The sequence below is a fragment of the Choloepus didactylus genome, chromosome 11 (assembly GCF_015220235.1).
Source record: "Choloepus didactylus isolate mChoDid1 chromosome 11, mChoDid1.pri, whole genome shotgun sequence".
Lineage (NCBI taxonomy): Eukaryota > Metazoa > Chordata > Mammalia > Pilosa > Megalonychidae > Choloepus > Choloepus didactylus.
This window is the reverse complement of record NC_051317.1, coordinates 52,219,171-52,291,259: the sequence shown is the minus strand read 5'-3', so window position 1 is coordinate 52,291,259 and position 72,089 is coordinate 52,219,171. Positions and strand designations below refer to the sequence as shown.

Genomic DNA, 72,089 nt, shown 5'->3' with positions numbered 1-72,089 from the left:
GCTCCAAAAGTATGTCTTAAGCAGAATCAGAATATTCTGATCATTTCCTTTCTCTGTCTCGGAAGAGATATAGTATTCTTTTGTCTTTGACTGAGGTTTATTGCTTTGTTTTCCATTTAACAAAATGTCAGGTTTGTATTCTATAGGTATCATTTTATTTTTTATTCTCTGAATTTTATGTATCACTTATTTTTGCCCAATATATCACATATTTGATCTTAACATGTTGATTTTTAGTATTTACCAGTGAAAACAGAAATTTTAATTGTTATATTACATTTTAGTAGCCTTCTGATCTCATACTCATGTCTTCCTCATTCCAAGTTCATATCATTTTCTCTCTTTTTATAATGATAGATATTTTTGCAGGCTCAGTTGGCAATGGCAATTTATTTTACTTTTCTCATTACAGAGAGTGTATCACTTACTCTAAGATATTTGTTTTGATGCTGCCTTCCCTCATTTTGTGTGTATCTTTCACAAGGCCTATCTTGTGTAATTTTCTCATTATGCAAGTATGCCAGCACAGTATAAATACAATACACCACCTTATAGAACAATAAGTTGTTTGAGAGAAAAAATAGAAAAGCTGGATTAAAAATAAAAATCTCTGTGATGGCATTTGAAAGCTGCTAAGGCAACCTGGATATAAGATTCAAAAAGACCAAGAAAATTTTTTCTTGGGGCAGATGAGCTGACATTTAGTGAACTGTTTTTCTTTAGATTAATTTGCATATTCTTGTTGCAGGGAAAGAGACAAAGATTCCTGGTATGGACTACTGCTAAGAATCAAGAGGCCAGCAGAAATTATGATAATCTCATTCAGCTGAAAACATAAATTTAGAAGTTAAGGTTCTGTGGCAGCCAAGCATGAGTGACCAAGGTCCTAGTGAGAAAGGAAGGAGAACAGAAAAAGAAGTCACCTACTACAGTTTTCCCCTCGAGTATTTTCTGAATTCTTAAGCTTTCAGGGCATGAAGCTAAAAAGCTGAATACTAAATCTCTGTAGAGCTGAAATGATTTTTCTGTAGTTTCAAGATATTGAGAAGACAAAAGTTAGTATTCATTTCCCACAAAAGAGGAGAAGCAGTAATAAGACATCAGAATCTCAGTTGGAATGCCGAAGGGGAACCAGATGAATAAAATGTAGATGGAGCCCTAAAACACAGCAAATTTCTCAGAAATCAGTTCAAATTTTGAGTCGATTAAGGTTAGCAGATTTTCTTCTTTCAAACTCATCAGAATTTACAATTTTTAATACACAAGTCTAGCTTTCATTAAAAAATAACCACAATATAAAAAGCAGAATCAAAGTAAATAAACAGACTCTACCAGTTTGGATATATTATGTTCCCCACATAAAACCATGTTCTTTAATGCAATCTTTTGATTAAGGTGGAAACTTTTGATTAAGTGTTTCCACGGAGATGTGATTCACCCACCTTTGAGTGATACATTTGATTACATGATTTCCATGGTGGTGTGGCCCTGCCCATTAAGTGTGGGTCTTGATTGGTTCAGTGGATTTGAGAGAACTCAAAAGCTAGCCCAGGTGCTTGCTTATGCTTAGAGATGCTTGGAGATGCGGACAGAAGGACGTTTGGAGATGCTAAGCTAAGAGATAAAGCCCAGATTTTGCCCTAGGAGAACCAAGCAGAGATCTGAGAGAAGCTAAGACCGATGCCCAGAGACATTTTGGAGAAAACCATTTTGAAACACAGCCTGGGAGCAAAGGACCCAGCAGATGCCAGCCATGTGCCTTCCCAGGTGACAGAGGTATTCCGGATATCATCGGTCATTCTTCAGTGAGGGGTCTTATTGCTGATGTCTTAGTTTTGACACATTTATGGCCTTACAACTGTAACTTTGTAGCCTAATAAATCCTCTTTTTAAAAAGCCAGTCCATTTCTGGTATTTTGCATAATGGCCGTGTTAGCAAACCAGAACACAGACAATAGAAACAAATTACACATATGATCTGTTTAAAGTTTATAATAAATTAATTAATATGTTTAGAAAAATAGATGTCCAATTTGAGACTTTCTCTAGGGAAGTAGAATATATATTAGAAAAAATGGAAATTATGAAATTGAAAAATGCAATAACTGAAATAAAGAATGCAAGATCTATATACAAATACTGATTAGATGTAGCAGAACAGAGAAATAGTCAAATAGAAGACAGTTAAAAGAAAATACTTAATATGAACCATAGGGGTTCAAATGGAAGAAAAAATTAAAGAACATAATGGAAGAAGGTGAAATCTTTTTATATAAATGTAATTATATCTCAAAGAAGAAGCAGAAAATAAACAGTAAATCACTTTTGTCTTGGACTCTTAGAAACAACAATCAGGTAAACACAGTTAATTCTAGATATTTCTGAACAGATGAGATTATAGTATTGGTTAATAAGAAATCCCTAGTGTTTGCAAGCATTTGTGACTATATTCTACTGTAAAGTGACAGATAATCTGTTGCAGATTATCCACAAAAGGAAATGGAAAACATTTTGCAAGTGGTAAGTGTTCTATGAGTGGAATGAACCCTATTCTGACTGCATTATGGACAAAAGGACAAATGTAATTGTATAACTCACCATGTCTTTCCCACTGTTTTGTTATGCTGTATTCAATATTTTCTGATAATGTTTAATATTATGAAACATTTTTCAGACACATCAATTGCATTTTTTCCTTGCAAAATACCATTAATTTTCTTGTAAGAAAAGTGATTATCAAATTCATTGCCTTCAGCATATGTATGCTAGCTTAACAATCATCTAAAGAAAAAACAAAGATATACATCTATATTGACATCGATATCAATATACATAGACAGATAGACAGGTATATATAAGAGAGCTAGAGATGGATAGATAGATATACAGAGACTCACATGACAGAGAACATTTTGTTATGAAACACCTCTGTTATACAACCAGATAGTTAAATAGCTTGCATAGCTTAAGTGACATTTCCAAAACTCCCTGACATATAATATGATATATGATAGAGATATATAGTGAGAGGTAGAGTTTAATAAATCAGCTTTCTTTTAACTAGGAGGGATTTTTGTTGTTATTTTTTTAATTGTCAGTTATTTTCCATAGGCTTTTTTTCTCATTGTTGTGACTGGTATGTTTTTCAATATGTTTTCTAACCTTGTGGCTACCATTTAGAGATACTGTCTTTCTCTCACCATCTAAATACAGTCCCAGATTAAGAAATAGTTTGGGCTTTACTTTCCAAATATATCAAGAATAAAGTGTGAAATATCATTTGGTGTTAATGAAGTAGCAGCAAAGATGTCCTTTCTCTTCCTTTTCCCTTGGAAACTGGCAGTGATTTGGCTCAACTGGCCCCAGCCAATTGCACAGGGAGAGCAAAGACCTTGACTGACATCAGTTCTCTTAGTGTTCAGAGGCTCTTCTGTGCTGACCCACAAAATGTAGTTGCTGACCTTGTATATGCAAACTTGGACCCTTGTATTCATACCCAGTCTTGGGCTAACCTACAAATGTGGAACACGGTATGAGGATGCAAGTCAAATCTGCTGGCCCAGAGATACCTGCCCATAGTAAAATATGGAATTGCTGGGATTGATGCTTTAAGTTGCTGTTATCAAGAGATCTTATTATTACTAGCACTATTTTTCATGTGTGCTGCAGATTATTGTACATCTTGCTCATCACCGAATGTGATCATCTCCTACCACTACACTGATAATACTCTGATTTAAGCACCCATGGCTACCTAACTGATCTCCCTTTTTCCAGCTTTGCCAGAGTGATCTTTGTAAAATCTAAGTCAGTCCTTGTCAATTCTCGGCTCAAAACTCTAATATTTTCCCAATTTGATGTAAATACCAGATTGCTTTGGAAGGCCTGCAGGTTTTCACAGGATCTGACCTGCCTTTATCCTTCTGAACTTGCAACTCACTTCTTCCTCATCTTTCACTCTACTCAAGGACTCACTAGCCTCCCCAGCATCCCACACATATCAGGCAAACTCACACACTGGTGCATTCACAATTGTTATTCCTTCCGCCTGCAAATCTTTCTCCCATAAAACTACAAGGAGGTAACAGTTCGTTCTGGTCTTTTGTCAAAGAACATTCTCAGTGATGACTCCTGGAATATCTAAATTTATATATGCCTTCACCATAAACCTTACATGCATATCCTGTTTTAATTTGTGTCTTATTCATTCACCATTCCATATACGTATCCGAATTATTATCTGTTTCCTATGGTAGAATGCAAACTTTACAAAGGAAATAAATTTTGTTTGCTTTGTTCCTGATTTATTTTCAGCTCCTGCAACAGTGAACCAAAACTGCTTTGCAATAGTTGAATGAAAAATTCATTTTTGGTTAAAATTATTTAATAGTAAATTTGAACCATGTTCTAAAACAAGAAATAAATAAGCTATTTTATTTGGAGTAACAGAAAAAAATTTTTGAATGCTATTAACTTTATTTTGAACTGTACCTTACAATTATTTACAGATTAGAAAGTAAAGGTATGCCTCCCTTTTCCTTCATTTCCAAAAGTAGTTTTCTATTTGCAATAAAATGCAAAGAAATATACTTTACACCTAAAAAAAGAAGTTAGGTTCTAGTAATCCTGGTGTGAATTGACTGATTAATTCACTCAGGGGACAATCTTCAGATGTCATCATCGAAATTAAGTCTCAAGAATTTTATTTGTTTTGTTAAAATTTAAGTGGATTTATAATATTTTTTAACTTTAACATCTTCTTTCAACATCTCATTCATCCTTTAAAACCTATTTTTAAAACTTTTTTTAAACTACCTTTTAGAAATAAAAATAAGGGTTGGATAATTGGCTTAATTGAGATGCCAAATATTTGATAGGAACATTTCTCCAGTGTTCCTACTCTAGTATAGAGTTAGGCAAACTACTGCACATGTTCTAAATCTGGCCCACTACCTGTTTTTGTTAATAAGATTTCACTGGAACACAGCCAAGCCCATTCATTTATGTATCATCTATGGCTGCTTTCATGCTACTAGTACAGTTGAATAGTTGCAACAGAGGCTGCCTGGCTTGCAAAACCATCAATATTCATTATCTGACCCTGTAACAATTATTTTTTTGTGTGTCAAATCGGCTAGACTATAGTATCTAGTTATTCAATCAAACACTAATCTTACTTTGAAGGCATTTTGTAGATATGGTTAAAATCTACAGAGTCCCCATAAGTAAAGGAGATTGTTTTGATAATGTGGGTGTGTCTCATCCAATAACTGAAAGGCCTGAAGAGCAAGAACTGAAATTTCCCTGAAAAAGAATAATTCTGCTTTAAGACTGTAGCATAAACAGCTAATGATTGTTGGCAACAACGAGAAGCTCGCAGAGAGGCATGGAATAGGGCCTCCCTTAGAACCTCCAGAAAGAAACAACAATATCGACACATGGTTGCAGATTCTACTCTCCAGAACTGTGAGAATAAATTTCATTTCTCTCATTTTCAACTCCCAGCCTGTGGTAATTTGTTACAGCTACCTTAAGAAATAACCACAGGTGCATTAGAGAGAAAGTTTGCCAACCTCTGCCCTCGTATATGATAAGGATAGAACTGTGAAAAATGGAAACAGAAAAACTCTATGACTACTTTGATATTTCTGGAATATCAGGGATAGCCCCTGTAAGCCATATTTGCAAACATACTCACTCAGTAGGCCCCTATGTGAAACAGGTACAGTCAACATTAAAACTCACTCTCAGTTATCATGAAGAAAGAGATATTTTGATAAAAAATAAATCCCACTGCTATTCCCAATTCTGGTATGAACAAATGCAGGAAAGATGGGTTGTAACAGATAAAAATGTAAGGGACTATCAAGTTACAAGCCACTATTTAACATCAGTGTTTGCTACTTGCCAAGGAATATAAACAGACATTATTTAAATATTACTCCTAAGGTCCTTCTGAAAGTATGCTAATACTTAAAGGCATTATATGCCTAATAAAGCACTATTTAACATTATGCTGATCTTCATTTTCAAGGATTTCTGTAGCAGTAGGGCTTACCACATAAGAACGAAGCATAACTATCATGGGAATGACTGTTTGTAGGGACAAAATATGATTTTGGACACTTTTTGCTTATAGTGGTGATCGGAAGAGACAACTTCAAAATGATGCAAAATAAAGCACAACAAAACTCCGGAATAACCAGATAACTGACTTTGGTAGTGTCAGTTAACCAAACTCCAGGGTAAAATAAAAGGTTGAGGGCTGTGCAGAATTTCAAAAGATTATTGAATGTACTCTACCTAACTATCCCTGCATAACATATCCTTAGTTTTATGGATTTAAGCCAATGGCAATAATTATTAAACCATGTATCTGTAACTTTGCAATTACAATGGGAAAAGGTCCATTCTGCTCCATGTCACATCCCCTGGGATGGTTGGAAGGACAGCTGGGGATGCAATCATTTGAATGCTCACTCACACACATACCTGATGGATGCAGGAAATGGCAGTCAGCACAAACACCTCCAGGTGACTTCTTGGCTTCCTCACAGCCAGGTGGATGAATTCCAAAATTGGACATTCTGAGACAGAACCAGGAAGAGCTACCTCACTGCTTAGACTCAGAAATGGCGTGTGGACAATTCCTTCGTAAAACTAGGCTAGGGAGCGTACATTCTACCAATTGCTGATAGCGTGGTAAGATTCTAAAAGAACAAAGGAAATGAGATATTTTTGTGGCCATTTCTGGAAAATATGATCTGCCATACTGAAGGTAAAAGCATTATTTTAAGTATTATTCATGTCATGTTTCTAAATCTTACTGACATAAGAAAAATAAATATACCAGATATTGTATTGCATCTTATAAAAAGAAGCAGGAAGACACTAGCGCAGACTATGAAATTATTCTTTGCATCTATTTAATTTATTTTAAAAAATTATATTAATTATTCCACAAAATTAATGAAAAATGAAACGAAATGAATATAACGACTCAGAGAAGTTAATTTACTGATGTTCATATGCGTGGTCATTACAGGAGTGAGTATGATTGGTGGATACCATCTTCAGGAATCAAAGGGTATAAATTGTTTCATAGTTGGAAAGGACACAGCTCACTATTACTTGATGACTGCACAGAGAGGAAACTCAGTAGCTTTCTTCTGGGATGTTCTTGCCTGGCCTTTAAATCCCAAAGAAAAATCCTTGATTCCAAAGATACTGTCTGACTCCTTAAGGATCCTCTAAAAAGATCTCTTTCTCATTGAGTGTTTATAGTCTCTCTTTTGGTTCCTGAAATACTGGCTGAGTACTAACCAGCTCACTAGTAGGTGCAAATGAGTGCTAATGAATCCATCATACTCCTGATACAAGGATAGATTGGATGAATCAAAAACCGAGTTCCCTTTTGTAGTAAATTAAAATAATATAGGGGCTTTTTCACTGTCATGATGCCTCAGTATCTTAGACACTGTCATTAGATCCCTCAGTAACCACTCCTTATAGCTGCTTGTAGAAGTAAACAGCTTCCCTCTCTCCTCAGAGCATCCTATCCATGTTTGCACCTCTTTGATTCTCAAATAAAAATTCCCATTTACTACTCTTGCTTGACCAACTGCTTTAGCTCCAACCAGAAAACATTATAAAGGTACAGTGCCCAGGTCCACTGTAATCTTTTGCTCCCTGCCTGCTTGGTTGAGCCTGTGGTCCTGATGTTTTCCCCATGAAACCCTGCGATGCCTGCTGCTCCTCTGTTGTAAGATCTGTGAGTACTGACAAACTGTTCTTTCCTGCATCTTTAGTACATTCACAGTTGACTATCCATATAAAGATCCTTACAACACAATTGGCCTAGTTGGCAGGAGATACTGGTCACAGTGGACAGACAGGAGATAACTTGTCTTTTGCTGCTTTTCTGATTAACACGATAACTTTCTTGACTAGGTGCAAGTACCTGGAGGGCTCTCTGACATGTCTCACGTGTTCCTTTGTGCCATTTTGTGTTGCCTGTTTTGAATGTTGCCATGACTTCACATCCTAAATTGTACGTCCTGTGAGTTTTGTTCTGAGAACTCCCCCGGACCCTGCAATCCACCAATTGGAGTTTCTGGCTGGCATAAGTCCCACTGATCCCTCCCAGAGCTCTTAAGTCTAGGTGGTCTAGTTATTTACTCTGAAAGAACCCCAGCTATTAAGTGGAGTTCGTCACTACTAGCAGGTTTGGGAGGGGACTACCCTCCTCTCCAACCCTGACTTAGAGAAGTGATTCAGGTATTAAGTCATGATTCTAGTCTGACTAGGAACATTAGGGCTGAGAGAACTCCACTCACTGCTCTCAGTATCTGAGGGCAACACTGAGGCTTGGTCATTCATGTCATGCTATGCCTGGCGTGGTTATGGGGTTGCTGGTTGACCCAGTGGGCCTAAGTAAAACAGGGAAAGCCTATAGCAACCAAACACAGAGTCCCAACACTTTCCCTAAATTGGACCAGTCAGACATGCTGGCAAGCTATAATACATTATCTCAGACCAGCATGTCACCAGGTATGGAGAAATCACTACCCACAGGGGAGTTTATACATATATAAACTAATACAGTGACATCGATGCCTAAATAACACAGCCCACAGACTCACAGCTATCCAAATACAGTTTGGTTTAGTGTCCATAGAACGGCTATACACCTGCCACCAACTCAAGCCTCTACTCTTGCAAACCCTATGCACTATCTCTTACACTGGCAGGATCAACACTGGATAATTCTTCTATTCTACATCAGACCACCATCACTGAAGATTATAAATGTACTGAGAGTATGTATACCTTTTCTAGAAGGAATATTCCCATATTACCCACCAATAAAATGCAGTATTTTTCTAAAGAAACATGTGAAATCATGAAGAAATAAATGAATATTGGAAGGGACAGAACTTTCATAGTTGAGTGGCTTGCATGTATAAATTAGGATAGAAAGGAACGAAGGAGGTGTTCAATTTTATGAATATGGTAGTGGAGTAATGTTTAACATCTGGTCTTGGAGCCAGCATTTTCTATTACACCAGATATTCTGTAACATTATCCATGTCTAGTGATCTTGATATATGACATGCACTTTTTTTATATAATAAATTTTATTTTGAAATAAGTTCAATCTTACAGGAACAGTTGTAAAAACAGTTCAAACCCCATATGTAGAACTCCATCATACCCCGAGCCCCCTCCCCCGATACCCCGGTCCATCCTCTTTAAGATCCTGTCACACCACTGTCTCTTTCTTTTCCCCCTCTCTCCCTCCCTCCCTCCCTAACACCCATCATCTATTGCCCTGTCCTCTGAATATATGAGAGAAGCTGCACATATCTTTGAACAAACAATATAATTCACATATACCTTTCCCATGGACAATAACATTATTTTATGCAATCTCATTAAATGCAGCTAAGAAGTTCAAGAAATTCAACATTGATATAAAGCTTACATTCTATATTTCCCTTTTTTTTTTTTTTCCCTTGTGTCCCATCTGTGTCCCATTGAGCCTCCTCTCCTCTGACCTCAGATCCCATCCAGGATCATCCTTGGCATTTAATTGTCATCTATTTAGATTGTCTTATTTTTTTTTTTTTTCAATTGTGGAAAGATATATATAGCCTAAATCTTCCTATTCCACCCCTCCCTAGCATTCCATTAGTGGGATTAATCACATTTAGAATGTTGCAATGCTATCACCTTCCCACCATCCATTTCTAGAAGTTTCCCTTCACCCCAAACAAAAACCCTACTCTCATATCTTAACTCCCCATTGCCCCTTCCCCCACTTCTTGGAACCCCTACTCTACTTTTCATCTCTTTGGTCATATTCTATGATACTTTCTTTGTGTTTACCTTGGGGCTTAAATTTAGCATCTTAAATCTATAACAATCTTGTTTTTCTTTGATACCAACTTAACTTCAATAGGACATGTAAACTGTGTTCTTATACTCCTCCATTCCCCCACCTTTATGTAGTTCTTGTCAAGAATTACATATTTACTGAATTCTAGGTAGTTGTACATAATATAAAAGTCTGTCAGGTAAAATGAGTGAAATAATATGACTACTAAAGAATGCTTCTGTTTGAATTAACTTTTACAGATGAATTATGAAATAGTAAAATAGATATTGACATAACATTAACTCTATTTTTGTTGGAAGTGGTACCTACTAAAATATTTATTCTTCTTACTTTCCAGTGTCATGCTCACATCCTTTATAACTAAAAGAATATTTATTTATTTGTTGGGACTTTTTGTTTATCAAGGTATATGAATTGCTAATTTTGATAGATAAGGTATTGCAGGAACTGAGCAAATGATTCAACTGTGTAATATTCAGAATTTTATTAGGGTGCCACACATAATAAACTACATCACTACACTTTTTTTTTCTGTTTCTCAGGAGAAGATGTTTAAAAAAAATGGTGTGTCACTAAGTGTTTCAGTTTAACTCCATGGATTTCAATGAAATGAAATCATGTAATAAAGGCTGAAACTTAATCTAGCAGCATAATATACTCCTGTCACCTTTTATTAACATGACAAGGTTTAAACCATAATTCATGTGTGCAGGTTTGTTTTTCATTATTCACAGGTTTTCTTTTGTCCTTAAGATTTCTACTTCAGAAATGCTATTCAGAATTTAGCACAGTAAGTAAAGCTCTGACAATTACAACAAAGTTATGTTTTGTTTGCTACTGAATAATTTATATTTATAAGAAAAGATCTCCCTTTTTTCCCAAATGCTGATGGTTTTGATTATATATATACATATATATATATCAGATATCTAGACCATTTAAGCAAAATAAAAAGCAAAATGGTCCTATTTTAATACTATTATTGATTTTACCCTAGGAAAATGAATATTGAAAAAATAAACTTAACTATTTTTAAAGACCATTTATTTATTTATTTATTCATTTTACTGCCATGTTTTAGATTCCTCAAGAAATTCCATTATGCTGAAGTTCTTCATTCAAATTATTTGGCAATTAGTAGCTACATTTCCATGAAAAATTTCAAGGAATCACCTTGCCTAAATGAAAGTAAACAAACTAGTTATTTTAATAAGAGAATAGGAGTTATAGGTTATCTGAGGGATGACTGATACCTCAATCACAAATTTCATAGGAAAAAATAAATAAACAAAATATATTAAAGAAAACCCTGTAACTGATATTTATTGAAGAGTGACTAATCTAACCAATGTATTACAATGTATTTCAAAGCCTCAATGATTAAAAAAAAAAATTATAATGCTACATGACCAAATGATGGACAATGAAATAGAATAGAAAGCCCAGAAATAGACCCAAATATATGTGGAGTCTTCCTCAAAGAAGAAGCATCAATCTCAAATCAGTGGTCTAATATAGAGCACTCAATAAATGTTATTTAGACAATTGGGCTGTCATTTGAAAATTGATATAAAATTAGATGTATATGCATATTGTTAACAGGATAAACTCCTGAGGGACCAAAAGCTTATGTTAAAAATAAAACCATGAATTTGTTAGAAGGAAATATGTAAAAGTCATTTGATAATAATGGAGTGAGGACAGTTTTTGTAAATATGAACTAACATCAGGAAGCTGCAAAAGAGAGTTTAATAAATTTGACTACATAAAACTGAAAAGACGAATGACAAGTCTTAGGAAAAAATAAGGAACTTTTTTCTGAATGGTGGGATGAATTTCCTGATATATAAGTGACTAGAAACTAATATGTAAAAGACCAAAAACAGGGTACAAAATTAAAAATGTATATAAGAAACAATTTACAGAAAAGACAACATAGCATTTCTCTTAACATTAAAAAAAATACAGATCAACAAGAAGAAGATAAATAAAAATTTAAACTACATTGAAATACAATTTTCAGTATCAACCAGTCACTTTCATATAGTGAAGGAGCTATAATAAATTGATACAACTCCAATGGAGGGCAAATTTTAATATCTATTAAAATTATAAATGCATATATGCTCCTATTCAGAAAAATCACTTTTAAGATTCTACAGAATCAATTTATATTCAAAAATAATCACTGCAATATTTTTGTGAATAGCCAAAAATTAAAACATCCTAAATAGTCATCAACCTAAACCTAACCCTAGTGATTAGGTTGATTATGGTACATTTAAACAGCAGAATAATCTGAAATCTGAAACATAATCAGGAAGTTCTGCATTTTCTGACATGCAAAGATTTCCCAGAAATATTTTAAAGTTAAAAATGCAAACTGCAGAAGAATACATATAAGATATTTGTTGTAATGAAGATATAAAAAATATGAATTTTATTTATTATTTATTAAAATATATCTGGATGATATTTTGGGGATAGTGGAAGAGAGAGGGAAGAGCAAATGAAAGCAAATCAGTGAGAAACTTCATTACGTGTGTGTACACCTTTAATTTTTCACATGCTTTTATTTGATGCATTAAATGGTAGCTTTTAATCTCTTAAGTCTCCTCGTATTGTGAATTAAATGATTGATTTTTTCAATAAAAATCTTATACTGCTTTAATGGACTTATTCATTATATACTTAATCTTTATATATTGCTGCATTCAGGGTCAGCTACATAATTTGCGGAACCTCTTGCAAATTGAAAATATGAATGCTTTGTTCAAACACCAGGAAAACAATGGGGTTAAAGCTACTAAATTATACAGCTTTTGCCTTTATTTCATCTCTCTCTCTCTACTCAACATGGTGTTTTTTGATCGCTATTTAATGTTGTTCTAAACACAGAAATATTAAAAATTTTTAGCATGAATTTTAACATTCATTCTTATATTTTACAATGGCTGTTTTAAATACAAATATATAAGTGCTTAACTCATTTGTGGAATCATCAAACGCAATTTGTATTTTGTGGCTTAGGCATACATATACATTTCATTCATAACAGAACAATGGAAACACTGCAGGGATGTAACTGAGTTGTCTGTTTTTCACTTCTTGATATGTATACATTGTACCCAAACTTTCTAACTTTGTATGGACCAATTGAAAAGAAAGGGGACTTCCTTTACTTCTCTGGCATCATTTTCAGTGTAAGTGGTTAGCTAATTCAGAGAAGGACTTTCATATGGAAAATGCAGCATCTTGGTGTTGTCAGAGCCCTTGCTTATCGAGTCCCGAAAATCAATAGAATGATCACAGAATTCTAGTGGAACCCAAAGCATGGGAGTTTAATTAGATCCAAAAGAAAGTAACAAGGGAGGCTACTGTAACGTGCTTACCTTGTATTTGCTTTGAGTCCCATTGAATCACCACGCATTGTGGATTCACTGGAATCCTCTGCTCATGGGACTTCAAGAATGAAGTCCCATATGCATGGGGTGGCAAAATGCACATGATCCATGGTCCCATCAGATTTTGCTTACAAAATACAAGTTCAAAGATAAAATCATTAAGAATTTCAAGACAGTGACCTCAGAACATTGAACCAAGCATGGGGGTCTTCTAAATGCAGAGTTCTGTACAACTGCATAGGTTGTAGGCATATGAATCAGGCCCTTTTGCATATAAGATATACATGTTCATGCTTTGCAAGCCAACATTAGTTAAAGAGAGAAAACACGCTTTTAAAATTTGTCCTACTCTTATTAAAATAAATAAATGCACCTATTTCTGGTTTATGTTTCTTAAATATTTCATTTACTTTTTCCGCATTTCAGAGTGAATTTTCTCATTTGAACAGCAGTAGGACCTTACAGACCTTTAAAGATTCAAATATTCACAATTATGGTTAGAACTACTGATATCATTATTTCACTACTTAACATTTTCAAATATTGGCTAATAAGGGTCATGCCATCTCTTTTGCAGTGCACTTAAATGGTCTTTTACAGCAGCCTTGTTTTCTAACAAGAGACTTTCCCTGGCACATTATTTTTTCCCAGGGTCTTGCAAGAATAAGTGACTTTCAGTGTATCTCTTTAGAGGACAATAGTATGAGACATAATGAAATGTTGGGAATGAACATAAGAGTGCATTATATGTAAGAGTGTTTCCGATGCTCTTCAACGATATATAAAAGAAACAGAGCTGGGAAAAATGTCTTACAAGTCATGGGCTCCCACTGATATTTCTATTTAAAGATGTAAATGCTACTATACCCATATTTTCTTATGAGAATAGGTTTCATCTAGCACCAAAATTTAGCAGTGACCTGAAAACAAAATTCTTGCGAATATCTTAGACAAGATTAGCTTAATATTCTCTCCAGGTTTAATGAAATATTTATCTTATTTCTTATTTCTTTATCTCTTTTTACCACCATTCCAAAGTTTAGAAGGGATAATCTCAGATTTTAGTTGTATATAATTTCATTTTTACTTACTACATTATCTTTTACTTTCAAATGCTATTATGACATTTGTATTCCACTTTAACCTTGTTTTATATTTTTTTTAACATTTAAATAGAGTAGTGTATTAAGAGGAGAGACAACATTACAATGAGCCTAACAAAAAAATCAAGGCCCTAAAATTATATAGCTGTAAGAGGACTTAAACTCAGATTTAGTATACATGTATAGAGCAGATGACTTTCCTGAGTCCTGCATGATGCTAGGAATAATTAGGGTTTGAAAATGCCCCCAAATAAACTGATATATGTTCCCCTCTTTATTTCTCAGGAGAGATCTTAAGATATTGCTGCATTGTTGACTCATGTTGGGATGTAGAATTTTCTGGTCAGCAGCCACAAGACTATCATTTAGTTGGTAGTCGTTTCTATCTTCTCACAGTGACTGTGATGTGGAAGTCAGCCAAAAACAGAATCATGAAAGGGCAAGAGGCAATTATCTATAGGACTAATTACAATATGCACTTGTGACAAGAGGAAAAAAAATGCCTGGATTGTTGCCTCAAACCAAAAGAGAATATTATGAGTCCAAGGAAAGAGGCAGTAATTGATTGCTTTATAGCCTAAATCTCTACACCACAATGAGAAAATTGTGTGATGCTAGGGAATGAGAGGCTCAAAATTGGTAGGTTGTCAACTTTGGGCACTTCAAGATAGCCTCTTTATATTGGTCCAAATCTTTCTCAAGGACAAGTTTTACATACCAGCTACATCAGAGAATGGAAGACTTAATCACTTATGATATTATCCTGGGACAATGTCTAGGCATATTCCCATATTTGCAAAATTAGGAGGGATCATCTTTTTGAGTTGAACTGTGATGTGGACACATAAGACAGGCTGACATTTTAATTACTTCTCAACAGTAGGCATTCCTCTTAATCTTGAGAGTGTAAAGGCACATTTTTTTCTCTTTATAATTGTAAAAATTGGTGAGAAAATATTTAGAGATTCCATGAATATCTGATTCCCATCGTGGGAGACTGTATTTTCCAAAGCTTGATGCAACAGTAGCTCCAGTACCACATGCTCTTTTACAATGTGCTCTTGCCACTTTCTCACCAATAAATGAAGTCTAATTTATCTTTCTGTGAATCTGCACAGTCTTGCGACTGCTTCAACCAATAGGATATGGTAGAGTGATACTGTGTGACTTCCAAATCTGGGTTAAAAAGTAACACATATTTTTCCTTGTTTGCTGGAACATTCTCACTCAAAGGGCTGAGCCACCATGTTAGAAGTCTGCCTTCCCTGAAGTTCCTTTGCTGTGAGGAAGCCAAGCAACACTGAGAAGTTACATGGGCTGCCATTGCTTCTACGAAATTCTAATAAATGGGGGAGGACATCTCATGTTTTAATTTTCATATCTCTAATAACTAATCATATTGAGCATCTTTCCTTGTGTTTATTTATCTCTAAATCTACCCTGCTGAGTGTATTTAAACATGCCTATAGTTTAATTGGATTGTTTTCTTATCAAAAATTGAGAATTCTTTATGTATTCTGGATAGGACTTCAACATCTGTTACGTGATGTGCAAATATTTTTTCTCAGTCTTGGCTTGTTTTTTTATTATCTTAGCAGTGTCTTTTGAGAAGTTCTCAATTTTGTTGCAGTTCAAAGTATCAATTTTGCTTCTTTTATTGGATTGTATTTCGATGCTGTACCTAAGAAATCTTTGAGTAACTGGAGGACACAAATATTTTTCTGTTTTACCCCCAAGAGTTTTATGCTTTCAGGTTTTATGTTTAGGTCCATGATCCTCTGTGACTTAATTTTTGTATATTGTTTGAGGAATGCATTAAAGTTCTTGGTTTGGATAGGGATATTCAGTTGTTCCAGTGTTGTTTGTTAAAAGTATATACTTTTTCTTCTGAATTGCCTTTGCAACTTTGTTGAAATTCAAGTGAACTCTAGTGAGTTGTTCCATTTCTGGACTTGCTCTCCTATTCCACTGAGCTATGAGTCTAAACTGATTAAAGTGCCATACTATCTTGGTTACTGCAACCATAACATAACTGTAAGGAAAGTAGTGCAGTCCCTCCAATTTTGTTCTTTTTCAAAAGTTTTGGTTAGTCTACTACCTTTCCATTTCTAAATGAATTTTCAAATCAACTTGCCAATTTCTACCAACAAAGTCAGCTGGCATTTTGATTAGAATTGCACAGCATTTATAGATGTTTTAAAAAAACTGGCATCTTAAAATATTAAGTATTTGACTTATGAACTTGGTATATCTCTCCATCTATTTACATCTGTATTTTTCTTAGAAATGTTTTGTATTTTTCAGGAACCAGTGCTTGTGCATCTTTTGACATAGTTGTCACTATATTGTATTTTATGGTATTGTTAAATTTATTTTTTTCAAGTTCCAATTTTTTAACTTAATATACAGAAGAATAAATGGATTTTAATATGTCAGTCTTGTATTCTGAAACTTCAGTGAACTCATTAATATTTAGTTCTAGAACTGTACTTTAAATGGAATTGGATTATTTTTACATTGACAAAATATCATTTGTAAATAGAGATGGTTATATTTTTTCTCTTCCAATCTGGGCAGCTTTAAGAAAAATTACAAGTTTATTTGCTGTAATAGCTTTACCTAATATCCTTTATCTGTTCCACGGTGCCATCTAGTATGCCATATCACACTTCCTAATCATGTATCCCTGTGTTCCTATAGACTGTTTTGCAAACTGATATCATAAATGGATTAAACAATAAAAAAATGTTTTTCACCTACACAAATTTCAATGGCTCTTCATACCTTTGTAAAAATCCAGAATTCACATTGGTATTACTTACTTTGTGCGGAAAGTTTCAATTCTCCTGGTGGTGATTTTTTTTTTCTTCAATTTTTCAGTTGAAATGCATTTTGCCTGCCTTAATTTTGGAAAGACAACTTTCACTGAATAAATAATTTTAGATTGACAGCTTTTCCCCCAGTCATTTATGATATTGCCACATTGTTTCTGAAGAGAAATCGGCTGCCATCATATTCATTTTACCTTGTACTTAATATGTCTTTTTTTTCAGGGTGCTTTCAAGTCTTTCTCTTTTTTTTTTCTTCTGTATTTTTTTTCCTTTATTGATTGTATTCACAGGGCTGTGCTACCACCACCACCATCCAATACCAAAACATTTCCATCATTCCAAATAAGAACACTGAACATTTTAAGCCCTAACTTCCCATTCCCTGATCCTACCCCATCCCCTGGCAATGTATATTCTAGATTCTGTATAATTTATAGTGTAGATTCTATTAATCTTTTTAAACAATTTAATTATGCTTTGTTTCTTGTGCTTGGTTTCTGAGCTTCTTTGAAAGCAAATTTATTGTTTTCTTCAAATTTGGGAAGTTCTTGGACTTTTTTTTCTTCAAATATCTTTTTATGAACCTGCTTCTTATTCTTATCCATTGATTTTAATCACCTGTTGTTTAACCACTTGCAATTGTACCTCAGCTCATGGACACTATGCTCATTTTCTCTGTCTTTTATTCTCTCTGTGTTTCATTCTAGATAGTTTTATCTAGAATGAAACACAGGGGGACAGGAGAGTCCTGTTTAAGTTTCTCTTACCTGCACTGTGACCTAGAAAATTTCTATTGTCAAAGAATCAGTGAAGGGACAAGACCAATATGTGTTCTTATGAGCAGTAAACTATTCTACAATCTTGTTTATACAAAAGGAATTAATGGAGTGAATGTTCATCTATAGTTTACTTTCTTTTTTATCATTTTGTTCTAATATTCAGTTCTAGGGATTGACTATCTTTAGTGGTGTGTATTATATTACTTAGAAAGAGAAATTTAAAAAATAAGAGAGGGAAGGAGAGAGAAGAGAAGAGAAGAGAAGAGAAGAGAAGAGAAGAGAAGAGAAGAGAAGGGAGAAGAGATTTGGGGATCAATGGAGATAAGAGCACACACTTTATACTCACACAAAGTCTTAAAACAATGAAGGAGCATTATTTCTCCAAATGTAAATGTGGGTACATTATTACAAGTGGACACAAAGTAAAATACCCAAATATTAACAAATATTTAGCATATCCTAATTTATTCCACAGTACTGGTTGAAGAGATATATGGAAAATAGGACGGTGATGCTTATGCACAATTAATATAAGTTGCTTGTTGCTTACATATTTATTAAATTCCCAATTACAAATAAATAACATGTTTATTTTAAAAATAGATAAATTTTAAATTTTATCAACTCCTACATTCTTCTATCAAAAGCAACACTATATTAAAGTTCTACCATAACTGATCTACAGATTTAATGCAATTCCCATCAAAATTCCAACAATCTACTTTGCAGACTTGGAAAAACTAATCATCAAATTTATTTGGAAGAAAAGATGCCTCAAATTGCTAAAAAATATTCTAAAAAAGAAAAATGAAGTGGGAGGACTTACACTGCCTGACTTTGAAGCCTACTATAATGCCACAGTATTCGAAACAGTATGGTATTGACACAAAGATAGACATATTGATCAATAGAATCAAATTGAGAATTTGGAAATAGACCCCCATATCTATGGCTGACTGAATTTTGATAAGGCCCCCAAATCCACTGAATGAGGACATAACAGCCTCTTCAATAAATGATCTGGGAGAAATGGATAGCTGTATCTAAAAAAAATGAAAGAGGACCTCTACTGCACAACCTATACAAAAATTAACTCAAAGTGAATCAAAGACCTCAATATAAGAGACTCCACCAAAAAACTCTTAGAAGATAATGTAGGAAACATCTTCAAGACCTAGTTTTAGGAGGTCGCTTCTTAGACCTTACAGCTAAAGCACAAGCAATGAAATTAAAAATAGATAAATGGGAACTCCTCAAAATTAAAAACTTCTGTACCTCAAAGGAATTTGTCAAGAAGTTAAAAAGACAGCCAAATCAATGGGAGAAAATATTTGGAAACTATCTATCTGATAAGACGCTGATATCTTGTATCTGTATAAATGTCTATATCAATGACATTAGTACAAATAGCCCAATTATAAAATGGCAAAAGATATGAAAAGACATTTCTCCAAAAAGGAAATACAAATGGCTAGAAAACACACGAAAAAATGTTCATCTTCACTAATTATAAGGGAGATGCCAATCAAGACCACAATGAGGTATCATCTCACATCAGTAAGAATGGTTGCCATTAAGCAAACACAAAACTACAAATTTTGCAGGGGATATGGAGAAATTGGAACTCTTTTTTCATTGCCAGTGAGACTGTATAATGGTTCAGCCATTCTGGAAGACAGTTTGGTGGTTCATCAGAAAACTAGGTATTGAGTTACCCTACGATCCAGCAATTTCACTTCTTGGTATCTACCAAGGGGAACTGAAAGCAGTGACATGAGCAGATATTTGAACACTGATGTTCATAGTGGCATTGTTCACAATTTCCAAGAAATGGAAACAACCTAAATATCTTACATCAGATGAGTGGATAAATAAACTGTGGTACATACGCAAGATGGAACACTATGAAGCAGTGAGAAGGAACGAGATCGTGAAACATATGACAACATGGATGAACCTTGAGGATGCAATGTTAAGTGAATTAAATCAGGTACAAAAGGGGAGATACTGTATGATACCACAAATGTGAACTTTGTGAAAAACATAAAACAAGTGTCTGATATTGTAGAATATAGGGGACCTAGATATAGAGAGCAACTAGTGAAGGGGGAAAAATAATCTCACAAGAACAGATAAGATATTGAGGGCAATATTTATGATATGGGAAAGCTCAGGAATAACTATAGTTAATTAGTTTTCTTGGAGTATGGCAGGAGCATATTGGAAGCCATGTAGTTATTTTAGGATATTTTATTTTTCTTATTCCTTTGTTTTGTTTGATTTTTTTAATTTTTTGATAAAGTTTTAAAAAAATTAAAAAGGCATATGTAACTTAAATTATATTAAGATACTCCTGAAATTTATAACATGAAAAAAAACTTCCTTAACTATTAGTCATAATTAATCTGTTCAGATTTATCCACTATTTAATTTTTCCCTGTTTTTATCAGAAAATTTTAATGAACATGCAAATATATGTACATATTCATAACACACCTACACATGTGCATGTTTATCAATATTTAAAACTATCTGTACTAAAGATTATATTATCCTTGTGTTTTTGCATCTCACCTCAGCACTAACTATCACTTCTGGGCATCACGAATATCTAATTTACATTTTTAATTACAAAATAATAATCTATACCAGATATATTAAGTTCCCACTCTGAGAAACAATGATGGCCCTACTGTTTCCATGAGGAAAATGAATACTGTTTTGAATGTTCCATGTGAATTTCTTTGAACAGGATATATTCTGTAGGCTACCTATAGATCAATTCCTGCAGATAAATTCATAGAAATGGCGTTACTAGATCAAAGTCTATATACATTTTATTTTAAAATAATTTTATTGATTCTTCAGGTAGTCTGAATAATGACCAAAGATTTGAAAAAGCTGGAAATTTTCTTCAGTTAATATGAGAAACAAATGAAAGACTGTCTCTTAGGTGTCACTCTTAATTATTATAAAATCATTTACTCACAATAAAATGAACCCACTTTAAGTGCATATTTTAATGTTTTGACAACAGTATACACCTGTAAAACACATCACAATCAAGGTGTAAGATATGTCTACCACCCAAGAAAATTTCCTCTTGCCTATTCAATTAAGCTCAATCAACCCAGTTCTAGGCAGCCATTAATCTTCCTTATGATACTATAGATTATTTTTGTCACTTCTAGAATTTCAAATAAATAGAATCAAAGTGTGTTCTGTACTCTTTTGTGGCTAGCTTGTTTAAAAAAAGTCTGTGCATTTCAAATTTAATTACGTGCTCAGTAAGACACTTCACTTGTTATGCACTAGAGTTAAGGATGTCAGATTCTCCCAAATATTATGTTTTCCATATTACAATGGTAAAACAAATATTTTGTATCATATAGTTTCAAACAGGGCATACAAAACACAAACAAAAAAGAGGAACAATAAAAAACTATCACAGAGTGTTAAAATGGGATTCTTCCTCCTTTGGTGTTTTGGCCGAGGATACCAACTTGAGAAAAACAGATGGCATATGTGATGGTTGAATTCATGAGTCAACTTGACCAGGTTATGGTGTCTAGTTGTTTTGTCAAGAGGGCACTGGCCTCATTGTTACTGTGAGGATATTTTGTGACCTAAATCCTCAGTAAGCTTGTTGCATCTATGACTGGTTATGTCTATAATCAACCGAGGAATTTGTTTTCAACAATGGTAAAAGTCTCATCCAATCAGTTGGAGGTTTTAAAAGAAGTGATGATTTTAGTAGTCAGAAAACAAAATGCCATATCTCCTTCAACCAGCCAGCTTTTCCTGGTGAATTCATTGAAAAACATCATCAAAGTTCCCAGCTTGCTGCCTGCCATGCAGAATTTGGACTTCCCTATCCCCATAACTGTGTGAACCAAATCCTATAAAAAATCTCATAATATTTACATGAATATGTACATATTTACCTTGACTAATATACCATGCATCCCCAGTTTTAAGATGAAATACTAGACTATTTTTTCAGTATTTCCAAAGCTATTTTACCATCAATTAACCTTTGTAAAACTCAATATAAAGGAATTGAGAGATTATTAAACAAGTTAGTTGCTTTAAGATTTCTCATTTTCCTTTTCATATGATGACCTTGTGGAGATAAAGGGGTTTGTTTCCCCTCAAACACAAGCCCAGTGAAGATGTCATGAAACCACTGAATATGGAGGACATAATAATATTGAATCTCACAACTGACAAGTTCCAAAAGTGAATGACTGATTGGTACTGGCAAAGCAAAATCAAACAAGAAAGCAGGATTAAGACCTGTCCTTTCAGGGTTTTAAACCAAAGGATACTTGAGTTTTTCCAGAGCCCAAGTAAATCCAAATAAATCCAAGTAAATCTTTGGAAATGATTGTGATTGAGTAAATTAGAAGTTTAAAATTTAAGGTAAAACTAAATTTTCTATTTAAAGTTGTAGTTGTGAAGAAATGCCTGGAGGTGGAAAGTGACTACACTAGAAATTCTATATGAGATGAACTTCTAAAAACAGCAATAAGGGGATATTGAAAAATGTAATAAATGAGATACAGCCTGCCTTGCATTACTTGCAGTGGGAGATCCCCATGCAGTGAATAAAAAGAGACCCAAAGCTCTGAAGATGAGAGTTAGTGTTAGGATCCTTTCACTGAAATTTACCTTAAGCCCAGATTAAAAGTACATCAGTGGGGAAAGGATCTAAGATGGTGGCATAGAGAGGAGTAGAATCCAAGTAGTCCCTCTGGAACAAGTAAAAAAACAGAAACAACTAGTAAATAAGCTGCAATAACTGCAGGGGGACAGACATGACCATCCACTCATCATACACCAACCTGAATTGGGAGGAATGCCCAAGATCACATCATAAAATCTGTAGGTAAACTGTGGATCCAGACCTCCAGAAGTTGTGGGTTAGGAGAGACAGGGCCAAAAAACACCTCCAGGAAAAATACTAGAAAAAGGCCAGAGGGTCACCCAGAACACTGGTTCCAGTGATGCCCTAGCTGGACAGGGTTTGCTGGATCCACAAGGACCATGCACTTGATATGGCCAAGAGTCTGCATTCCAGGGTGAGTGAGTGGGCCTGCTGAATGTCCGGCAGCCATGCTGTGGTGTGGAAAATCCATGGGTTGGCATTTGGAGTTGGACTAGTTCTTTTTTGAAAGGCCAACAGCAGCTGCAGATATGATGGTGGGGACTGCACTGGGAAGCGTGGCAGGAATGGCATTTCCACAACCTGTGGGTATGCCTCAGTATCTGGCATGGATGATAGCTTTTCACGCACCCACTGCTAATTGTCTCAGAGGGAGGCAGGCAGGGTTTAGCCAAAAGGGAGGAGAGAAGCCATGCCCCTTGCAGCCATCTTCCCAGTGGGCTGGGAATGCACCTGCCCAGCATTGGCACCACAGCCCAGAGCTACACCAGGAAACCCAGTGGTACAGGAAGTGTTTCCAGCAATGCAAGCACACACTACAGTGTCCGGCATGGACAGTGGCCTTTCACGCACCCACAGCTGGTTGTCCAGGAGTTGGGGGTGCAGAGCAGTGTGAAACGGGGGAGATTGGCATGCCCCATTCAGTCATCTTTTCAACAGGCTGGGAACACCCCTACATGGACCGGTGGCCCAGAACTTCCCTTGAGGGATGGCGCACACTTGTGATGTAGCACAGCCTTCCCTCAGCAGAGGACCTAGAAGGGCAAGCTTGGAAGAGGAACCCACTCAGAAGTCCCAGGGACCATACACCAATAGCAAGGACTTGTGCGTCAGTGGCAGAGACAATCTTTGACAAGACTGAACTGAAGGTTTAGAATCTTGGAACAGCCTTAAATCTCCAGGAACACTGGGAGGTTTGATTGTTAAAGCTGCCCTCATTCCTAAAGGCTCAGACAAATACCCCACATTCAGGGTGGACAGCACCAACTACACACACAAAACTGGTGCACCAGTTGTACCCCACAAGAATCAGACCCCCACACACCACAAAGACAAAGTTGGGGAGAACTGGCTTGAGGGGAACAGGTGGTTCACAGATGCCACCTGCTTGTTACTTAGAAAAAGTGTACACCACCAAGCTGTAGATCTGACAAATTAGAGAGAAGTCTCTGAATTAGTCTACATACCCTAAAAGAACCCTATCAAGTTAAGCAAATGCCAAGAGGCCAAAAACAACAGAAGATATTAAAGCATATGTAAAAACCAGATGATATGGATAACCCAGACCCAAACACCCAAATCAAAAGAGCAGAAGAGATGCAGTACTTGGAGAAATTAATCAAAGAACTAAAGAAAATGAGACCATGGCACAGGATATAAAAGACATGAAGAAGAGCCTAGAAGAGCATAAAGAAGAAATTGCAAGAGTAAGTAAAAAAAAAAAAAAAAATAGATGATGTTATGGAAATAAAAGAAACTTGGCCAAATTAAGAAGATTCTGGATACTTATAGTACAAGACTAGAGGAAGCTAAACAACAAATCAGTGACCTAGAGTATGACAAAACAGAAAATGAAAGAACAAAAGAAAGAATGGAGAAAAAAATTGAGAAAGTCAAAATGGACTTCAGGGATATAAGAGATAAAATAAAATGTCCAAATGTAAGACTCATTGGTGTCCCAGAAGGGGAACAGAAGGATAAAGGTTTAGAAAGAGTATTCAAAGAAATTGTTGGGGAAAATTTCCCAAACCTTCTACACAACATAAATGCACAAAGCATAAATGCCTAGTGAACTCCAAATAGAATAAATCCAAATAAACCCACTCTGAGACATAGTCTGATCAGACTGTCAAATACTGAAGAGAAGAAGCAAGTTCTGAAAGCAGCAAGAAGAAAGCAATTCACCACATACAAAGGAAACAACATAAGACTAAGTAGTGACTACTCTGCAGCCACCATGGAGGCAAGAAGGCAGTGGCATGACATATTTAAAATTCTGAGAGAGAAAAATTGCCAACCAAGAATTCTTTATCTGGCAAAGCGCTCCTTCAAATTTGAGGGAGAGCTTAAATTTTTCACAGACAAACAAATGCTGAGAGATTTTGCTAATAAAAGACCTGCCCTACTTAAGGTACTACAGAGAGCCCTACTGACAGAGAAACAAAGAAAGGAGAGAGAGATATAGAGAAAGGTTCCATGAAAAAATGCATGAAGATGCATTTTTAAGCCATATAGTGCCCACTGAATATGGTTGGCTTTATTGACATCATAGTCATCATAAGACACAACTGTATATTAAATAATTTTTAATTCCTTATTTCAGAGAGGAATAAACAGACATTGCAGAATGGTGACATTATGAAGGAGAAAACACACTTGATAACACAACTTATTCCATGCTACTCTTTCTTTCACTCTATTTCAAATGGATAACTCAAGTTTATGGTATGGCATTCTTTCTGTAACAGTAGAATTCAGAAGATGAAGATACTTGCCTCACTTTTCTGACTTGCTGATTGTAAATGTGGTCATCTCACTTCACTTGTAAGATTACTCTTAGTTTCCTAATTGATAAAACAGGAATTAGACTAAGAATAATTAAAAACTGTTAAATTTAAGTCTGAAAATATAGAGTTCTTTTGAAAATCCAAAGGAATACTCTTACAGTGTTTGAGACCATGAAAAATGTGTATTCTCAATTATGTTTTATTGGTTGGTGTAGATGAGATGTCATTGTCTGGAGATAGGCATGGAATAGATAGAGCAATGGCATATAGAGAGCAGTGCTGGTGAAAATGTCTACTTATATATGGAAAGACATCTGTTATTGTTGCCATTGAACCACTAAACTTAAGTGGCAATTATTAACTTTTATTTCATACACTAAAACAAAAGAACATTAGTTGTGGACCCAAGATTTGCTATTTATTGCATAGTCAATGGAAACTATGGAACCATTTTAACTTCTGAGATCAGATAGAGAGTTTGGCAAAAAAAAAAAAATCTATTTACTCTCTGATCCCTAAGCTTGTATAATTTACAGTGAGAATTCTTATAAACAAAAGAAAATTATCTCAATGTATTTAGTTCCTTGGTTCAGATAAAAATTTGAATAGCAAGAGTTATGTGTAGGCATGTTCACAAATATACAAAGGAGGAAGAAGGGGAAGTATTGATCTGTATTCACATTTATTCTGCAACCTATGTATGGTGAGAATAATGCAACAATATCCTCATCTGTAAAATTTATAACACAGCCACTATTTTTTTATATCAAATAAGATGATTATAAATATCTGAAAATTAAATACTATTCTGAAACTTTAAAAAATAATAGAGGGGCATATAGGGGAAAAATATACCTATTGGCAAACTAATTAAAGTTAGTAGTATTTTAATGTTCTTTCATCAACAGTAATAAATGTATTATTCCAATAATATGAGTCAACAATGGAGGAGGGGTAGCTAGGGGTGTGGGAGGATTTGAGTTTCCTTTTTTTTGTCTGTATATCTTTTCTGGAGTAATGAAAATGTTCTAAAAACTGAAAAAAAAATTGTGATGGATGCACAGCTGTATGATGGTACTGGGGGCAATTGATTGTACACTTTGGATCTTTGTATAATTATATGGTATGTAAGCAATCTCAATAAATAAAAAATTAAATTAAAAGAAAAGTGCATCTGCATTGAATACTCCCTTCTAAAATAATTTTTCATGATCGCAACCTAAAAAGGGGTATAAAACCAGATCTTGAGATGAGGGAGAGTACAGAACTGGAGAGAAAAAACATACTTGAAACTTTCCCTTCTCTACTATAGTCTTATATATGGTCAGAATAGAATTTTTGAAACATTAATAAATGAAATTTGAAAAAAAATGTACAATCAGCTTATCTTTATTACATTCTTTTAAAATTATTTTAATGTGTTTTTTCAAATGAATTAATGTATTAATATGAGGAATACAATTTTTAATCAATTTAAAAAGTTAAAAAGCAGAATAGGAAGTTAAGGCTTAAACTTTACAGGATTCCTATTTGAAATGATGGAAGTGTTTTAGTAATAGATGGTGGTGATGGTAGCTGAACATTGTGAACATAATTAACAGAACTGAAATATGTATTTAAATGTGATTAAAAGGAGAAATGTTAGATTGCTTATATGGTAACAATAAACATTTTGAGAAAGATCCATGGACCTACACTACACATCGGACCCTATGTTAAACCATGGACTCTAATTAGTAGCACAATTATAAAAATGTGCTAGCATCAATTTTAGCAAAAAGTACACCAATGCAAGGTGTCAATTATATGGTGGTATACGGGAATCCTGTATTTTATGCATGATTGTTTTGTAAACCCACATCTCAAATAAATAAAAAATAAGTAAACAAATAAAAAGTGATGATATATATGAATATATCAATACATATACATATATATACATATATGTGTATATTCACACTTAATTCTACAGGTTAAAATAAACTCTGGAAACATGGCAAAAGGTGAGGGGGAATTGATGGAAGCAAAAGTTGTCTCATAAAAAGTAATTAAAATTTTAGAAAGTCAGCTTTGGGGGACATTTTATTGATAAGTTTGAATTTCCTGTAACTAAATTAGAATGTTAATTACTTCAGGGAAAACAGTTAAGCTTCATTCTTTCTGAGAAAGAGCAAAGAGAGGATAAACTGTGACCTAATTCAATATCATAAAACAAATTGTGAAAATATATACTTTTTATGCAATTTTTCATCAACTGATGAAACTGTTGGAATTTAAGACATATTAAAAATGTATTTGTTCCCAACTTACATAGAAATGTTTTTTTGACTTTTTCATAATAAATGTAATTACATTTATTAAAATCAAAAATAAATAATTCAACTGAAAATAAGACATTTACAGTATGCTCAGTTACGTTCTGAGTACTTTACATATTGTGGTGGATAGTGAAGAACATGAGGTCCCTGTTGTCCCTTTTCCTTCCGTGTCAGCACACTTCCAAGTGCAGTTTGTTGTGGGAGTCTGAAAGCCATTTCAGACCAATTGGAGAAAGCTTTGAGAGAACCCTGGAGGTTCCCCTTGGGTTTGGTCTAGAATTTTGCGAGGTCTGCATTGCAGTTGAACTACTTCCTCTACCTATTCCTGCTACCTTTCCTCCCTTGCATAAGTTTTGATATCAAGAATACTTATTAATAAACATCACAAAAGCTTAATTTTCTCTCACAGTCTGGCACTTCAAAAACCAATCAGCAATATATATATTATGTGATAGATATATAATATAGATCATTTAATATTAAAATAACTCTATGATGTAGAAATGATAGTATTCCCATTTCAAAATAAGAATACAGAGAAAGGCATATATTTGTAAATAAATAAATAAGCATGTGCCTATGGCAAATGCCTCCAAAAAACTAAGAGACAGTAATTTTAAAATTACTCTGGTGAGAATACCTCTGAAGGACAATACCACATTTAGCCACATTTGTCAATCAAATCAATAGTATGCCTATGGAATAAGCAACATTATTTGACAGATGATAGTATCTTTTATTTTCCTATCTGAGCATTTCTGAAAAATCAGACCTGTCTTGTCCAAGCATCGTCTTAACCATTTTTCACACTTTAGATCTATATATATATATATATATATATATTGCTTATATGAGTCTTCAATAGTACCAAAGTCATACTTTCCCACATTCAAATATTTTCCCTAGTTCATACCTTGCTTTTTCTTACCTCAATGTCATCTACTATAATTGTAAGCTCCTGTTAACATGGTTGAAAGCAGTAAGTTTATGTTAAAATGTCATTAGCCTTTGAAAGGACCTTCAAAATATCTTTCCATGTTAATAATCTTCTAGTTATCTTTTAGAAGTTTTCACATTGTCATAGAAACAATGTATCCAACAAAGTGATATATCCATAGCTATTTGGCTCAAAGATTAAATTTTATGTAGTTCCTTTAAAAAGAGTTAAAAACTGTGGAAATATTTTCCCTTATTCCAGATACTGGATAGTTTTTCAGAGATTTAATAAAATCAACTATAGATTTCATTAATTAGAAATACTTACCAGTCACCAAACTAATGTCTTTGATCATGCAGTTCACAGGATTGAAGTGCTTACTTCAATTTAATGCTATAAATATGGATTAGTTATTTCTATGTAAAAGGTGTCAAGATAATAGAAATAAAAACATCAATTAAAAAATACCACCTGTTATGCTTTTTCCTCAAAAAAATTCTTACTAAATTTGTGACATTACAGGGAAAACTATCCAAATTTACATCTTACTCTTAGTTGTGTATTTTACACACTAAAACATTAGAAAACTTTTTAAAATTAATACTACATTTTGACCCAAACAGATATCTATTTCTTTTATATAAGCTCAATATAGTCAATGTTCAATATTTGAGTAAATGGGGTAAATATACTAAAATCTATGCCTCTCATATGCAGCTTAGAATAGCTGATTTCTAAGTTCATTTCCTCCTTGAAATACTTGATTCTATGGTTTCAACAAACCATATGTCTAGCTTTATTGTAAGAATCATAGAGTAAGCTGAAACTCTTCTTATGGGTCAGAAGATGCCTTGGGCACATATGTCACATTCCAGCCATTCTATTGACTCAGCTATAGATCATCTTGATTGGACATGAAAACAAGCCACTGAATCTTGTTCTGCTCCAGTTGTCTCAGTTGAGGATCAAAAAAAAAAGTTTCTATCTGATTGCATTATGGAGAGGACATTCAAATCATGTTATTACTTCTAATCACCTATAGAAAAAACTTGGCTGGTGTACATGGCTTCCTTCTTTCCAGCAGGGCTTTCCAACTGTTCCTTCTGTTAAGATATATTTGGGGTATAGTGGATCTATGGTAGAAATATTCTGATGAAAAAAATTGATGTTAACATGCTAGAAGTAAGGCAGTTCTCTGACAAGGATGCACCAGGACAAGAAGAGAAAAGAATACCAGGAAACAGATAATGATGCTTGTATTAGGGTTCTCTAGGGAAACAGAATCAACAAGAGATATCTATAAATATAAGATTTTATGAAAGTGTCTCATGTTACTGTTCTTTGATATACATGAGTCTAAATTCCATAGGGCAGGCAGCAAACTGGCAACTTGAATGAAGATGTTCGATGAACAGCTCAGACAGTGAACTGGTGACTTTAATGAATGTGTTCAGTAAACTCCTCAGGAAACAAACTGGCAACTTTGAAGAACTACTCAGAAAACAGTTTGCTGGTTAGCAGAAGAAATGAAGGTCTTCTATGTGTCTTGCTTTAAAGTCTTCAACTGATTGGATTAAATCCAGCTGATTTCATTATCTCATTGCAAAAGACATGCCCTTCATAGATGAAATCAGCCATAGCTGCAGCCAATTGACTGATGATTAAATAAACTGGCCTTCTGGTTTATTAACCAGCCACAAATGTCCTTGCAGTAACTGCTGACCAGTGCTTGCTTGACCAGACACCTGGATACCATCACCTGCCTAAGTTGACACATGAACCTAACCATCACAGTCCACCCCTTGTCAACTTGACAGTTAATACACATCACCTTAAACCATACTTTATCTCTAAGTGGAGAACAATAACAGGTATACATTTCACCTAACAATACTCAGCTATCCTGCATACCAGAAATGCACTAAATCTGTCCAGAATAGGGTGCCAGTCCTTGGGTGACATTAACTCTTAAAATTGATTTCCTTTAACCTAAATATCATAAAAAAAAACAAGAATGAAATATTCATGTCATCATAGTCTTCATTTCTATAACTTGTCATGTGGTCACAGTTTGTGTTTATCACTACCTTCTTCCATTACCCATTCCATGTTCACTTTACCTTCAGCAAGCACTTCAGTGGACTATGGTTCTTTGCCTGGTGGGGTGACCCTGACTTTCATTCCTGAAGTTTCTTGACTATTATCAGTCCTGCCTGGATTGGGTTATTGCAGTTTTCCATTCAATTTAATCACAGGGATGGTAGTACTAAGTGAGGCCCAAGTGGATCTGCTGTATGCCAGGAAAGCTCTTTTTTACCTCCATTGTGTAGTTGCAGTGCTGCTTCCCCTTGATAGTCAGGATCAATCACCTCATACAGTAAAGTGATCCTCTTCCTTGCCTGTTGATTTAGAGGCATAAGAAGTCCAAAGTGGCCAGGTGTCAATCTTAACTTCCAGTTCAATGAAATTATTATTGTGTTTCCTGGTGGAAGCACTCCTCCTTTGGGAGCTGACTTGTAGACCAGCAGAACTTAAGCTTCCAGGGACAGAAAGCAAAAATTTTCCTAGTGGATCATGAGGAGTGATAGTGAGTGGTGCCACTCCTGTTTCCACCCATTGATTCCTGGACCTGGCTATGGGATTAACAGCACCATAGAGTGGATGCTGATTCAGAGCATACACAGCCTCCTGGAGAGCACTGCTCCAACCCTGCCAGGTTTTGCCACCTAGTTGTCACTGTAGTTGAGTCTTCAACAGGCCATCCCACCATTCTATCAACCCAGCTGCACCTGGATGATGGGGAACATGGTAAGACCAGAGAATTCCATGAGTATGCGCCCATTCCCTCACTTCATTTTCTATCAAGTGGGTTCCTTTGTCAGAAGCAATGCTATGTGGAATACCATGATGGTGGACAAGGCATTCCATAAGTCCATGGATGGTAGTTTTGGCAGATGCATTTCATGCAGGGAAGGCAAACCCATATCCAGAGTATGTGTCTATTCCAGTAAGAAAAATTTTGCTTCCCCTTCTGTAATGGAAGTGGTCTAATGTAATCAACCTGCCACCATGTAGCAGGCTGATTACCTTGAGGAATGGTGCCATATTGGGGACTGAGTGTGGGTCTCTGCTGCTGGCAGATTTGGCACTTAGCAGTGGCTGTGGCCAGGTCAGCCTTGGTGAGTGGAAGTCCATGTTGTTGAACTGATGCATAACCTCCATCTCTACCACCATGACCACTTTGTTCATGAGCCCAATGGGCAATGACAGAAGTTATGGGGGAAGAGGCTGATTGGTATCCACCAAACAGGTTACCTTATGTACTTGATTATTAAAATCTTATTCTGCTGAAGTCACTATCTGGTGGGCATTCACTGGGACACATATATCTTCTTGTCTTTTACACACTCAGAAATGTCTATCCACATATATCTTCCCCAAACTTCTTTGTCACCAACTTTCCAATCATGTTCCTTCCAAGTCCCTTACCATCCATCCAAGCCTATGAATCAGTATACAAAAGCACCTTCTGGCCAGATCTCCTTCCAAGCAAAGTGAACAACCAGGGGCACTGCTTGAATTTCCACCCAATGGGAGAATTTCTCCTCACCACTGTCCTTCAGGCACATCCCAGTGCTGCAGCAGTCCACTTTTGGGTAGTACCTGAATATTGTGCGGAACCATCTGTAAACTAGGTCCAAGTTTTCTCTTCCCCAGTCAACTGATTGCAAGGAAATCCCCAAGATGTCTTATCTGTTGGCTGGGAAAGAGAAGGTAATGTGGCAGAAGTGGGGGCCATGGGCCTTTGGGCTACTTCCACATGTAACTTAGTTGTGTCTCCAGGACCAGCTCAAGCTCTATCTCATATATACCATTTCCATTTTATGATGGAGTGCTGCTGTGGATTCCCAACTTTATGGCTTGGGGGGTCAGAAAACACCCAGCTCATGATAGGTAACTCAGGTCTCATGGCAACTTGGTGGCCCATGGTTAAGCATTCTGTCTCTACTAAGGCCCAATATCAGGCCAACAGCTGTTTCTCAAATGGAGAGTAGTTATCTGCAGAGGATGGTAAGGCTTTACTCCCAAATCCTAAGGGCCTGAATTGTGATTCTCCTATAGGAGCCTGCCAAAAGCTCCAAGCAGCATCTCTATTTGCTATTGATACTTTCCAGCACCATTGGATCAGCTGGATCATATGATCCAAGTGGCAGAGCAGCTTGCACAGAGGCCTGGACCTGATGCAGAGCCTCATCTTATTCCAATCCCCACTCAAAGCTAGAAGCTTTTCTGGTCACTAGGTAAATGGGCCAGAGTAGCACACCCAAATGAGGAATATGTTGTCTCCAAAGTCCAAAGAGGCTAACTAAGCATTGTGGTTTTGTTTTTTTTTTTTTTTTTTTGGCATAGGAGGAACCAGATGCAACAGCTTATCCTTCACCTTAGGTGGGATGGTGGGATATCTCAACATACCCCACACCACTGGACACCAATAAATTTTACTGATGTGGTAGGACCCCATATTTTTGTTGGATTTATCTCCCATCCTCTGCCATGCAAATACCTTACCAACAAATCTAGAGTAGCTGCTATTTCTTGCTCACTAGGTCCAATCAACATGGTATCATCAATATAATGGAACAGTGTTATGTCTTGTTTGAGGGAGAAATGATCAAGTTCCCTGTGGACATGTTATAACATAAGGCTGGATAGCTGATATACCCCTGAGATAGCACAGTGAATGTATATTCCTGGCCTTTCAGGTGAATGCAAACTGTTTCTGGTGGTCCTTACTAACAGCTATTGATAAAAAAAAAAAAATGCCAGATCAATAACTGCATACCAGGTATCAGGGGATATGTTGATACCACATCTGGAACAGCAGCTGCAATTGCAGTCACCACCTGGTTAAGCTTATGATAATCCACTGTCATCCTCCAAGAACCATCTGTTTTCTGCACAGGCCAAATAGGAGAGTTGAATGGGGATGTGGTAGGAATCACCATCCCTGCATCCTTCAAGTCCTTAACAGTGGCATTAATCTCTGCAATGCCTCCAGGAATTCAGTATTGCTTCTGGTTTAGTATTTTGCTAGGCAAGGGCAGTTCTAGCAGCTTCCACTTGGCTTTTCCCACCACAGTAGCCCTCACTCCATAAGTTAGGGAACCAATGTGAGGATTCTGCCAATTGCTGAGTATGTCCATTCAAATTATGCATTCCATCACTGAGGAAATAATCACAGAATGGTCGAGGGACCCACTAGACCCACTGAGAGATGGAACTGAGATAAGACCCCATTGATCACCTGACCTCCATAAGCCCCAACTCTGACTGGTGGACCAGAGTGATATTTTGGGTCTCTTGGAATTAATCTCACTTCTGAACCGATGTCTAATCTCCCAAATATCTGATCATTTCCCTTTCCCCAATGCACAGTTACCCTGGTAAAAGTCTGTAGGTCCCCCTGGGGAAAGTGGGAGCAAGATTAATGGTATAAATTTTTGGCAGCATAACAGGGTCCTCCAAGTGTACCCAGCCTTATCCTCATTCAAGGGGCTCTGGATCTGTAAACTCTCTCTAGTCTGGGAATTAAGGGGTCATGACTCTGTTCTTATAATTCAAGGTAGACTTTTGTTCACTTGACCTAGAATTCTTCTACTTGTACAGCTCAAGCAAGAATTTAATAGACTGCCCATCTATTTTACTGCTAGGTACTCCATGATCTACTAGCCCATGCCCTAGTCTCTGTGAGTCAGATTATTTTGACTGCTGCCTTGAGCCTGTTTTCCATTATGGTAGCAACACGCACCTTGTCTTTGACAATTAACTGCTGCCACATGGCTTCTGCCCACTTGGGATCTGATTATCCCCATTGTATTAGGATTCCAGCTCAGTGACAGCAGTTCCCACAGGAATAGGTGATTTACATGGAGGGGCAACTATGGAGCTCTTCAGGGATGATGGAGATAGTATCACAAATTTATTCGTCACAGTCCTAGTAAAAGCTGTGTCCTCTGGACATTCCAGGGGTGTGTGAGCATGTCTCAAGAAATACTCCTTGTACCAAATTTTATGAGTTAGGGCTCTCTAGGGAAACAGAATCAACAAGAGATATCTATAAATATAAGATTTTATAAAAGTGTCTCACATTAATGTGGGTATGCACAATTCCAAATTCCATAGAGCAGGTAGCAAACTGTCAACTGCAATGAAGATATTTGATGAACTCCTCAGGCAGTGAACTGGCAACTTCAATGAACATGTTTGATGAACTCCTCAGGAAATGCTTTGCTGGTTAGCCAAAGAATAAATGAAGGCCTTCTATCCATCTTGCTTAAAAGTCTTCAACTGATTGGATTAAATCCAGCTGATTGCATTCTCTCATTGTGAAAGACACACCTTTCATTGACATAATCAGTCACAGCTGCAGCCAATTGACTGATGATTTAACAAGCCAGCATTATGGTTTATTAACCAGCCACAAATGTCCCTGCAGCAACAGTTAGGTCAGTGCTTGCCTGACCAGATACCTGGGTACTATCACTTTCCCAAGTTGACATCCAAACCTAACCATCACAATGCTATAATGAAGTCAGTGTTACTGAGGCAAGTGGCCTATGTCTGGGGAAAAGCCTGATGATAAACAATAAATACATCTATGAAGTTTGAGTAGCTCCACAGCTATTCTCTCCTTTAAAGAATAGGCAGGCATTTGCGAATTGATTTTTGATTCATAAGTATGTATTGTAGGATGGCATGGCTGTTATTTTTGTAGAGCCAAGATGTGCATGCCTTATGCACATTTCATTTGGGTAAGAAATTTAAAAGAACTGTTGAATATGGCAATGAATACTTCTTCAAAGACTCAACATTTATATTTGCCCTAATATATTGAGAAGACACACTGAATGAAGTGGTTTTTCTGGTAGCAAAGAAATAATTGGAAGAGGGTGATGCAATAAGAAGACATCATGGTGAATGTGATAGACGCATGTGAAAATATTTGCATTCTAATTCCAGGAAATGGAGCACCAAATTCTTCTGTATCATAGTTTCTACCTGTAAATTGTCACTCTATAAGTAAACAAGAAACAAAAAACTCAATTTTCCCAACTGAATCTTTATTGAGACACACCACTCCAAATAATATCCACAGAGGAATTCTTCCCAATGGATGGCTCTTTAATCACATCCTACTACTTGTAAAAAGGCATGAAGGAGACAACATTAAATGGCAAAATATGAAAGATTTGGGGATCACCAAAAATTTTTGCTTTTTTATTATTGAGACTGTTCACATACCATAAAATTATCCAAAGATCCAAAGTGTACAATCAATTACCCCCAGTACTATTGTATAGCTGTGCATCCATCACCACAATTAAGGTTTTTTTTTTTTCAATTTTCAGAACATTTTCATTATTCCAGAAAAGAAATAAAGACAAAAAAAAAAAAAGGAAACTCAAATCCTCCCACACCCGTAACCATCCTCCCTCCATTGTTGACTCATAGTATTGGTATGCTACATTTGTTAATGTTAATGAAAGAATGATATATTACTACTAACTGTAGTATATAGTCTGCAATAGGCATATTTTTCCATATGTGCCCCTCTATTATTAATTACCAGTTATAGTATCATATATCTGTTCTGGTTCATGAAAGAGATTTCTAATATTTGTACAGTTAATCATGGACATTGCCCACCACAGAGTTCACTGTTTTATACATTCCCATCTTTTAACCTCCAACTTTCCTTCTGGTGACATATATGACACTGAGCTTCCCCTTTCCACCACATTCATGCACCATTCAGTACTGGCAGTTATTCTCACAGTGTGCTACCATCAACTCTGTCCATTTCTAAACATTTAAGTTAAATCTAGTTGAATATTCTGCTCATAAAAAGCAAATGCTCCCCATTCTTTAGCATTGATCTATATCCTGGTAACATATTTCACATCTATGAGTTTAAATATGATAATTATTTCATATCAGTGAGACCCTGAAATATTTGTCCTTATTTGTCTGGCTTATTTCACTCAATATAGTGCCCTCAAGGTTTCTTCATCAATCCATATTTTGAAGACAGTTTTGTTCACACACCATACATTCCTTCCTAAGTAAACAATTGATGGTTCCCTGTATATCACATATTTGTGTATTCACCACCATCACCACTGTCTATATAAGGACATCTACATTTCTTCCACAAAACAGGAGGAAGAGTCAAATAAGGTAGAGAGACAAAAGAAAAAGAAAAAAGCAAAGCAAAGGAAAAAAAAAAAAAAAGACAGCTGGGAAGCAACCAAAGGAAAGATAGCATTAAACTAAAGTAGAATAAAGAGTCAGACAACATTGCCAATGCCAAGAGTCCCATACCCATCCCTTATGTCCCCCTCTTATATGCATTTAGTTTAGTGTATTGCCTTTGTTACAGTAAAGGAAGCATAATACAATGTTTCTGTTAATTATAGTCCCTAGATTACATTGATTGTATTTTCCCCCAATACCTCCCTATTTTTAACACTTTGTAAGATTGACATTCATTTGTTCTCCCTCATGTAAAAATGTATTTGTATATTTTATCACAATTGTTGAGCACTCTAGTTTACACTAACTTATACAGTCCCAGTCTTTATCTTTCCTCTTTCCTGTGGTGTCCCAAATACTCCTAAACTTCCTCTTTCAACCATACTCACAGTCATCTTTGTTGAGTGTACTTATATTGCTGTGCTACCGTCACCCAAAATTGTGTCCCAAACCACTCATTCCTATCTTTTCCTATCTGTCTGTAGTGCTCCCTTTAGTATTTCCTCTAAAGCAGGTATTTTTTTCACAAACTCTGTCATTGTCTGTTTGTCAAAGAATATTCTAAACTCTCCCTCATATTTGAAGGGCAATTTGCTCATATAAGATTCTTGGTTGGTGGCTTTTCTCTTTCAGTGTCTTAAATATACCATGCCACTTCCTTCTTGCCTCCATGGTTTCTGTTGAGAAATCTGCACATAATATTATCAAGCTTCCTTTGTATGTGATAAATTGCTTTTCTCTTGCTACTTTCAGGATTCTCTTTTTGTCTTTGATGTTTGGTAATCTGATTATTAAGTGTCTTGGCATAAGCCTATTGAGATCTATTCTGTTTGGGGTATGCTGTGCTTCTTGGATGTGTAATTTTATGTCTTTCATAAGAGATGGGAAATTTTCAATGATTGCTTCCTTTTTTATTGCTTCTGACCCTTCTCCCCTGGGACACCCATGGCATGTATATTCAAGTGTTTCATGTTGTCATTCAATTCCTGGAGATGTTGCTCATATTTTTCCATTCTTTTCCCTATGTGTTCTGTGTTTAGAATTTCAGTTTTCTTGTTCTCTAGTTCCTGAGTGTTTTCTTTTGCCTCTTGAAATGTGAAGTTGTATGTCTCCATTGTGTCTTTCATCTCTTGTGTTTTGCCTTTTATTTCCATAGCTTCTTCCAGTTTTTTTGAACTTTTGATTTCTACCTTATGTTCACCCAGTGTTTTCATTATACACTTCATCTCTTTTGCCATATCTTACATAAACTTTTTGAATTGATCTAGCATTTGTTGTTTCAATTCCTGTATCTCAATTGAATGTAAGTTTGTTCCTTTGACTAGGACCTACCTTTGTTTTTCTTAGTGTAGTTTGTAGTTTTGTGTTGTCTAGGCATCTGGTTTCCTTGGTTACCCAATCAGATTTTCCTAGACCAGAATGGGCTCAGGTCCCTGAAGGAGGAAATGTTCAGCACCAGGTTTCTCTGAGGGTGTGTCTTAAAATACTGACACACCCTGTGATGCCTCAAGTTGATGTGCTTTTCCTAACCTGCCCAGCAGGACCTGCCTGTCAGCCTGTCACTCCCAACTGGTGTAAGGAAGTTTGACCCTTTAATTCTCAGCTTAGGTTGTTTCTGGTTTGATTGTTTTACCCCAGGCCCTGGGGTCCTGTTCTTAATTGAAGGCTGATAGTAGAGCTGGGCACAACTTCTTTCTTCCTCGGGAAGATATACCCACCAAGGAGTTTTCATTTGTATTTGAATAGGTTCTTTGACTCTCTGACTCTGCTATCTCCACCCTTGTCTTGGTCTAAGTGCTGGAAACTGAATATGGCTGAGGCTTTCTCCACTGAGCCACTCAGGTTGAGAGAGAGAGAAAGGAACAAAAAGCCTCCTTTCATGTTCAGTCCATGGCGCCCTGTTTCACCCATCAGCCAGAGATAGCACCTGGTCATCTCGGCTCCCCCTCCTGGGAAAAAGAAGTCCCCTGGCTCTTCAAGGTCAGTCATCGCTAAAAGCCTCTGTCTGCTTCTTGGGGATTTGTAGCTTGCATTTAGCAGTCTATGTTTGCCAATTAAATCTCCAGTTGAAGCTGGACTGATGTATATTCACTAGTTCATAGAGTGCTGCTCTTTATCACAGAGAGGCTTTGCAGTTTGGGCTATGGGGGAGTAGGCTCCTAGCTCAACTCCTCAGTTTCTACTCACAGATTTCACAGTGTGATATCAGGCATTCCCCCAATCCAGGTTGGTGCATGATGTTTGGACAGTCATGGTAGTCTCCCAGCAGTTATTCCAGATCATTTACTAGTTGTTCCTGGTTGCTCCGGGGGGACTACCTAACTTCCACTCCTCTCTATGCCACTATCTTCCAATTCTGGTCACCAAATTTTACACTGGTAGAAGTTTCACACATATTTGTCATTGTAGTATTTAATTTGATAATGTTTATTTTTTTAAAAAATCAAATTTGCAGAAAAGTTAAAAGAAAAATATTATTGCAAGGAACACCATAAACCCCTATCCAGATTCTCACATTGTTAACTTCTAACCCCTCTTCATATGCTTTATCACTTGCTCCTCTTGCCTTTCTACACATAAGCCCTGCCCCCATACTCATACACACAGAGGTACACATGAAAAGACATGATTTTTTAATCATTTGAAAAGTTGTATATATCATGACTCTGTTCCTAAATATGTAAGTACACGCTTCCTAATAATAGGGAAATTCACAGCATATTTATCATATATGCAGTCTTTTGAAAGAAAGCTAAAAAAACTTCAGTTTTTCCTCTTTATTTGTCCCTTTCTCTTATATTTACTCCATGATTTATGGATAACAAATCACCTTGTTTTTCCAGGTGTTCAAGTTAACCTGTATATTTAAGAAGTCTTTGAATTTAGCATTAACCAATTTCTGCCCTCTCCCTCCAACCTTTGCATTTTGTTACTTGAGAAGTTCAGTGATTCTAATCAGGAAAATATTACATAGATACCAATGAAATGTACTGTAATTTAAGACAATTCTGATTCTTGCTTTAATTTGTGATGTTTTTGTTGGTTCCTCTCTTCCTTTATCTTCATCTCTCAAACTTATCTGTTCCCTCTTACTTAGATTAGATAAATTCTATTATTCCTATGAGTATTCATACATATATATGTACATATATATGTGAATATTCTTGAGAATGATCTCTTATGAAAATTAATTGAAATGTGCATTGTGCATATCAATGTGGAATTTTTGTTTGGGAATAGGAAATAACTCTAATCTATTTAAGGCTCTTCAATCCAATGTTTGCTATTGTGGTGGAAAATGGAGGAGAGACAAAAAGAACAGTTGTTGTTTGTTATTATACTACCGTTTGCTCTATTTTCTTGTGGAGAATTCATGTAGAAGTGCAAAGACAACAAATTGTCAGGTTCAAATAAAAATTTATACCTTGAGATAAAAATGAGAGGCATAAGAAAGCCACATAGACCTCAACAGAATGCATCCTGTTGTTTTTGTTGTAGGCGGTAATACTACATGGTCCAAAAGACCTATGAATCTATTAGTTTCTTGACATTTTACTGAAAATGAATTGCCAGCTTTCTCCCTTACAGAAAGCCTTTGATGTTTGGAAAAATAAGAAGTATACTGTTTTGTACCTTCCATTTAAAAACTTTCAGGCATCTCTAAAGCAAAATGTTTATCCTATACTTCATATATTTTATATGGCATACTATGATATGAAAGACTTTTTAGTGGCTTAATTATTCTCCTAAGTTACACATTTGCATATGTCTCCTCTTCTTAATCTCCTATTGTTAAACCCACCATCATGTTCTGTATTTCTAAATTTAAATCTTGGTTCTAGCCATAATTCTTTTATCACTAACTGTTCAAAGACCAATAAGGCATTACAGCTTCATTCCTGAACCATCACATAATTTTGATTTCTGTTATTAAAACCATTTCAATATTTTCAATTTCTATATTATTTTATGAGAATCATAATTTACCAATTCAGATTTGTGGATTTTGAACTGTTCTGAGTGATTGTGAGATCATGTTAATCTCCTACTCAAAATCTTCAAGGGCTCACCCTTCACTCTCTTCCCAAATTCCAATACATTTTCCTCAAGAGGTGAAATGAGGCAATTAAACATAGATCTAATGAAAACCCAACATAGGCCCTGTTTTGTTATAAATGCACTTTGAATAAGTGAGGGCTAAGAATGCTCTCTGATAATATTTAGGTATGACTGGAGTGAACAAAAGCAAAAAACAAAACATGGTACAAGTAGCCTGGAATAGCCTCCTTAGAAACAAAACGACCACATATTTTAGTTTTTAGGAGATAGTGAAGGGCATTACTATCTCCTCTACCACCTGGTTGAGCACAATTTACTTAAGAATCATGACTTCATGAGCTTCTCAGTTTCTGCCATATGAAGTGGTAAGTGTACCTTCAACCAAAGGTGGATGTCATCACATCAATTTACTCTTATGCTTTCCATTTCTTGATTTGAGCTTGTTAGGTTAGGGGTGCCCACATTACAGAATGAAGTGAGCCTAGAAATTCTACCAGTATCTAAAAATGTGATGAAATTGCAGAATAGGCTGGGTATATCTTTAATTCCATAAATCTTCAATTAATTACTCTTTAGATTCCATGGTTCATAAAATAACAAAAGTTTAAGTCTCAGTTATTAGAAATTATTAGTGTTAAATATCAGAAAACCAAAGTGAAAGGTAGAGACAGAGCTTGAATTGGATTTCATTCTACCAAAAAATAGATTGTGTATGTTTTCAAGTGTGTCTAGCATATTCTAACCTCTCTCTCTTTTATTATTGTCTTTAATTGCTCTCTCTTAGTATCTAAGCATGCCTACTGAATTTCTTTTGCCACCAGCTAATTATATCACCCACTATTAGCCAGATACTGTGCTGGGTATTTGAGGTACATAATTTTAATCTATTGTTACATCAATCTTATGCATTAGATATTATCATGTCAAGTTTAGTTAAGCATAAACTGAGACTGAAAATCTAAAACTTAGAGTTCCCACATTTTCTCTAGGAAAATGAAGACCACCCAAATTAAATCTTTCTATAAAACCTCCAAGACAAACAAGAGTAAGATTAATGAGGGGTAGAAGTATAAACAACACACTTTTGATAGGATCATCATTACTAGGAAACAGAGACTAGCCACATTTTCAAAAAAGCAGAAACATATGCCAAATCCAAATAGTTACCACTATAACCTGAGCATTGTTGCAAGCTTGTGGATGTTTAGAGTGGGAGAAGGGAATCTTTATAAATTTCAGTAGAGTAGAGGAGAAGAAAGCAGAGAGTTTCTACAAACTGCAGACAAAATCACTCCCAGAAAGAGGAAATTCAGCATTAAGTGTAACAATTTTCATTACAGTTCTTGTGCTTAGGAATTCATTGCAACAGTAAGGAAGGTGCTTAAAAGGGAACATGGTTGGAGGTGGAAGCATTGGGGAACAATTATTGCTGGCAGAAAACATGATAGAAAAGTGGAGATGCCCCTTGCAGATATGGCAGTGAATGGAAAGAAGCAAGCAAGTAGTGAAGATGTAGGTCCTGCAAATTGAAAGAGATCACATGACCTGTCAACCATTCCTCCTCCCACATCAACACTGCTGCAAATGTTGTTATAGGAAGGATAATTATTTATTTGAAAATTGTAACAAAAATGTAGAATGAGCGAAGGGTATAAAGAGAACTAAAATTATGTTCTAAAAGCAAAACTGTATATTTTGACAAGAGAAATTTCAGGCTAGGTTATATATGTTTTCATATTGTTAGAATACTTGACTGTTCCTAAACCAAAATTCTAATTTGCATTTAGTAAGATTCTGTTAGTATATAATAAGTTAGGGTGATGACCACTTTACTAATTTCAACCACTACTACAAATAATTTATTACAATATGAAAAAAATCATATTTATTAATTTTCCAGTTGTTTTTCTACATTCTTTAATGATTGATTTCCTCAAGATCTCACAAGAATCTGTGCTGGCTGGGATTACACCATGAGCAGATAGCTTCTCTGTCCCCTGCACCTCCACCCCACACAAACTCTTTTTTTTATTTTCACATACCATATAATCCATCCAAAGAATATAATCAATGTCTCAAAATGTTGTATCACCACAATCAATTTTAGAACATTTTCATTACTCTAAAATAAAGAAAAAATAAAAATAAAAAAGGACACTCAGAACATCCAATACCCTTTACCCCCTGTGCCAGTTTGAGTGTATTGTGTCCCCCAAATGCCATTATCTTTGTGGTCTTGTGTGGGGCAGAAGTTTTGGTGTTGGTTAGATTTGCTTGGAGTGTGCCCCACCCAGCTGTGAGTGATGATTTTGATGGGATGTTCCCATGGAGGCGTGGCCCTGCCCATTCAGGGTGGGCCTTGATCAGTGGAGCTATATAAATGAGCTGACTCAAAGAGAGGATATTGAGTGCAGCTGGGAGTGATGTTTTGAAGAGCAGCAAGCTTGCTAGAGAGGAACGTCCTGGGAGAAAGCCGTTTTGAGGCCGGAGCTTTGGAGCAGACACCGGCTGCCTTCCCAGCTAACAGAGGTTTTCCGGACGCCATTGGCCATCCTCCGGTGAAGGTGCCCGGTTGCTGATGTGTTGCCTTGGACACTTTGTGGCCTTAAGACTGTAACTGTGTGGCGAAATAAACCCCCATTTTATAAAAGCCTATCCATCTCTGGTGTTTTGCATTCTGCAGCATTAGCAAACTAGAACACCCCCCCATTTCTGTATATATTTTTTTCTTATTTTATTACTCATCTGCCCATATACTTCATAAAGGGAGTGCCAGTCACAAGATTTTCAGAAAGAGTCACCCCATAAAAGCTATATAGTTATATAATCATCAAGGATCATGGCTACTGGATTACAATTCAACAGTTTCAGGTATTTCCATCTAACTATTCTAATACACTAGAAACTAAAAAGCAATATCTATATAATGCATAAGAATTGACCTCTCAACTCTATTTGAAATCTCTTAGCCACTGAAACTTTATTTCATTTCATTTATTTTCCCCTTTTTGGTCACAAAGTCATTCTCAATCCCATGATGCCAGGGCCAGGCTCATCCCTGGGTGTCATTTCACACACTGTCAGGGAGACTTACACCCCTGGGAGTCATGTCTCACATAGGGGGAAGGGTAGTGAGTTTTTTTGCAGAGTTAGCTGAGAGAGAGGCCACATCTGAGTAAAAAGAGAAGTTCTCTTGGGGTGAACCTTGGGCATAATTATAAGTATGCTTAGCTTCTCCTTTGCAGGAATAAGTTTCATAAGGGAAGCCCCAAGATCCAGAGCTTTATTAAATTGGGAGTCCCTAATGCTTGCAAGAATTCCAGGAATTCCACAGGTGGGGAAGTTTAATATTTCCACAAGTCCCTCTAGGGGACTTGTGGAAATACTTTTTAATTTTCTGCCCAAAATACTCTGGGATGCCCATATACACCCTTAATATAAGAGTCTGAATTCCTTCTAAGCAAAAGACTGCATACATGACTCATAAGTGCCCTATCCATAGGAGTTCTGGAAACAGTTGTGGATGAATTAATTATACTTCATTGCTGCAAGTTAGAGTTAAAGCATCTATAAACTCTCTTAAACAATCTGTCTGCCCTGTATATCTTTAATTAAACAATTAACCTTTTTTGTAATATTCATAATCTTAATAAATAAGACTTTTGTTTATCCATTTAATTTTTGGCACCTCATATGCTAATTAGCAATCTGCTGATTGTTGAATAAAATATGGCTAACAAGAATATTTAATAACAAAATCTACAATATGGCTTTTTCTCTTATAAAGCTAGTTGGCCATCCATGACCTCTACTTGCTTGATAACATTTGTTAGTTTACCACACTTAGAATGAAACAAATTAACTGGCATAAACATTAAATATATTTCACATTGATTATACCAAAGAAATTGAAATACTTGTCTATAAAAGAAGACAAGGTTGTTGCCAATGAGAATAAATATACTCAAGATTGTCTCCAAGATTAAAATTCAAAGTATTTTGATGTAATGGTGTATTTTATTTAATGAAAAAATTCACTAGGATTTTAGCAAGTTACCATTCTGATTGAATGTAGCAAATGTTACATTTTAACTACTTAAAGAAATTAACTTAGTCCTGACTGTCATACCCAGAAGTAGAATTCAATAGTGCCAATACACATTAGAGAAGTGAGCTTTATTTATAGCTGGTTTATGCAAAAAGCTCACCATGTGCAAAGACAAAATTGATGTATAGGAAATGCTATTATTAAATTTTAGATTAGGTGTATATATTAAATATAATTCCAATTATATTTTAATATTCCAATACTAACTGGTGTTCCCATTTGCTAATGCTAACATTATGCAAAATACCAGAAATGGATTGGGTTTTATAAAGGGGGTTTATTTGGTTACAAAGTTACAGTTTGAAGGCCATGAAAAAGTTCATGTGAAGGCATGAATATAAGTATACCTTCACTGAAGGAAGGCCAATGGCATCCAGAAAACTTCTGTTAGCTGAGAAGGCACATGGCTGGCATCTGCTGATCCCAGGTTGTGTTCCAGCTCCACCCTCAGCTCCTGTGCATTCTTCAAAGTGTCTCTCTTGGCTGCAGCACCTCCTTCTGTCTATAAACACTTTTATAGGATTTCAGTGATTCAATTAAGACCCACCCTGAATGGGTGGGGTAACACCTCCATGGAAATTATCCAATCAAAGGTCTTTCCCACAGTTGACTGATTCACATCTCCATGGAAACAATCAAAGGATTCCAACCTAATCAACATTAATATGTCTGCCCCCACAAGATTGCATTAAAGAACATGGCATTTTGTGTGGACGTAATGCATCCAAACTGGCACAATTGGAATTCCAAGTATCTATTAATTGGAAGTTTTAGAAAAGTCAGTTTAGATTTTCAAACAGAATTATGGAAACGTTATCTTGGAGAGATAATTACAATACTTAAAATGAGTATTTATCCCTGATTTTGGTAAAAGTACCATTCAGTAATTTCTTGAAATGAAAATGACATTTTTCCATCACTTTTTTCAGTTGAAGCACATTCTTCCACAATTTTTCTGTTGAATTTCTCTCCATTATTTCTGCAGCAATGTATCTTAAATATTATCTGCCTGCCTGGCCTGAGGTTGTTGATGGATGTTATCATATATAATTCTTTAGAAACCAAAACAAAAACAAAAAAAATCTTGTTTTAAAAAGTGAAGTCAAGTAAATATCCAAAAGAATTGAAAACAGGGATTTTAACAGATACCTGCACACCAGTTTCACAGGGGAAATTTTGTATTTGCCAAAGGATAGAATCAACCCAATTGTCCATCACCAAATGAATAGACAAACACAATGTGGTAAATGCATACAATGGAATATTATTCAGTTTTCAAAATGAATGAAGTTTTGATACATGTGACTTGAAGACATCATGTTGAATGAAATAAGCCAGACACAAAAGGACAAATATTGTATGATCTCACTGACATTAAATTATTTGAATAAGCAAATTCACACAGTCAGAAGCTAGAATGTACTATAAACTATGGACAATAGTTAATAGTATAATTATAATAATATTGCTTCATCAATTATAGCAAAAGTAACACACTAATCCAAACTGTTAATAATAGGAAAAGCTGTGTGTCGGGGGGTGGGGGGTGGGCAGGGTCAGTATATGAGAACCCTGTATTTTCTGCCTGATTTTTCTGTAACTCTACAGAGTCTAACAAAAAAATTAACATATGATTTTAAAAAGTGAAGAGGAGAACATTTTAAATTAGAAAGGAAAAATTGTTGCCAATGTTGAGAATAAGTAAAGTCTGTCTTGAGCTTCTTTATGTTGCAGATAGAGTCCTTAAACTCTGTTTTTCAGTTCTCTGCCCAGGCACAGTAAGCTTCCTACTGTCCCTCCAAACAAACTTAACCCTTTCCCACTTTAAGGTTTCAGCACAAAAACTTTTGGCTTCTCTTGCTACATTCTTGTGACTAAGTCCTTTTAATCCTTCCATGTTCAGGTTAAATATCACCCTGCTTGTGAGGCTATCAATGAATAACTTATGATGATCTCTTCACCCTCTGTTTTACTCTATCTTTACACTCCATTTCCATTATTGTATGTATCACATGTGTCAGTTACAATCTACCTTGTTATGCCCATGTATATAGATTGATATTAAGTACGTTGTGATGGTTTGATGCTGTATGTAATCCAGGAAAATATGTTCTTAAAGTTAATTCATTCCTGTGGATTGGATGAAAATTTGGATATTTAGCTGATATTTCTGAGCTAAATGTGGTAAGCGCTGCCTGTCATCTCCTTGAAGCTTAAAGTGAAATGAAAGAGGAATGGGATAAACTAAGAACTGAACTCCTGGACCAAAGGAAACCAGAAATTGATATTTTACAAAATTCTGAGCTTCTGGGAAATGAGTACCCAGAGAATATTTCTCCACATGAGGGTTTAACTAAACATGGAAACAGTCAGCAATTTCTGTGGAAGTCAGGATTGGAAATCCAGTTATCCAGTAAAGATTTGTGGAAAGTTCCTTTATTGATGGTTTGTAATACAAGCAAAACCAACAATTTTTTTTGGTGAGATCTGTATAAACAGAACCTCTGCAAGCATGTACTAAAAGGGACAGAAAAGAGACAAATTGAAAGAAAAAAATCACATCAAGGGCAGAACCATGGAAGCTGGGGTCTGGACTGAAGACAGCTTCTTGGACCAAGGTAATAAGTCCAACCATTATGTGGAAAGGGTAAGTCTGCCCTGTTACTTGGAGAGGGTGGACCTAATACACCATTGTTCAGGAAGAGCATTGCCACACTAGAGCTCAGAGACAGCAGAGCTTTTGACCCAGGGTTTGCGGAGAGTCTGATCACCATTGTAATATTCAGAGAGGGTGAAGCCTCTGCCCTGAGGATTTTGAAGAGTCTGCCTGCCACTCCAGTGCTCTGAGAGGGTGGATCCTGAGTCCCAGCTTTTCAGATGGCTTCGCCACCATCCCAATGCTAAGAGAGGGAGGAGCCTTCACACTAGGTTTCAGGGAGAGCATGGCACTGGTTGAGTGCTTGAAGGGGAGGGACTGCCACTCCTTCAGAGGCCAAAGGACAAAATATCATTCCATAGATGATTTCTCAGACCTTGAAAGCTAACGAAGTATGCCCTGCTGTGTTTCAGAATTGTTTGGGTCCCATGACCTTGTTTTCCTTCCAATTTATCCCTATGGGAATGGGAAAGTTTATCCCATATCTGTCTGTCTGTTGTACTTCAGAAGCAGAAAACTTGGTGTTCTGACTTTCTAATGCTGCCATTTTGCAGAACACCAGAAATGGACTGGCTTTTTAAAGGGAGTTTATTTGGTTGCAAATTTATAGTCCTCAGGCCAAGGTAAGGCATCAACAATATGTACCTTCACTGGAGAAAGGGCATTGGCATCCAGAAAACCTCTGTTAGATGGGAAGGCACATGGCTGGTGTCTGCTTGCTCCCAGGTTGCATTTCAAAACGGCATTCTCCAAAGTGTTAGTTTCAGCCTTCAATAGCCGTCTTCAAAATTCAAAATGTCTCTTTAAATTGCAGCTCTGATTCCTTCTATTTGTCAGCTTTTTAAACGGCTCCAGTGATTTAATCAAGACCCACCCTGAATGGATGGGGTAACATCTCCATGATAATTATCCAATCAATTCCTGCCCACAGTTGATTGAGTCACATCTCCATGGAAACACTCAATCAATAGATTCCAACCTAATCAACACTAATATGTCTGCTCCCACAAGTTAGCTTTAAAGAACATGGTACTTTGGGGGACATAATACATCCAAACTGCACATTTGGTCTCTAGGTTTCACAGGTCCACAGACAGAGGAGAACTGTACCACACACAAAACAAATTTGATGAGACTTTGTACTAAGCATTGTTTCTGAAATGACATAAGGCTTTTGGGTGTTGTGATGGAATGAATACATTTTGTATGTGGGAAAAAACATGTACTTTTGGAATTCAGAGGGTGGTGGTTTGAAGCTGGATGTATCCCAGAAAAAAACTAGTTTTTAAAGTTAGTTCATTCCTGTGGGTGTGAAGCCATTACAAATAGGAACTTTGGATGAGGCTAATTCAGTAAAGGAGTGCTGCACCTCAATCAGAATGGATCTTAATCCTATTACTAGAGTTCTTATAAGTGACATGAAATTCAGACACACAGAGAGAAAGCCTCAGAAGCTAAAAGCTGGAATCAGTGAAATCCAAAGGAGAAGGGAGAGACCAGCAGTCACCATCATGTTCCGGATCATGCAACAAAGGAGTCAAGGATTGCAGGCATCTAGTGTTTGGGAAGAAAGCATTGCCTTGATAATGCCTTGATTTAGACATTTTCCTGGCCTCAAAATCATGAGCAAATAAATCCCAATTATTTAAGTCAATCTGCTTCACGGTATTTGCCTAAGCAGCCTCATAAATTAAAACATACATAAATTGCAGCTTGCTTACATATTTACTCCATCTTCCTCTTGATTTGCCTTAATTTATATATTCTATCTGCTTTGTTCAGAATTTTATTTTATCAATGGCAAAAACAAAGCCTGACACATAGAATGCAAATAATATTTTTGGACAATTTAGTGGGCTTGACATTAACCTCTTTCCATTCCAGAAAATTTTTAATTACCCCTTTATTTATATTACAGTTATATTTAAAAGTTAAGTATTTCCAAATGCCATACATTAGCTACTAGAAAAAAACACAATCTGAGAAAATGTACCTGTTATAAACATCCACTCAGCAGACTTTTAAATGCTTTAAAAGTCCTACTCAATTTATCTTAACAGCATCATCTCCACCACTCCCTCATTCTTGTTTCCTATTATTCCGTATGTTGATTACTTGCTGTCTCCTGAATAAAGATGAATTTGCTCATAGTAGTTCCCATTGCCCATAATTATATCACCATTTCTGGCTAGATAGCATCTATTCTTTTTCTTCAAATTTCACTTATTTCATTATTCTTCCATCTCAGAAGGAAAAAATTCTTTATTCTAATAACTTCACAACTTTTGCCTTCTTTTTTAATCTTGAACTCAGTTGGAGGATTAAGTATTGACATGAAAAAAGCCTAGGAATTATTCTTAATGTCTCCTCTCTAGGATGTACTCAATCAAGTTTTCCAATACCTGCACCGTACAATTATCTACAACCCATCCATTTCCCCAGTTCCTAATTTCATGTTCTATTATAACACAACAAAGCCACCGTGATGTATAAAATGCTAACATTTTTTCTCTTATCTTGGCCTCCTTAAAATATCTCACAAAACTGCCAGTTTGAACATCTGAAACACAATCTTGACTGTGTCACACCTGGAATAAAACCCTTCAGGGCTCCCTATATGCTTTTGTTTGTTTGTTTGTTTGCCTTAAGATTTATTGCACACACTGTAGGCAAGTGCTAAGCCATCAAATACAAAGCTTAGTAACACACAATTACACCTTCAATGAATGCAGAGATAACTGTATAAAAACAATTTTGTGGAAACACTGAGGAGGAACAGTAATTTGGGTGAGAGTAAGATGACACTAGAGAGTTTGGGATGGACATTCCTATGTAATCAAAGGTTCAGAAGCACGAAAATATGGTCAGCCTGAAAATCTCTGATAACCCCAGCTCCCAACTCCCTTAGTCACCATGCTCAGGCATCTTCCCTCTGCCTTCTCTCAGTTTTCCATTTTATACCTGCAACTCTTTCACTTCCTTGCCTCCAGTTTATCCCTTTTTCCACCTACTACAGAGTATATTAGGGAGTATAAGAGCAAAGCTATTTCTAATGCATAAGAAGTCTAATTGATCCAGTAATTCTTTTCACTGGAATTTATACTAAGGAAATACTTAGGTGTTATTTATAATAGCAGAAAACATATGCCCCAAAACAGGGAACTGTTGGATAAATTAAATACATCCATAGAAAATTATTAAATCATGAAAACTTGTTTGTGAAGGATATTTAATAACAAGGTAGATAACATAACACTTATCTAACATGTAACTTTATGCCCCTGCAGCTAAAGTAAAATATACTGTTCACTGGTTAAAAAGGATTTGCTTCATACGTGTACACTTCAGTGCAATTAAAAAAAAAAAAAAGCACCGTAATTATAATTTCAGAACTTCCTAATTTGAAAAGGTGTCAATGTCCTCCTGTTTTAATATGGGGGAAAATTCCTTTGAAAATCATTTGACACTTGGACAAAAAAAAACCCATAGCTATATTCTTAGGATCACTCTGTCAATTCTTCATGCTTCAGATGATACAAGGGAAGCTTCAATTCAGCATTTTAGAGAAGACATTCCAGCTCACATGATCTCATCAACCAGGAGAATGTTCATGGCAATCACAGTGCAGGAGTGCAGAAACTGTTTCTTTACACAATAGTTAACCCATATGCCTACTTCTGCTGCTACCATTGACTCACCTCTGTTCAAGTCCATACCTACAAGTTGACCTGATTCTGAATATTCTGCTTGTACTTCTACTAGTGTTTCCTGAAGGTCAAAACCAGAGTTCTGAGCAAGAATCTTGGGAATAATAAGCAATGAATCTGCAAATGCTTGGACTCCAGTTGGGCCCTGCCCTTTAAATTTGGCTTAGATTTAATGAGAGCTTCTGCCACTGCACCAGCAACTGGAACCACACAGCCATCATCAATAGCATTTTTGACAGCCCTTAGGCCATCTCTTATTGCATCTTTGATTTGAATGAGTGTGTGCTTATTTGATCCTCTCACCAATAAAGTGACAGAATGAGGACTATTACATTTCTCAATAAAGGTGAACTTCTCCCAATGTATACTCATAGACAAGGCTTGCATGTCCCAAACAGGATTTAGGTCATCCAAAGAATTTAGAGCTACCCCACCACAAGCAAGAGTCAGCCTCTCCATATTTCTCCTTTTAGCTCTCTGCAGAGCTACTATGCTTTGTTTTGCAGCTACGGAAAAGGGGTCAATTCCCTTTTGATTAATGACAACAAATCTTTTATCTGAGTCACCACAGACTTTTTTCAGTTCTATTATTTTTTTAACTGTATCGTCAATGAATTTTCTTTCAGCTTTTACTAGTTTCTCTCTCTCTTCTGCATTCTTGTAAAAAAAAGCCCACGTTCACTTCCGTTTTTTCATATTCTAATGATACATTGCATGGGGGGATGTATGCAACTTCTACTCTTTTTTTCATATCAGGATTTCATGCCCCATGGTCCAAAACAAGCCCACTGATTAAGTTTTATCAGTTTCAGATTTATGCTTCATCTCCACGATCTCAACCATGAAAAGGTCGATAGGTTCATTTTGTTTTTTAATGGCCAAAATGGAGTCCACTACAGCCTCTGTTAAGGCATCAGCAAGTTCAGCATGAACTTTAGTATGTAGAGATATTCTGGCCACATACATAAGTGTTTCTCTGTCCATCACTTTGCTTACTTTGATTTGTTTAAAAACTGAAGTGCCCCTTCCTTTGCAGCTTCAAATCCTTGTTATTATTCTGGGATGAAGACCTTAAGAAATGTGGAGATCCAGTTGCTTCAGTAGCTCTCCAATAATTAGGACATTGGAAGTAAAACCATTACCAGTTATGTCATCCTGGGCTGTTGCTACTTTTGCTTTTAAGGAGGCTGTGTGGGTGTTGAATTTGTATTTCATGAAGCAGCATATTACCATCTTTATAAAGCTTGACATCTCCAGCACCAGAAACAAGCATTTTCATGGTGCTCTTAGGCCCCAGGTTGGCCCTCGGCACGTCCTGCAGCCCTCGCGCCAGGCTAATACTGACCGTCAGCGCCGCTTGGGCTCGGGCCACTTCCGCCTTCGGGTTCAGGGTCTTCACCGCTGCCATAGCTGACACAGTAGAGAAAGAGGAGGAAACCCGAAGCCCGGCTCAGCGTGGCTGGAAGGTGATATCCAGCATCCTTGTGGAAAAGTCGGGCGCTCTCGGCCCGCCCCAGCGTGCCCGCACGCTGCTGCCATTGGGCTGTGGCTTGGCCGGCGCCCGCTCATTGGGCCATGGCCGCTCCCTCCTTATATTCTTAAAGGTAGAAGATGAGCTCTTTGATTTGGCTAGATGGAGACTCTGAGATATGGTTCCCGCAATTTTTCTCCCCTCTTCTCCCTTTATTTATTTCTCAACATCCATAGTCCAACAATTCAGAACTGCTTGGGATTCTCCCCTACAGTTTTTCTCCTTCTGTTTCCACACTGGGAGCCTGCATGTCACCCTCCTCCCTTCCTTAACCCTTGCTTTATGGCATTTCAGAGGATATGTTCTGACTTAGCTTCATTCACCACAACCTATCCTGAAAGGTGGTTCTTCAGACACTCCAACAGCATCCTGCTATTATATATTTTATTGCAAGGTGTGCATTTTTTCTTCTACATGTTACACTATAATCCCACTTTGTCATTCCACTGTTATATGATCTTGGATAAGATAACTTAGAACTATACACACACACATAAACACACACACATACATACACACACACACACATATATATATTATATTTTGTTGAATTAAAGAATAAAAAATAAAGTATTTTTAAAATATATTTATTTTTTTTTAAATAACTCCTTCTACTGTAGCAGGTTTTATTTATATGTGCCCGTCAGTGTTTTGCACATAGTAAATCAATTAATATGTTTTAAGGATACTGACTATTATATAAAGTCTAGATATCATCAGTGCATTTTAATAGCAACCTCCTGGAAACTATTTCTCAATTTAAAAAAACCACTTTCAAATAGTAGTCAGTGAAAGCTGAAAAGTGATGCTTACAGACAGCTTTGGCAGTGACTGTGGCTTATTTCTATTCAATGCAAGGCTTTAGCCATTTTCTTATGATGTGAGCTATGTCATACAAAAAATATATATTTTTCAAACTTCAAAATACTTAAGGGCAACATTGAGGTGATGATGAGGCAGAGTATTGAACACTAATGGATCAAATTGCATTTGTTATTTACTCATGAAAATTGATGATTTCTCATTTGCATATGATGTTTGCTGAGCTCTGCAAATGGAAAAGTGAGTGATGATGACTATTTGATAAATTAGGCAGCCTAGAATCTTTTTAAATCTCATGTGTATAGTCTAATAATCTTACATTCTTTATGGCTTAGAAGTTTTTAATATGTAATTATCTTGTGTGTGAATTGGCTTAGAGGAAAGGAAATAAAAAAGGAAAAAAGACAGTTATGAAACAACATAATTTTATGTATTATAAAGCAGTAAAGCAAAATGTCTCCAGAAAACAAACAAAAATGATTGATTGATCACTATGTTTATTTAATAAGCTCTTCATTTGAGATACAAAGAATAATTGTTAATGTCACATAGTTTAATGATTTAACTAACATGCAATTAATTTATTTGCTTAATCCTGCTAAGCTCTATATTGGAGATATTTCTTTACTATCATTGAAGGTCCTATCTTGTTGTGTTCACCAAAAATGTCTATTGCACTATCTAGTAAGATTATGACTTATGCAACTCCAGAATTTTCTTACCAATTTAACCATAATATACTTTACATTAATTTAAATGATAAAATATGTGCATATTTACTCACTACGATACCTGAATCAGAATTCTGTAAGATCAAACAACTTTTCTAGTCCAAGTTCATTTACAAGGAGCATATTAAGCATATTAAGCTTGGTAGGAAACAGAAAGTCCTTAGTGTCAACCAGTCTACATATAGTGATACCAAGGTGCCAAGTCCACTTCATGAAGAGAGAATAGTCTCATCAACAAATGGTGCTGTGAAACTGGATATCAATAAGGAAAAGAATTCATTTGTATTGCTACCTAGCACCATAAACAAAAATTAACTCAAATTGATCAAAGACATAAACATAAGAATGAAAACAAACTTGAAAAAAAAAAAAAAAAACCTAGAAGAAAACATAGAGAAACATCTTCAGGACCTTATGTTAGGCAATGATTTCTTAGACTTCATACCCAAAGCATAAGCAACAACATAAAAAAATAGATAAGACTTCATCAATATCTAAAAAAGAATTATGCATTAAAATTTATCAACCAAAATTTAAAGACAACCTACAGAATGGGAGAAAATATTTGGAAACCACATATCTCATAGTGATTTAATATCCATAATATAAAAGGAAATCCTACCAATTCAATAACAAAAGACAAATACCCCCCCCCCAAATAAAAGGGCAAAAGTCTTGAGTAGATATTTGTGCCAGTTTGAATGTATTATGTCCCCTCAAATGCCATTATCTTTGATGTAATCTTGTGTGGGCAGACCTACCAGTATTAATTAGATTGTAATTGAGTGTTTCCATGGAGATGTGCCCCACCCAACTGTGGGTGATGACTCTGATTGGATAATTTCCATGGAGGCATGGCCCCACCCATTCAGCATGGGCCTTGATTACTGGAACAGTATATAAGCTCAGACAGAAGGAGCAAGCTTGCTTCAGCCAAGAGGGAAACTTTGAAGAAAGCACAGGAGCTGCGGATGAGAAACAGTTTGAAGATGGCCATTGAAAGCAGACTTTTGCTCCAGAGAAGCTGAGAGGACAAATATCCCAAGTGCAACTAAGACTGACAGTTTTGAGGAACTGCAGCCTAGAGAGAAACATCCTGGGAGAAAGCCATTTTGAAACCAGAACTTTGGAGCAGATGCCAGCCACATGCCTTCCCAGCTAACAGAGGTTTTCCAGATATCATTGGCCATCCTCCAGTGAAAGTACCCAATTGCTGATGTGTTACCTTGGACACTTTATGGTCTTAAGGCTGTAACTGTGTAGCCAAATAAACCTGGTGTTTTGCATTCTGGCAGCATTAGCAAACTAGAACAATATTTTTCCAAAGAAGATATAAAAATGGGGAAAAATAACACAGGGAAAGATGCTCATCATCATTAGTGTGCTAGTTTGAATGTATTATGGCCCCCAAATGCCATTATCTTTGATGCAGTCTTATGGGGCAGACATTTTGGTACTGATCAGATTTGCATGGAAATTTGCCCCACCCAACTGTAGGTGATAACGCTGATGAGGTAATTTCCATGGAGGTGTTGGCCCGCCCTTTCAGGTTGGGTCTAAATTAATTCACTGGTGCCATATAAATGAACGGGCAAACAGAAGGAACTGAGTGCAGCTGTGAGTGATGTTTTGAAGAGGAGCTACAGCCAAGTGGGACACTTTGAAAAAGCACAGGAGCTGCAGATAAGAGACAGTTTGAAAATGGCCATTGAAAGCAGACTCCTGCTCTGGAGAAGCTGAGAGAGGACAAATATCCCAAGTGCAACTAAGAGTGACATTTTTGAGGAACTGCAGCTGAGAGATGAACGACCTGGGAGAAAGCCATTTTGAAAACAGAACTTTGGAGCAGAGGGCAGCCATGTGCCTTCCCAGCTCACAGAGGTTTTCTGGACACCACTGGCCATCCTCCAGTGAAGGCACCTGATTGCTGATGTGTTACCTTAGACACTTTATGTCCTTAAGACTGTAACTGTGTAACCAAATAAACCCCCTTTTATAAAAGGCAATCCATCTCTGGTGTTTTGCATTCTGGCAGCATTAGCAAACTAGAACAATTAGCCATTAGGGAAAGGCAAATCAAAACCACAAGGTTGTATTTCATATACACTAAAAAGGTTAATATGTTTTTTTTTTAAAAAAAGTGATTTTTGCAGAGGATATGGAGACAGGAACACTCATTCATTGTTATTGGGAAGGTAAACTGGTGTAATTTCTGTAGAAACAGTTCGGTGGGTCCTTCAAAAGTTAAATATAGAACTGCCATATAACCCAGCAATCCCACTTCTAGGTATATACCCAAAAGAATTGAAAGCAGGGACTCTAAAAAATATTTGCACATCAATTTCCAAATGGAAGCATTCACAATTGTCAAACATGGAAACAATGCATCAATGGAAGTGCCTATCAATGGAAGAATGGATAAGCAAAATATGCTATATACATCCAATGGAATATTATTCATCCATAAAAGAAATGAAGTTCTGATGCATGCAACATTGATGAACATTGAAAAACTCTTGTGCTTGTTTGAATCTATTACGTACCCCATAAAATCCATATTCTTCTAATCCAATCTTGTGGGGGAAAACTATTATAGATGGAATCTTTAAATTAGTTTGTTTCCAGGGAGATGTGACCCACCCAACTGAGGGTGGGGCCTTTCAATTAGATTATTACCATGGAGATATGACACTGCTCATTCAGGATGGGTCTTGATTAATTTACTTCAGTCTTTAAGGGAGCTAAGAGCTTGGGAGTGGTGCAAGATTGTGGTGTGATAAGTTATGGAATTTAGTTACTCATCAAGGGCAGCTGGGAAATAGCCAGAAAAAACTGTCTGGAACAACAGTTTGGGGGCTTCTGTGACTGGGCACACATTGTACACCAGTCTGGAATGGGTAGAATGGCTAGGATTGCAGTGAAATACCGTAAGTTTCCCTGGCCAGGGGGCTGGTGCCCCTCCCCCACCGGAATGGCAGGCTGTCTTTGAGCTGGTTCCCTGAGGTAAAAAGAAGCAGTCTCTACTGGAAGCAAGGAGGGTGGCTCAACTAGCCCCAATTTATGGAATTAATAATAAATATGGATGGTGAATAAAAGTTCTGAGCACAGACATCAAGAACAACCATGAAAAGAACCAAGAGGTTTCACACTAGCAGAGAGGAGGTGGGGTTAACAAAAAAGAAACAAAGACTTTTGGAGTTGAAGGAGCTCAGACTACTGGAAAGGGCTAGGCACTAGGAAAAAGGGGCATATAGAAACAGGTACTACTTCTGGCTCTCGATTGGCAAGCCTGGGAAGCTGGTGTCAGTCTCTGAAAATAGTTTATTTTTTTCTTTTCTTTCTTTTTTTTTTTTTTTTTTCCTTTACTTTTCAACAGTCCATTACAGCTGCAAGAACTCTCAGGTTTCAGCACTGCCCCGGGCAAGGGTGGAATTAAGGCATGTCTGAGAATAACTAGTCAGGTGAAGGAGATAATTCCTTAAAGGGCATATATTTAAGTAGTCTCTGCTGGGAGCAAGTGAAAGTAGTTCAGCCAAGCTACAACTATGGCTTTAATACTGGCAGACAGGAGATGGGGCTAACAGAAAAAATAAAATGAAGTAAAATAAAAAAGAATAAAGATGGAAGCTTTTGGAGTCAGTTGACCTCAGAGTGCTGGAAAATAGCTGCATCCCGAGAATGAGGATGTACAAAGCCAGTTAGTAACACTGGCTCTTGACTGGTGAAACTTGGGGGCTGGGGAAAGCTTCTGAAAAGAGATTTCTTTTTTTTTCCCCCTTGTATTTTCCTTTTCTTTTTCTCCTTTTTAGCTTTTCTTCTATTTTAAAACTATTCTATGTAGCTCATTAGAGAAATCCTCAGATATTTTCAATTGGAAGCTGGACACAGGCAAGGGTGGAGTTAAGATGGGTCTGAGAGACAAAACAAGGAGTCAATTGGGGGAGATAATTCCCTAAAGGGCATTATCTCCCCCAAGAAAAGGGATGTGTATGGCCAGCTCAAGTAGTGGCCCTCCTTCAGAGAACTCAGACCCCAGGACCTGGAAAATAGAAACAGCTTAAGTTAACCATGCCCCTGGCAAGAACAGGGGTTGCTAAGAATTAGAGTCACTGAAACTCTATATGCTGGTGGGAAACTGCAGCTGACAAGCACCAACTGCTGGACAGGACAGGAAAAGCACAGAATCTAGAGGCTTCACGGGAGGGCCTGACAACTGCTGGGTCTCATTCTCAGGGAAAATTGATACAGATCACACCCTCCTCCTGAGACCTGGGCCTTTTGAACTGGGAAAATCTAGCTGGTGTTGATCATATCTGGGGACACAGATATGTTCACTGAAGTGAGAAGTAGACACCTCTACAATTATAGTTGGAGACTTCAATACACCACTGCCATCAATGGTTAGAACATTTAGATAGAGGATCAAAAAGGAAACAGAGAAGTTGAACTGTATGTACAATAAATGAACATGACTTAACAGATATTTATAGAACATTACACCCCACAACAGCAAGATGCACATTTTTCTCATGTGCTCACGTATCATTCTCCAGGATAGACCACATGCTGAGTCACAAAGCAAGTCTCAAAAATCATAGAACTCTTGATATTATACAAAACACTTTCTTGTATCATAATGGAAAGAATTTGGAAATCAATTACAGATGGAAGGATGGAAAATTCACTAATATATGGAGGCTAAACAACAAACTGTTAAACAATGAGTGTGTCAAGGAAGAAGTTACAAAAGAAATTAGAAAATATCTTGAATCAAATGAAAATGAAAACACAACTTATCAAATCATATAAGATGCAGCAAAGACAGTTCTGAGAGGGAAACCTATTGCCCTAAAAGACTATATTTAAAAAGAGGAAAGAGCAAAGATCAAGGAATTAATTGTTCACCTGGAAGAACTAAACAAAGAACAGCAAACTAATCCTAAAGAAACAGAAGGAAAGAAATAACAAAGATTAGAGCAGAAATAAGTGAAATTGAGAATATGAAAATGATAGAATCAGCTAAACCAGTAGTTGGTAATTTGAGAAAATAAAAACAAAAAATGATGAACCCTTAGCTAGGCTCACAAAAAAAATAGAGAGGATTAAAATAAATAAAATCAGAAATTCAGAAATGGGAAAAGGGACATAACTACTAATCCCCACAGAAATAAAGGTGATAATGAGAGAATAATATGAGCAACAATATGCTAATAAACTAGACAACTTAGATGAAATGGACAACTTCCTAGAAAAGCATGAAGAACCAACATTAACTCAAGAAGAAATAGACAATATTAAAAACCAATCACAAGGAAAGGGATTGAATCAGCTATCAAAAAGCTCCCAAAAGAGAAAAGCCCAAGACTAGACAGCTTCACATTTGAATACTAACAAGCATTCAATAAAGAACTAATACAAAGCCTTGTCAAACTCTTCAAAAAATGGAAGTGGAGGGAAGTCTACCTAACTCATTCTTTGAAACCAACATCACCCTAATTCTAAAGCCAGGCAAAGATACTACAAGGGAAGAAAATACTAGACCAATCTTTTAATGAATGTAGATGCCAAAATCATGAACAAAATACTTGCAAATTGAATCCAGCAGCACACTAAAAGAATTATACACCATGACCAAATGGGATTTATTCCAGTTTGCAAGGCTGGCTCAACACAAGAAAATTAATTAATGTAATACAACATCAATAAATCAAAGATGAAAAAACATATGATAATCTTGATTGATGCAGAAAAGGCACTTGACAAAATCCAACATTCTTTCTTGAAGAAAACACAGGAAAAGGATAGGAATAGAAAGTACCATTCTCAATATGTTAAAGTCTGTCTGTGAAATACCCACAGCTAACATACTCAAAGGGGGAAGACTGAAATCTTTCCCTGTAAGATCCAGGACAAGACAAGGATGCCAATTGTCACCATTGTTATTCAACATTGTGCTGGAATTTCTAGCTAGAGCAATTAGGCAAGAAAAAGATAAAAGACACCAAAATTGGAAAGGAAGAAGCAAAATTTTCACTGTTTGCAGATGACATGATCCTATATGTAGCATGTCCTGAAAAATCTGCAGCAAGCTACTAAAACTAATAAATGAATAGAGCAAAGTAGCAGGTTAAAATATCAACATGAAGAATCAATAGTGTTCCTATACACTAGTAATGAGAAACATGAGGAAATCAAGAAAGAAATTCCATTTACAATAGCAATCAAAGAATCTAATATTTAGGAATAAACTTAGCCAAGGCCATAAAAGACCTAGACACAGAAAACTACAATAAATTACTAAAAGAATTCACAGAAGAACTAAATAAATGGAAGAACATACTCTGTTCATGGATTGGAATACTTAATATTGTTAAGATGTCAAGGTTACATAAATTATTTTATAGATTCAATTCAATACCAGTTAAAATCCCAACAACTTACTTTGTAGAAATAGAAAAACCAATAACCAGGTTTATTTGGAAGACAAGGGTTCCCCAAATAGGCAAAAATACTGTGAGATAGAGGAGAAAACTGGAAGATCTCACACTACCTGACTTTAAATCATATTACAAAGCTACAGTGGTCAAAATAGCATGTTACTGGCTTAAAGACAGAGATACAGACCAATGGAATAGAATTGAGTGTTCAGAAATAGGCCCTCTTATCTACAGACAATTGATCTTTGATAAGGTGGTCAAGCCAACCCAATTGGGACAGAATAGCCTCTTCAATAAAATGTGTTCGGAGAACTGTGTGTCCATAACTAAAAAAAAAAAAAAAATGGAGGAGTCCTATCTCACACATTATGAAAAATTACTCAAAATGGACAAAAGGACAAAACATTAGAACTAAGACCATGAAACATTTAGAGGAAAATGTAAGGACATATCTTAAAGATCTTGTGATAAGGTGTGGTTTCCTAGACCTTACACCCAAAGAAGAAGCAATGACAGAAGAAAAACATAAATGGGATCTCCTCAAAATTGAAGACTTTTGTTCATCGAAGGACTTTGTCAGAAAAGTAAAAAGGCAACCTACACAATGAGACACAATATTTGGAAACCACATATCAGATAAGGGCTTAATATTCAGAATATATAAAGAGACCCTACAATTTAACAACTGAAAGACAACCCAATTAAAAAATGGGCAAAAGACATGGACAGACTCTTTTCTGAAGAGGAAATTCAAATAGCTCAAAAGCATATGACAAGATGCTCAGCTTCACTGGCTATTAGAAATATGCAAATCAAGACCACAATGAGATATTATCTCACACCTACTAGAATGGCCATTATAAAAAAAAAAAAACTACAAAAACAAAAAAACAGAAAATTACAAGTGCTGGAGTGGATGGGCAGAAAGAGGTACACTTATTCAATTTTGGTGGGAATATAGTATCATGCAATAACTCTGGAAGGCATTGTGGTGGTTCCTGAGTAAGCTAAGTATAGAATTGTCATATGATTCAGCAATTTCATAATTAGGTACAGTCTCAGAGGAACTGAAAGCTAGGACATGAATCGACATTTGAAAACAGATATTCATAGTGGCATTATTCATGATTTCCAAGAGATGGAAACAGCCCAAATATCCATCAATGGAAGAGCGGATAAACTGTGGTAATATACATATGATGGGATGTTACACAGCTGTCATACAGAATAAAGTCACAGAGCATATAGAAATGTGGAAGAAACTTGAGGCCATTATGTTGAGTGAATTAGCCAGAAAAAAATGAGCAAACTTTGGGAGTTAAAGCTGAGAACACAGGTTATCAGGAGATAGAAGGAGGGTAGAGAGGGGCATTTGATGCTGAAGAAGTGTAGAACATTCAACAGGATTGGTCGTATAGATCCAGAAATGGATAGCATAATGCTGTGTGATGGTAGTACAATATTGTAAGTACACCAAACAAAGATGACTGTGAGTATGGTTGAAAGAGGAAGGCTAGGGACATGAATGGCACCAGAAGGGAAGATATAAGATAAAGACTGGGACTGCATAACTTAGTGAAAGCTAGAATGGTTGATGATGTTGATTAAATGTACAAATATAAGAATGTTTTTACATGAAGGAAAACATATGAATGTCAACTTTGCAAGGTGCTGAAAATGAGATGATACTGTGTAAAAATACAATAAATGTAAATCAGAGTCTATAGTTAATAGTAACACATTAATATGCTTCCATTAATTGTACAAAAGGCAATATACAATAGCTAAATGTGTATAAGAGGAGGATATAAAGGAGGGTTATGCGATTCTTGGTGGTGGTGGTGTCATCTGATCTTTTCATTGTGTTTTATTTTATTTTATCTTTTTTAAATTTAATCTTTTTTTATTGTAGAATATAATATATATACATAGAAGTGAAAACCTTCCAAGTGCAATTTTATAATTAGAGGACAAATTTCAAAGAATTTTATGGGTTACATTTCCATAGTTTCATTTATTTCCTTATCATGAAATGTAATATATATGCAAAAAGGTAATAATTTTTGAAGTACAATTTAACAAGTAGTCATATTGGTAGTTTCCAAAATTATTATGAGTTAAATTGCCATAGTTTCATAACTTAAATGCCATGATTTACTCAAACAAAATATGTTGCATCAGTCTCATTTAATTGTACATCTTTATAGGCAGTAGGCAAGTTTGTATCCAGTAAGTGCACATATTTAAACATTGGGCAAAACAGAGTAAATCCAAGTGCGGGAGGGTGGTTTTGCTGTCCATCCCAAACTAGTTAGTGTCTTTGACTGCTAACTACTCTTCAGGTTTAATTTTAGCTAGATGTTTTACCAAAAATGTTAGTAATCTGTCTTTTCAGATTACTTTGACTCTTTCCCTTTGCTAAAAGACAGGTTTTAAAAGTATGAAATCCTTAGTTTTACAGGTTTCCTTAAACAGAACTGCAACTATTTTGTCAGTGAATATTATTTAACTTAATGCGAGTTTATAAGCATTTACAGCAATACTTTCCAAATAGCTGGATGTTTTACCTTGAAAAAATCACACTATCTGCAAATACCCCATATTAATTTGCCTATATAGCCATAAGTATGCAGTGAATATAGACAGTTTTGTGTATATGTATCATAAATGTGGATTTTATCACAAAAATTTATTTTTATTTTTTTAATCTTCTTATTGTCATTTTCTTTTGGAGTAATGAATTTGTTCAAGGGCTGATTGTGATGATGAAGGCACAACTATATGATGATAGAGTGAGCAACTGATTGCATACTGTGGATGATTTTATGGTGTATGAATATATATCAATAAAATTGCTGGGGAAAATAAACAGAGGGATACTAGAGCTGGAGAGAATGTGGAGAGATGGGTGTACCTGTTCAGTGGTGGAGAAGTAGAAAGGTGCAGGCCATCTGGAGGGCAGTGTGGTGGTTCCCCAAGAACTAAGCTTGGGATTGCCATAATGTCCTGTAATCCCTTTATTGGGCATATTTTTGGAAGAACTGAGAGCAGGAATAGGAATGAACATTTGCATATTGGTGTTTATGGCAGCAGTGTTCATGATCTGCAATGGATGAAGGTGGCCTAAGTGTACACTGATGAATGGAATGGTGAACTGTGGTGTATGTATACAATAGAATATTAAGTGGCCACAAGATGGAATGAAGCAGTGGAGCATGCAAGTAAGTGAATAAACCTTGATGACAGTATTTTGAGTGAATTAAGCTTTCTCATTAGAAGGCAAACATTGTAATGCCTCATTAATATAAACTATCTATAACATGCAAATTCTAAGGTTTGAATCTGAGAACATAAGTTATCAGGAGAAGGCTTATTGTAGTTTCCTTGATTGTAAGTTCTTACAGCAATCATATCTATTCCTGAGTGGTATAGATTTAGTTATCTCTAAATTCTGAGATGCTAAGCTCTTTGTCTATAACCTAGTTGGTCCCTGGAACTTTGGATATCTGTGTGACATCTGAGACTCAGAGCTAGAGTTTGCCAAGTGTGAATGTCCATATTACCCCATAAAGCAACTGTTTAAAAAGCTGAAAAGAGTTCATACTCCAATTGGAGATATGAAATAAGTTGATCTGTTTAAGACTGGGGCAAATCCGACTGAAGGGTAAAGAATGATATTGATAGTGATTTGAAACCAACTTCTGTATGAAACCAAAGGAAGGAATGTGTATTTGGTGCAAAATCTATATTTTCTGTAGCAGTCTATATACTTTAACTTGTATCATCAGTTTATTCAAACACCATGATTACATGGAAATTTGAATAAGGAATGAGATTTGTTTGGTTTGTACAGATTAGTTTGAATCTCCCATACATCCCAAAGTAATTAGGGCAGAGAATAAAAATGTATTTAAATGCCCCTTGAGGTGCTGGGGAAGAATGTGGAAATATTAAACCTCCCCACCTGGTGAATTACTGATATTCTCACAAGCATTGGGACTACCAATTTAGAAGGCTGAAACCCCTTGATCTTGGAGCTTGCCCCAATGAAACTTGTTACTGTAAAGGAGAGGCTAAACATACTTATAATTGTGCCTAAGATTCACCTCCAGAGGACCTCTTCTGTTGCTCAGATGTGACCTCTCTCTCTAAGCCAACTCAGCAGCTAAACTAACTGCCCTCCCCATGATGTGGGACATGAATCTCAGGGGTGTAAATCTGCCTGGCAATGTGGGACCTGGCATTGCGATATTGAGAAAGACTTCTTGACCAAAAGGGAGAAGAGAAATGAAACAAAATAAAGTTTTAGTGGCTGAGTGATTGCAAATGGAATCAAGAGGTCATTCTGGAAATTATTCTTATGTGTTTTAGAGATATCCCTTCTTAGTCTTTAGTGTATTTGTATAGCTATAAGGAAATACCTAAAACTGTGGAACTGCAACCCTGTAGCCTTATGACCATGTGACTATGAAAACCTTGTGGCCCATACTCCCTTCATCCTATGTATGGACAGTTGAATAGAAAAATGGGGCAAAACTAAATGAATAATAGGTGTGATGGGGGGCTGAGATATTTTGGGTGTTCTTTTTTACTTGTATTTTTATTCTTATTTTTATTTACTTATTTTTTTGGAGTAATGCAAATGTTCAAAAATTGATTGTGGTGATGAATACACAACTATATGTTGGTACTGTGAACAATTGTACATTATGGATAATTATGTTATTTAAATATATCTCAATTAAACTGAATAAAAAACAGAGATAAGAACCAACACAGACCCAGATGCTTGGAGATAAAGATAGAAAGATGTTTGGAGATGCTAGGCTAAGAGATGAAGCCTAGAGTTTGCCCTGGAGAAACTAAGTGAGAACCCACAGACACTTAAAGAGAAAGCCATGGGAATCAGAAGCTAAAAACAATGCAACCCAGAAGCAAAGGACCAGCAGATGTGCCTTCCCAGCTGAGAGAAGTGTTGCAGACACCATCAGCCTTTCTTCAGTGGAGGTATCCTCTTGTTGATGCCTTAATTTGAACATTTTTATGGCCTTAAAACTCTAAATTTGTGAACTAATAAATCCCTTTATGAAAGCCAATCCATTTCTAGTATATTTGCATTCCAGCAGCTTTGGCAAACCAGAACACTCAAGTTCAGAGAATTATGCCAGACATGAAAGAAAAAAATATTGTGACTTCATTGATATGAAATAGTTTGAGTAAGCAAATTCACAGACTCAGAGCTGGAATACAGTTTACTAGAGGATGGAGTGGGGTAGGGAAATGGGAGTAATTGCTTAATTGATGGAATTTATGTTTGAGATGATGAAAAAGTTTTGGTAATGGCTGGTGGAGATGGTAGTATAGAAATGTGAATGTAATTATCACCACTGAATTATATATTTCAATGTGGTTAAAAGGGGAAATTTTAGGTTTTACATATGGTACTAGAATAAAAGTTGAAAATATAATTATGGGATTTTACAACACTAATAGTGAACCTTATTTTAAACTATGAACTATAGTTAATAGTATAACTAAAATAATATTGTATCATCAATTGTAAGAAAGTTACCACACTTAAGAATGCATTAATTATAGGGGGTGTATATGGGGTACCCATATTTTATGCATTGTTTTTCTGTAAACCTACAACCTCTCTAAAAGTATATTAATATATATAGTGATACGATTGCAAGAGTGTAAGTAAAGACAAGTCATATAACTGAGATTTGGGGGGAATATGACAGAAGGAAGGAAGAAAAATCATTTCAAAGTATTTGTAAAAATATCATATTTGTGAAACAAAGAAATTTTACCAGATCAGGAGGGAAGTGAAGAAAGGAGGAGAAATTGATGTTTGAAAGACTGTTATGAACTTATTTGATCAGAAGAGGATACCTGAGGAAATTGTTTTAATTGCTTAATTTTCTAAATCATGTTTCTTTTGTCAAGACCAGCATAAAATCAAGTCTGTATCTAGGAAGAAAACATCACTGATGGTGTGGGGATGAAGATACAGTTTGATACAGTTTGAATTCATCCACATGGGCATGAAATTATCTGAGAATGGTGGCATGATATGCAGAATTAAAGAAGCTGGTGACTCAATTGCTATGGTCTTCTAAAAGTAATAGAAAGAAATCATGGTTTGGTAAATTCAAGAAACAGAGCATAGAATTCTATGGCATGTAACTCAAATGGTTTCTTCTTCCTGTTGTTTGATTGTTTTTTCAATTTTTATCTGTGTGGTTATTAATAATTGAAAGGAGAAAAAATGTTACGTAAGTACCATTGAGGTGTAAGAAGGACCACCTTCAAACCTGAGTTTCATGAAAACTAAAAGAAAGCTGTGAAACAAAAAGGATGCTTTGTTACTTGAATATTTCCAGGGGAAATGTGTCCTTTGAGTAGAACTCTTTTTCAAGTAAGGCAAATGGACATTGAAAGTTTTGAGAAAGTTTTTAATGACTTTTGAGCTGAATTTCCATAAGACAAACTGGAAAACCTACGAAAAGCAGACATGTTGCTGAGGATTGAGGGGAGTTAAGGGAATAACACTTCAGAGGACATTGAGGGACTAGAAAGGCTTGGACTTCTAGTGGTGACTGAAGAGAAAGATGCAACAAAATATATGCAGCATTGCGAACTCTAGTGGTAGAGCAGGACATTGAGATTGGTGGTTGGACCAAGAAGACTTTACTGAGATGCTTGGCAGTGGAGGGATATTTGGGTACCTGAGCAGCACTGAATCTTAGATTCCTGAGTAGTGGCATGACAGATTAATAGAAAGTATTTTGGGGTCTTCAGCCCTTTAGATGACATGACATTTTTTTTTTTTCCATCTTCAGTTGAAACTAACACTATTAGAGTATTTTTGTTTAACTCAGTCTTTACTTTCTACAATTCATTTATTGAATGACTTTGGGGCACTAAGTACAAGGCAAGCACTTGTGGACATGAAAAAAGATGATTTTCAACAAACTTATGGTCTGATGGGGAATGTTTTAGTTTCCTAGGCTGCTCAAGCAGACACCATAAATTGTGTTGGCTTTAAAAGTGGGAATGTATTAGCTTACAAGGTTACAGTTTTGAGACCATGAAAATGTGCAATTTAAGGCATCATAAATGCTTTCTTCCTGAAGACTGGCTACTGGTGATCCTGGATTCCTCAGTCACATGGCAAGGCACATGGTGGAATCTGCTGGTCTCTCCCTTCTCTTCAGGGGTTTTGTGGATTTCAGTTTCTTGCTTTCATGGCTTTCCTTCTCTATCACTGTATTCATCCCATTTATAAAATACTCCAGAAAGAGGATTCAGATCCATCCTGAATGAAGTGGGTAACACTTTAACTGAAGTAGCTTTGTCAAATGTCATACTTATAATGGATCCACACCTAAAGGAATGGATTAAATTTAAGAACATGCCTTTCTTGGGTACATACAGCTTAAAACCATAGGAATATAAACAGTTAATAGGTTTGGCATTGTACATTATACATTTTTGAAGGCATCTTTTTATTTTCTTCTGTTTCATTTGAGCCACAAGATTAGAATCTGTCATGTCTCCAAGTGATGAATTATTATAAGACAACCAGAGAATTGTTACAATAAAATTGTGGCTTTTGATTTCACTGGCAGGAGTAGAGTTGTAAGAAATATATTTCTTGGAAATTTATAGTTTCCAGAATAACCTATTTCCTGGCTCCCGATGTACATAAGGTAATATATCCTGGGGAAAAAGAAAAGTAGTAATCCAAGAAAGTAACAGGGGCTGATGAAAAGCTCAAAGCAAGAGCCCTCAGTGGAGTACCTGGGAGTTTAAGTTCTGAGGGCAGAGGACAACTGTCCAGCCAAGACATTAAAGGGGCCCCAAATTTCTCTCACCTTAACAACATGGTCAGGCAGAAGTAGAAGAAATATATGGTGAAGCAGCAGACCCAGCTTTTTGTATTCTAGGAGATCATTGGGGAACAGATGAATCACCTTAAACCTGAAGTGAAAGAACATAAGATTTTAACCTCACAGCATCATAAGGAGATGTTATATAAAAAGTTGTGAGATCCAGATACAGACAGAAATCATAGTGAATGATAATACGGAAAGGTAAACAAATCTGGGATCATATAAGATGTCAGTGCACAGGAGGACAGAATATATGCTTCCTCTTGGCATCATAAAATTGAATAAGCAACTTAAAGCTCAGACTCTCTTCCAGGGTGAAAAAATTATGGGTATTTTTTTACACATGAGAGAAAGTGTGAAAGAGAGGGAAAAAGGTCAGAAAAAGAGACAATTCAGAAGAAACAGAGTGTTGATATGACACACCCTTATTTCAAATGGCTCAATCTGTTAGCCTTCTTTCCCTTAATCTTTCATGAAATTGATAGTTAGAAAAGGTACTATTATGTTCTTTTTTTTAAATATTTATAATTCTTTAGATATCATCCTTCACACAATGCCACTAATAGACACTTATCTTACTGGTTTGGGGAAGACTGGAGAAGCAGGAATTACTGATGAAAGTTCCATTTTCTGTTCTGAAATCTCATACCCCAAAGCAGGATGAAAGAGGTCCCAAGTAACTCAACTTCCTTAGATACCAAGTGTTACCATAAGTAGAGAGACACCTTCTACAAGTCACAGAGGATAATAAGAATAAGTCTTTTGGTTTATCAAGGAACACCTAGGTAGAAAGAAGGTCCTGTCACATACTAGTTACTTTTTAAAAGGAAATATGCAACAAACGCACCCACAAATGTCAGAGTTCAAGAAAGTGGAATGACAATGGTGTTCATCCCAATTATTTTATTAATTTGAGAGTTAAGATGTAGAGAAAAATATTTATGGGATCACTAACTCAGAAGTTCTTGGTTTGTGATAAACGGGACCATCCATGCATGAAACAAAAACTGGAAAATTGGAAGTGAACATAGAAACCTTTCATCCCTTCAGTCATTTCCTGTGAATTTCCCCATGCCCATCATCATGATTCACCACCCCCTAATTCCTGGCTATATAAATAATAACTAATTTTTTTTAATGCAAACACCAACATAATTTTTAACAATATATTTTCTTCATCCATTCAATGCAACTTCCTTAATTAAAGCACTGTATAGTTCTTCCTTGGTTTCTACTAGTATAACATCTTAATAGATTCTCTAGGATTTTTCCTAAAATTCCAAAGCTCATCATGTCACTGCCTTGCTTTAAAGTTATGAATGAATCACCAGCTTCAGGGCACTTTGATCCTTAACTTAGGCTCTTTGGGTTCAGACCACTGCTCACCTCTCTGGCATCCCTTATCCCAGCGTTTCGTCAATGAGTGTTTGGTTACTTGTATACTCCATTTAAAAGGCATCTCAAGCATCATATCCACTGTGGAATTAGTATGAAATTCTCGACTTCTATAGGGAGTTTCATCAGTAAGCATACACTTCCTTCACTATATTATGGTGATTTATCCATTTGTTGTGGTGGTGGTTAGAATATAAACTCAAACTCCTAGAAAACAAAAAATAAGCCTTTTATTGTTGCATCACTTTTGACTAGAGCAGGACCAGATTAATATTCACTGAATAATTACCAGACATGTCAATGTCAATATGGATCCACAGATTCAGTGCTTACAAATTCCAGAGAATTCTCATTTGTGAGGGACTAGAATCATACTTTCCATCTTTGCATAATATTACAGTAGTCAATTGCTTACAAACAGGATGTTTTCACAAAAGGTAAAGTTATATCCACTTTATTAACTTATGCGACAAATTTTAATAATGTAATATAGACATATTTCTCCTGGACATGTAGGTTCAGAGATTTGTCAGTGTCTGTAATATCAACATAATGAATAGTGTTAGGATGGCCAATATCCGAAGCCTGGTATATCAGTGAAACCATGGAGCAAATGAGCCACCAATGAGGAGACTCAGATTATTAAATAAAATAATTATTCATAATTTGAATAATTAAGAATACCAAAATAAGAATGGCAAGTAAACATTTGGGAAAGCATGAAAATAATTTACAGGTTCAAACACTTTAGTTTATTCTCCTGCTGCAGTTTCTTTAACTTTTTCAAACTGGGATTTAGTACATCTCTCAAACTCAATAGTATATTCTGTGTACATAGGCAAAAAGAAAACTGCCAGATATGAAAAATCATTCATAATAATCATTTATATATTCACTAGTTATATTTTGAATTCCATTTCTGCTTCCCAATGCAATGTGACAACATAAAGATCATATTTAAAAGGAAATATTTTAGTCTTAAAATCAATTTAATGTAAATAAAAGCTGATTAATGAGCCTTCTCTATCTGCTTAAATATACTTCTCCCTCCCCTGCCCCCAGATCTTAGCTTTATTAGGACTTCCTGTTATATGATTTGATCAGGTCAATCACTCTTTCAGTATTATACCCAGTACACTTTGTAACTACATTTGTTCAAAAGTATGTCTCTCTTAAGCAATAAAAACACCACTGGAATAAGGTATATATCTACCATTTACTACGATACAAAGGGCATATTACACATTAAGTATTTGTTTTTATATGATTATTAGCAAATATACTGAGGGCATGGGGAGAATCCGAAGGTTAAATAAAATACAGAACCAACTTCCAAGTAGTTTATGATCAAACGGGAATGACTAAGGCATATACAAATATGTAGAATGCAAGTCAGTGTAAAGACCACTGTTCTACTAAAGGCAGAAAAACAATAATTTGGTAGGACAGAAACAGAAAAGATTCATTCTTCTTGGAGGAGTTACATATGGTGTATTTTAATGGAATCAAAGAGAAGAATTTCAACAGGCAAAGTATGAAACAACTTTCCAAGGTAGGAGTATTATCATGACTGGAAGATCAAGTCCCTTCTCTTTGAATTAAGTGTTGTATAAATGAAAGTTGATGTTGTAGGACAAGCAGCTTCAAAAGGCCAGATCAGGTTTAAAAGGATAATCAATAACAAATAAACAAATATATCCTTGTTTT

General features: G+C 36.0%; 2 pseudogenes; both read right to left on the bottom strand.

Moving 5' to 3' along the window:
* Positions 1-25,488: 25,488 nt before the first annotated feature.
* LOC119506014 lies at positions 25,489-34,561 on the bottom strand (annotated as a pseudogene).
* Positions 34,562-51,410: 16,849 nt separating this feature from the next.
* LOC119506013 lies at positions 51,411-52,973 on the bottom strand (annotated as a pseudogene).
* Between the last annotated feature and the right edge of the window lie 19,116 nt (positions 52,974-72,089).